This window comes from Dermacentor andersoni, chromosome 9 (genome assembly GCF_023375885.2).
Source record: "Dermacentor andersoni chromosome 9, qqDerAnde1_hic_scaffold, whole genome shotgun sequence".
Taxonomy (NCBI): Eukaryota; Metazoa; Arthropoda; class Arachnida; order Ixodida; family Ixodidae; genus Dermacentor; species Dermacentor andersoni.
Window position 1 is genome coordinate 120,003,479 of NC_092822.1, and position 72,089 is coordinate 120,075,567.

Below are 72,089 nucleotides of genomic sequence, written 5' to 3' on the forward strand. Positions count from 1 at the left end.
CTCGCTTTTGTTACACCCACTCACCTTGCCGTTTTAATCTATCTTGCATGTAATTCTCGGAAACTTCCCGTTCTTTGTGCAAAATTAACTTTTGACGCAGATGTAACGAAAGTCTGCATTAAAAAAGAAAGATTAAAAAGTGCAGCCAACATTTCCTAACCTTATTGCGGCATCATGGTGGCTCATTTAGTGGGGACACCTGTTTCACTTTATTTAGTACGCGTTTTGAATGAAAAGGCTCTATTGTGCGTCCCGCAAACAGCTACACTAGCACGAAAGCAGTGTGGCACTTTCGTATGTTCGCGCCTTAGATCACATGACATTGGGTAATGTCGTCAATACGACGTCACATCTCAAGCACGTGGTATAACGTTAACACGTGGATCTGACAAGTGCCTGCTCTGACTGCGTGACAGTTCGCTCTTGGTTCGCTCGTGCCTCTTAACTAGCCACTGCATCCTAGCTGTGTGACGATGTTTGCGTTTGCGCGGTATAAATTCGATGGCAAGACGGCTGTCGTTAAGCACTGCGCCATAAGTGATTTCAAGCCTAAGAACGTTGCCGATTTTGAGTCGACCAAATCGTACAGCGTTTGCTGGCCTGGAGACGACAACACAGACGGCGATTTCTATGAAGCGCGAATCCTGCATCTCACTGGTAAGTGACACGTCAAGCTCCATTCGTACCCTTTCGTGGTGTTGTCATGGATCGCAGAGCGGGCGTTGTGTATAGGCAGCGGCCGTAGTGACATAACTTAAGTCGGGAAGCAGCTTACCTAGACCTTTTCACACTATGTGTGTTACGCCTCGAAAGTGGCGGTAGGATTACCTGTATGTGCATTCACTTGGAGTCTTTCATTTTCAATATACGCTATCGCATAATGATTGCACCATGAGCATTTCATGTAGGCGTGCTTCAAAACGACTGTAGAGTCTCCAAAAGGCGGCGCCTTTCCTTGGATTGTAACGGCGTTGTCGTGCTTGCAGGAGCATTATGCAAGTAGGCCTTGTAGGCTATTTGTGCCTGCGTGTGTTTGGGTTGCATCCCACATCGTTATATTATCTGCAAAATCGATGGAGGAGATGCACGCCTACATGGAGAAGCGCCCCAGGAAGGTTTTGGTGGATTTGCCAAAAGGGCGAAAAAGGAGCAAAGAAAAGGTAATGCCTTGTTGATAATTGCATTTGCTGCATGCAAGGCAGAAGGCTAGAGCCCTTAATATTATGTGCTGAACTGCCTTACGTCTTGAAAAAGTAATGACAGTGATGTCCTTCCTGCACAGAAGTCAATGTGATTGCATCACACATACTACAGCGAAAAGAATGGTAAAAGAGTTTAGGAAAACCTGCAAGCATTCCGCGTGCTAATTAGTGATAGTGGAATAAGTCAGTAAGTGATGCACCACCCTTCACTTAAACCAAGCACTTTCCACCTTCATAACACTCTGTAGATGTACTGCAAGTCAGTTTCAAAAGCTTCACATCGCCTCTAAGAAAACAGTGTGCTGATAAGGCAAAAGCAGACAGTTGGGCAAGTTTGCATGGTGACAAAAGAAACAGCTAGAAGAGAAAAATGCGATGAAAGCGAGAGGGTGGAGTGCCCACTCTGAACTTATAACTGATTCAAAATCTTGAGACATCTGCGGGAGAAAGAACAGAATGCAAACACAATTTCATTCTTAATAATGTTTTAGTTGCTTTGGCAGCTAAGATTAGAACTTTTTTTATGGAAGGTCACAGTCCAAAGCCTTCACAGAATAATTTTACTATGTAAACTGCAAGCCTTTTTGTAATTGAAGCCTTATATATATAGGATTGTGCATGCATGACATACTCCATATTACCAAATAGTTTTCTAAATAGTAAAAAAGGTTTCATGTTTTAGGCCATGCAAGTTCTCCCACATCAGCTGCTGCATGCACAGGTATATCAAAAGCAAAAGGAGTTATGAAAATAATGATATTTAAGGCGCGCCACATGCATCTTAAAACAGTTGTGGTTGAATCTGTGCTGCAAGTTTCAGTAACATTAAAGTGCTTTAGCTACATGTGTATACATCATCATCATTAACCTACTTTAAGTCCACTGCAGGATGAAGGCCTCTCTCTCCGACCTCTAATTGCCCCTGTGCTGTGCTAATCGATTCCAACTTGTACCTGCGAATTTCTTAATTTCATTACCCCACCTAGTCGTTTGCCGTCCTCGACTGCGTTTCCCTTCTCTTGGCACCCATTCTGTAACCCTAATGGTCCACCGGTTATCTAACCTCTGCATTACATGCCCCACCCAGCTCCATTTTTTTCTCTTAATGTCAATTAAAATATTGGCTCTGCCCGTTTGCTCTCTGATCCACACTGCTGTTTTCCTGTCTCTTAACGCTAGACCAACAATTCTTTGTTCCATCGCTCTTTGTGCGGTCCTTAACTTGTTTTCGAGCTTCTTTGTCAGTATCCAGGTTTCTCCCCCATATGTTAGCACCAGTAGAATGCACTGACTGTACATCTTTCTCTTTAATGATAATGGTAAGCTTCCAGTAAGGATTTGAGTATGTCGGCCGTATACACTCTGACGCAAACTTATTCTTCTGTTAATTTCTTTCTCATGATTGGGGTCCCCTATGAGTCCTAGGTAAACATATTCCTTCGCGGACTCTACAGGCTGACTGGCGATACTGAAATCTTGTTCCCTTGCTAGGCTATTGATGATTATCTTTGTTTTCTGCACATTAATTTTCAACACCACTCTTGCAAACCCTCTGTTAAGGTCCTCAATCATTTGTTGTAACACGTCCCCAGTGTTGCTGAAAAGGACAATGTCATCTGCGAACCGAAGGTTGCCGAGATGTTTGCCGTTGATCCTTACTCCTAAGCCGTCCCAATTTACTAGCTTGAATACTTCTTCCAAGCATGCAATGAATATCATTGGAGAGACTGTGTCGCCTTTTTTGACCCCTTTCTTTATAGGTATCTTCCTACTCTTCTTGTGGAGATTTAGGGTAGCTGTGGAATCTTTGTAGATATTTTCCAAGATATTTCCGTAAGCCTTCTCTAATCCTTGATTAAGTAATGTGTCAAGTGCCTCTTCGTATTCTATGAAAGCCATGTAGAGAGACCGACTGTTCTCTGCAGATTTCTCGATTACCTGATTGATTACATGGATGTGATCAATTGTACAGGATCTCTTCCTGAAGCCAGTCGATTCCCTTGGTTGACTGAAGTCCAATGTTGCCCTTATTCTATTGGAGATTATTTTGGTAAATATTTTATATAATACTGGGAGTAAGCTAATGGGCCCGCAATTTTCCAATTCTTCAACGTCTCCTTTTTGTGGATTAGTAGAATGTTGGCATTCTTCCAGTTCTCTGGGACCCTTGAAGTTGTGAGACATTTCGTATAAAGGGGCACACACTTTTCAAGCATGTCTCCTCCATTTTGATTAAATGAACTGTTATTCCATATTCTAATGCCACTTTTTCCCCGTTTCATGTCTTGAAAGGCCCTTCTAACTTCCTTGCAAGGTGTAGAAGGAGCCTCGTAACCTGTTCATTACTACTTTTGATGGAGATATCCTGGCTGCTCTGGGTATTGTGTAGGGCAGTATAGAATTGTTCCACTGCAGTTACTATATCTTCGATATTGCTGATGATATTACCCTGCTTATCTTTCATTGCATACATCTTGGCTTGTCCTATGCCGAGTTTTCTTCTTACTGATTTCAAGCTGAGTCCATTTATTCCTGCTTCAGCCTTTCTTACGTTATAATTCGAATATGCTTTATTTTCTCCTTGTTGATCAGTCTTGACAATTCCACAAATTCTATCTGATCTCTTGAGTTTAACTGTTTCATTCTTTGTCGTTCTTTTATTAGGTCCTTCATTGCTTGGGAGAGCTTACCTACTGATTGCTTTGGTGCGTTGCCTCCCACTTCAATTGCTGCTTCTGAAGCAAGCCTAGTTACGGTCTCATTCGTTACCAATATGTCATCTACATCTCGCTGTTCTAAGGCTGTGCTGTAAAAATAGGTGTAGCTGGGCTGGCGACGTAATGCGTAGGGCAGATACCCGGTGGACCATCAGAGTTGCAGAATGGGTGCCAAAGGAAGGGAAGCACATTTGAGAACGGCAGAAAGTTACCTGGGGGATGACATGCGGTAAGTTGCAAGTTGAATTTGGAATCGGCTAATGCAAAACTATCACGCTCCGCTCTTAAAAGCGAAGTTTAGGCATCCTCAAAGTTCTTTATTTACACAATACTGCGAACCTTGCTTTTGGTCCTGGCTGAGAGGGATGAAAATATAATCAAAATCAATACAAAGAAAGGCAAACATCATTAGAACAAACATAAAACCAAGTTTGTACAATATATCATATACATTATGTAAAATATATATGAAGTGCCTTTTCGAAGTTATCACCCAATAGCATGCTCGCTCTGTTTATTCCAAATCTCCCGGTAGCTCTCAATGATTGGCAGAAATTATTTCGTGTCGTGCCCATTTTGGCAGTCGTTGCGAGCAATCGGGTTCATGGACTACAACTTTGCTATCTGCCACACACAGTTTAAATAAAATTCTTGTATTGTAATAGAAACACGTGTTGTATGTCAATTGGTTAGTTATTATTGGTGTTATGAGTGTGCCGTTGAAATCCCAAATCGTCATCATAATAATATGAGCACCTTTAACGAGCATGCAGCAGAAATATGGAATGCAAATTCTAGCTTTCTTCTGTTTGTGAGTGTAACAACATCTGCGCCACATCTACAAAAATATCATTTCAGCTTTGTTTTTATTGCTTTTCACATTGGGTTGATTATTGTATATAACTTTCTTTGTGTTTTACTTTTATTCTGCAGTATGTAGGTAAATAAAGTCATGTGCTGCATTACACTTAACTGTTACATTCTGTGCAGAAAGTGGTGTGCGTTCATTTTGCCAGGGAATCTATTGTGCTTTATTGAGCTGCAGGTGGAGCAGTCCCAAAAGAAAGTTAAGGATTCAAGTACGCCAGAGGTCGGAGCTGCAGCTGGCGGACGAAGTCCTGCAGGACGACGAGTTTGACTTCGTCCCGAGGAGTGCTTATGCACCTTTACAGCTGCACCTTACAGCTGTGCAAAATGAGCTGGACAGCTTGCGCGCCCAGTTCACTGAAAATGCTCAAGTAGTCTCCTCGGCGCAGCAGGTTCCTGAGGATCAAGGCAGTGCCTTGCCAAGAGGCACTTGCATATGTGCCGAGGAGCACTACAAGGAGCTGAATGAAGAAGTGCGGCAGCTTCGTGCAAGGAACCTGGAGCTGCAAAAGACACTCTGTTACAAGCTTTTTCAATGTAGTGAGTGTTTTCATTTCTTGAATTTTGGATCATTACTGTACTGTTGGGAAATTCGCACGCCAAGTATGAAGTTGATCCCATAAAAATGTTTAGGGCCCCATGTGACATACAGTGTACACAAATGCAGGATATTTCATATTTCTGGTTTAGTTGAGGCTATTGGTTTATGTCTGTGTTGCCTGGTTCACTTCAGTTATATTTTCCCTGTATTATTGTTTTTCATGCTTTACTGGTTGCAGCTGTCTGGTGGCATATCATCTTGAAGGTCAGTCTGCCATGTGCTCAGGGCCGAGTGTATTACAAAAGGCCTATCGACTAGGCCACTTCACTTGGTAAAGACTGGTGTTGGGTGCGAGTAGAATGGGCAGCTCAGGATGGCAGACATTGCTTAGGAATGAATATTTACGTCTGGAGTTTTGTAGCAGTACATGACATTGCACCAACATTACTGCTTTCAAGACTGGAATATGTTTTAAAGTGGAAAACAATGCATTTTAGGTGGAAATTAGTCATGACAGACTCTGCCATTGGTAGTTTCGCACTCACTTGATTTTTCAATGAAATATTCTTTCCATTGTGACATTCCTGAAAAAAACTTAAAAAAAGGCAAGCTTGAGCAATTTGGAGCACTTTCATTGTGCATAGTGTGACCTGGGGGGAGATATTCTGTAAGTGTCCACCTATTGGACACGTCAATTTTTTGTGCTGCTGAAGTTCTGATAGGCCAGGGGTCGCCTGTCTCCTTCTGATGCATAGCCCAGCCCAGCCAATCAGAACTTCAACAGCAGACAAAACGGACATGTCCGCTAAGTGGACAGAGAATAACCCCCCCCCCCCCCCCTCAGCAGTACCGTCAAACCTCTATGTGGACCTAGTGCTTACTCCTAAGGGTAAGTTGGAACGCAGGAATTGTAATTGATATTCGGGACAGTCCTGCAAATTCTAGAAGTCTTTGTCAACCTAGCATTGTTACTGCCATCTGATCATGCTAATGCAGCAAGAAGCACTGAAGCAATGTTTGGAATTTTGGTTAAGTGGAAACGCGTACGAAATGCTCGAGATCCTTTTGCTATGTGATCAACAAAAGTCGGACAAGAGCTCTTATCCATTCTTGAGGCATCGTCTCCAGCCTGAGACATCTGTTGTTTGAATGCTATTAATCACTAGTGGAAGTTTATGTATGTGGCTTCAATATGCATAGGAACAGAAAAATCATTTTTCTCGGTAACCACTGCTCCAAGTTTGACTAGGTTTACTGCATTTAATAAGAAAGGTTTTTCTAGGGACTGCAGCAAGGGTATTTTTATTAGGCCATCAATTTTTCACATGAATTGTTAAAAATTGCAGAAATTCAGTAAATGAGAATATGAAGCTTACAACTTTGTAACTCGACAACAAAAAAACAATTTCACAATTCTGTAAATTTCACCTTATGACATAAATGGGACAAAGTTGATGTATTACTTGCCTTTAATTTATGGGTTGGACTTTTGCAGAACCCCTGTAAACATTTAACCAATTCATATAGGCTGTAAAATCTTAATAAATTTGTCTGATTTAGACGGCTTTAATGGATGAAGTTGACAGAACTGTGATGTCTGCTTTTGGTGCTGAGTTATGGATTTGTAAAGTTCGTGCTTCTGTTGTTGGAAATATTTGTCACATTATATTTCTAAATCAAAATTTCTTAATCATTAGAATTTAACTCTCTTAAGTGCAGCGAATTTTATTAGAATTGGCCGAGCAGACGTTTCATGAAAACGTATTTGCATTTTGCATTATTTCAATAAAGAACTTGGTGTTGGCCACAAGTTAAGGTTTCTGCTTACGACTTAATCTTTCTGTGAACCTCTCTTGTTTAGAGTGCTAGATAGATGAACAATACAGAGCACAATGGTAAAGCCATATGCCTTCTACAAAGAAGCTAAATGCAGCAAATTTGTGGTATAGCTGTGAAATTTGGTGCATCTGCTATGCACATGTTGCGCCAGCCACGCTCTGTACACAGAAGTCGAGCTTGTTGGCATTTGCAGAGATCATTGCCTTTTCAAGGCTAACTTGTTTCATTGTTTGTTCCTCAAGTGAAAATCTGGATGAAAGGAAAAGTACAAATTGTTTTCTTCAGTTTTCTTGGTGTCTCATGAACTTGGTGTTGGCCACAAGTTCAAGTTTCAGCTTACGACTTAATCTTTCTGTGAACCTCTCTTGTTTAGAGTGCTAGATAGATGAACAATACAGAGCACAATGGTAAAGCCATATGCCTTCTACAAAGAAGCTAAATGCAGCAAATTTGTGGTATAGCTGTGAAATTTGGTGCATCTGCTATGCACATGTTGCGCCAGCCACGCTCTGTACACAGAAGTCGAGCTTGTTGGCATTTGCAGAGATCATTGCCTTTTCAAGGCTAACTTGTTTCATTGTTTGTTCCTCAAGTGAAAATCTGGATGAAAGGAAAAGTACAAATTGTTTTCTTCAGTTTTCTTGGTGTCTCATGAACTAGGTGTTGGCCACAAGTTCAAGTTTCAGCTTACGACTTAATCTTTCTGTGAACCTCTTGTTTAGAGTGCTAGATAGATGAACAATACAGAGCACAATGGTAAAGCCATATGCCTTCTACAAAGAAGCTAAATGCAGCAAATTTGTGGTATAGCTGTGAAATTTGGTGCATCTGCTATGCACATGTTGCGCCAGCCACGCTCTGTACACAGAAGTCGAGCTTGTTGGCATTTGCAGAGATCATTGCCTTTTCAAGGCTAACTTGTTTCATTGTTTGTTCCTCAAGTGAAAATCTGGATGAAAGGAAAAGTACAAATTGTTTTCTTCAGTTTTCTTGGTGTCTCATAAAGGCAATTGCAAGTGGTTGTGAAAATATATCAACTAAAGCTGGTGCCTTTGCAGAGAAAAAGCATGCAGATGAACTGCAATAAATAAGTGCCTCAGTTAAGAATGTACTTTTCACAGCATTGCACTTACACCAAAAAGGCACTGTAGGGGCAAACTTATTTGAATTATGAAGTATTAATATTTTCTGGCCAGAAACTCTACCTCCATAAAACAAACTATGCTAAAAGAAAAAGTGAAATTGTTTTGAGCTTTAATGCTCATTGCTACAAATGCTATAAATGTTTCTGTTACCACCACTTCAGTATAAGAATTTCTAATGTGTTTTGACACTGTTGTGCAAGCACATTTAGTGTTATTAGAGATTATTGCTCTGCAGATAATCTGTTATTTCCTTGACTCATATCAACTCTGCTTAAACAAAGAAACATAAGGGATCAACTGTGCTTCCCAAACGCAAAAGTTGCAGCAGGAGAAATGTTTGTGTTCATTGCTAGCATTGGCGAAACGACAAGCAGGAACAGCTGGCAGCATCTGTTGCTATTTTGTCTTAGTTTTCTACTCCATTCTCTGTTTTTGACTTGTGCTTTCTTGTCAATGGGCTAATTAAACATTATATGTCTTTGTGGGGTACATACTATTTCATGTAGAAGTTATCATTTGTCATTTACTGGTGCCAGTGATGATAAGTTATGACATTCAGGTGCTGGTAAATTGTTGACAGGTCAGATGCGTCCTTCAAAAACCCTTCAGAAAGCAGAGTTGTCTATGCCACATCGTTCGATGTGTCAGTACCTGTCACCCCTTGTACTAATGATGGCTGCATTAGTACAACCTCAGTGCGCTTACTTGAAAAAGAATTAGCCTTTTTAAGTCGGTCACGATAGATGCGATAACTTGACTTTTCATGCTCTGTGATTAGTGATGCTATTATTGTGCATGCTCTGCTGGCCTTGCTGGGACTACGCCATTTCCAATAAAGCTCAGTTGATAGTCCAGCCGTTGTGGTGTGAACCTCTCTTCTTGTCCTTTGTGTTTTGGGACTGTTTTTTTCCTTCAACTAAGATCCAGCTGCATGGTTTAGCTGTACTGTACAAAATATAAATATCAGGAATATATTCCACATAAACAGTAGTGATGAAGCTATGGCTGAAAATGCAACATTCTCTTGTGTGAAAAGAAAACTACAGTGCAGTACATATTCTTTTTACATTTATACCTGTAATGGTGCTAGCTGTTTCTGAAATAAGTTTGGCAGCATATGCCACGTCATGTTACAGCTTAGCACAACAGCAGCACCATTGCCAAACCTGAAGGAAACTGTTGGCAGTGTGAAACACTGATGCACTTGTGCATTGATGTTTTGCATGCTTGATGATGTTTGTAAGATGTGTTTGCTTATTTAAAGCGCAGCAATTTCCCTTTCTATGGACTATTTCACTTTTGCAAGTCAAACAATAATTGATCATGGCGGAAGCATCTAATAATCTTGTAATTAGAAACATCTCTGAGATACACCAAGAAAGAGCTTGAAATTTCCCATATTCAGTGCCTAACTTTCCCAGCTAAGAAAGTGAATATAGTAGAGGTAGCTTAGTGTCAATAGGCAATTAAAAGCCACCAAGAAATTCTGTGATATGTTTAATATCAGGTGAGTAGAGAAACTAAGGAAGATAAGCAACCATCAGCTAAATGGCAGGTGTGTGTAGTCGTTCAATATAAGTGCAGTAATTATGCGAATATTTTTATTCCTCAGAATCTGCAACTGTCCAAAAGGATGCTGCTGCTGCTGTTGCTTCAGAATCGGCGATTCCTCAGAACTACGATGCTGCAGCATCAAATTTTAACAGCTTCGAAGAGTTGGGTAAGGAATATTTATATGTTAAATGATTTGTTTCTACTTGATCTGTCTTCTGGTGTATGTGGCATTGTCAACATATTTGTTAGGGCAAGTTTGACCAACAGTTTGAGCTTGTAGAAGGGAATTGCAAGGTGTTTATCAAGATTTATTGGTGGCTTAGGTTCATACTGGGAAGCAAAGGATAAGGGGTACTAAGATAAATATTCACATTCATTCATTTCTCCTAGAAAGCTGGAATTCAAATTCTTTATGCGTTTTGTAGGTTTTGCACTCACTTAAGTTCACTAGTGCTGAGATATGGGCTTATTGGTATGTCATCATGAAGTTTTCTTGGTGTAGCGCAATTAGTACATGATTGTAGAGGAAGAACAAGACTGACCGTTTGTGGGTTCTTTTCGTTATTTGTGCACTAGTTGCACTACACCAAAAAAGCACTCATTCAACTGCTAGCTTTTTGAAAAAAGGTTCTAAACAGCTTTCATGTACGTTATATGCTTCCAGTAGCATATTCATGTGTATGAGGTGCTAGCGATATTACAATCCATGCTTCCATGAACTGGTATTGTGTTTGGCTTAGCTTTACTATGTTTGCTTATCTAAGCACTGTTACAGAGATGCTTGTGCATAAAGCAGTTGGCATATGGCTCTTGAATTAATAACTCAATTGTTAACCCGTATGAAATAAAGAAGCCACTGCTTGCATGGTTCATGGGAACTAATTTTTTCTGGGATGTAATTGAGATAATTTTCATGTCCTTTGCCTGTATTTTACAGAGCTCTCACACTCAGTAGTGGTAAATCTGCTGCATCCTTCTGTCACAGGTGCTGGCGAGTAGGTGTTTTCACTGCCAGCCTTCTAAAAAAATAAGTAAATAGCACTGGAAGCAGCTGATTTGATAGAGATCATAATGTGACTGAGTCATGCATTCATTCTTCTGAAGATGCAGCCACCACAGCAATCTCTTCACTATTTAAATCTGCTTGAATGAGTGAGACAGTCATTAGAGTATGCATCAAACTTTTGTTGTACATGCAGGCTGTGGAGTGAAAGGAGATGAAAATTTCTGGCACGTTTACAGCCTGGTGGAATTTTTTAAAGCCTTAAAGGAGTATACTCACACAAAAATTTTCTATCCTGTTTTTTCTGGTGCAATAAGTAGCTAATGACCCAGTAATCACGGCACGAAACATCATTCGCTTCAGAGCGCGACAGGCAATTATTTGGAGTCTTGTCTGCAGTGACCAGTCCAATTTTTGGTTTCAGAGAGCTGCAAGATAGGACAAACAAGGAATGTAAAAACAGGTGGTCACGTGATCCCAAAAAACTGTGACGTGCTCGCGGGCATGCGAGATTCGTGATGCTAGTTGGTCTGCTACGCCTGCACACGCTTTGCGATGTGCTCGCCATCATTGTTGTTCTCATTTTCATTGTCCAGCGATGACTATTTCCTGGTTGCGTGAGTCGTCGCCGTATTAGACGTGGTCAACCACTTTTGATTGGCTCCACTACAAAACAGCGACTCGGAAAGTGTGGCTAGCGACAGCTATCATTATGCATACGCACTGCTACAAGAAGTATGAAGCATTCGTCGAGGGCACTTTGGGAATGAAGCATATTCCGGAGCACGAGACAAGACAGGATAAAAGTTGGCACAGCACCAGGCTTGGGAACATAGTCTTGGGAGAAGATCATCGAACAGCTTTGGTTTTGTTTATACGAGGCATGTTCGAAATGAAACGAGCAAATCTGGCTGCTCTTCAGTGGGGTACATTCCAAGCGTCTAGTGGCACGCACAAACTCTGACCACTTCTGCCACTTATCACATAAATGGTATAGAGAACGAGCAAGCCAGGTGAGCTGGCGACCGCTGGCAAACGGCATATAGGCCTAGCTCGCTGACTGTAGGATCAGAGGCCGAGGGCCCTTGCGACCCCTCCGCAGCTTGTAATAAAGCACCTATATTCGTCAACAGAATCAATGCCTGCACATTTATGTCGCTCATAAGTGACAATACTAGTAGTTTTCCCGATGCCATTGGTAGCGATGGGAAAACACGCTGGCCAGGCGAGCCGCTTCACAGAGACGATTGCTGTGAGGGCTGCGCTGACTGCTTGCGAGTCAAAATCACTGCAGTGATTTTCTATATTGCGCATCATTTTATAACATGCACACTTCCAAAGTCACTTTACTGCACGAGTTACTTTGTGTGGGAAAGAAATTTTAGCTGATTTTTGTGCCTTTGTCAGCGGCGACAGATGTCAGTGTCGTGACCAGGGAAAAAAAAGACACTGGGATGTTCTGAGCGGCGAGAAACTTGCTCGCTGGAGCCGTCGCGATGACATCGCAAACTCGTAACGTAGCATTTACTCGGTTGTTTACGATCCTTCCTAGATGTCGATGTCGCGAGGTGCTGCGTTTTGCAATTGGCTGCGCACACATACTGTAAAATTGATTTTAAATATGTTCTGAGCTGTGTTCGCCGTTGATATTTTGCAGACGATGTGTGTGAGCCCACATAAATGAACCTTGAACGTTAACCCGACTTCGAAATTTTGTGTCGGTACTCCTTTAATGTCTGAGGCTGCTTAGGTCACTCAAAATATGTGATAAATTTGTGGTTATTCTGCAGAGTCTGTGCAAACATTGGCGCTATTACCATTGGAAGATATAGGTAAGAAATGGTGTGCTACTGATAATGTTGTGAAGCAAAAACATTGTTCAATTTTATATCTTGTGTAGAACCTAGCTCAGTGCAGAAGATTTAACAGCTTTGTCTTCCTCGTGCGAATAGGAAACACATGTTAGTCATCATCGTCATGATCAGCTTATTCAGGTTGTACACCTGGACCACCTTTCGTACTGGTGCCCAGTTTGCACTTGTCCCACCTCAGCCAAACCCATTTTATGCTTGAATATTTGCGAATATTATTGCTCCAATCCATAGCGCTTGGGATGATAAGAAATGTTTAGGCAGTAACACTGATCTGGACACCCTGCCTCCAAAAGGGAATGGCCAAATTGCGCCATATGTCACCTTAAAAGCACATTTCAATACCAACCATTCTGCGCTTCTGCAAGGCACATTTCTGGAAGTTTCTGTCTTGCCTTGTTGGGGGGCCTCTGTCACAAAAATTGTCTGGTGGTCGTTACCCAGTAGCGTTACCCAGTGCAAGAGCCTGATGGAATATCCATTATGCTACAGGCGCATGCATGTCATTAGAGAATAATTAAATTCGGGGGTTTGACGTGCTGAAACCACTTTCTGTTTATGAGGCACACCATAGTGGAGGAACCCGGAAATTTCGACCACCTGGGGTTCTTTAACGTGCACTTAAATCAAAGTACACGGGTGTTTTCGCATTTTGCCCCCATTGGAATGCGGCCGCCGTGGCCGAGATTCGATCCCGCGGCCTCGTGCTCAGCAGCCAGACACCATAGCCACTGAGCAACGACAGGTCATTAGAGAATAGCAGCCTACCACAATTCCTCACATGTGCAAGCTACTGCTTTAAAATGCTTGACATGCATCGCATCGCATAGCAAGTTTGCTCCGCCATGCAAGCATGCAGCACTTTTCTTGGTCCTTCCCTTGCGGAAGCTGATGCATGCCGTTACATTGCACCACTTTTGTGATTGCCGCAGTTCATCCGCCTTTGAGGTTAGCCTTGGTCATACCGGAATAAGTTGAATGTTTCATCTCCGGTGAAAAAGAAATCAGTTGCCTTGCCATCCTTTGCTGTTGCCACAAACACACCCTATGCAAACATGTTGCACCATTTTCATGGAACCCCAAATGATGCTATGCGGTCCTAAAATTGTTAGGCAAGTTGGTTGATACTTGAAGCCTGCCACGGTGGCATTGTGGCTTTGGTGTTGGGCTGCTAATTCCGAGGTTGTGGGATCAAATCCCAGCGGCGGAGGCTGCATCTTGATGAGGGCAAAAAGCAAAAACACCCATGTACCAAGCATTGGGTGCATGTTGAAGAACCCCAGGTAGCCAAACTGAACCCAGAGTCTCCCACTATGGCGTGCCTCATAATCCGATCGTGGTTTTGGCATGTAAAAACACTACAACCTAATTTTCTTTTATACTTGAGGAAGGTGGCATGGCATTGCATGGCAAATAAAATGCAAAGAACATATGGTGGGGCCGCATGGGCTGCCCACCATATGGCTGCCTGATTTATTGCAGTCTTGCTGGCATGTTCTTTTTCTAGTCTTGTAGAGGCTGTGATAAATTGGTTGTGGGTGGCGCCTACGCTCTCCAGTGTGTTCTTTGTTCTATTTGCTCTACATCAGTGTACCTATATGCTAGATGGCTAGTTACCTAGCTGTGTAATGCTTTGCCTAACATTGATTCCCACAATGTGTGGGATCTGCATAATTGGCTGCCTCAGAGGGCTTTTATAAAGATTAGGACACAAAGGACGGGAAGTTTATGTACTTGAGCAGCATCCTTGGTTTTAATAAAGGCAAGCTTTATTAATTTATTTATCCCTTAGGCCCTGAAGTGATGTGCAATTTTCGTTTCCTTATTTCTTGAATATTGTTTAGCTTCAGTTTGTTCGTTTAATGTTTAATAAAAAATGTACCGTGACAGGGTAAATACTCTGCTGACTGTGACTGTTTCCATTTTCTTACCACCCTTTCTATTACTATAACAGGGTGCTAGTTATTTGTTCTATGCAATATATTATTTAGTCCTAGGAATTCTATTCTACCAATTTCTTTGTTCTTGCTTACACTGTTTGTAATTTGGAAACGTTGGAAACCTCATTTTGTTGTGCAGGCGATCTTCATTGTGAGGAGGTTGTAGATTTTGAGCACGCCACCTCAGAGTTCGTGATAGGCTCCAGAAGAGATGACGGAAAGGTAATCACACCAAATTTATTGGCTGCACATATTGCCTGAATGTTGTCACAAAGTGATAAATTGAGCTGCAGCTTGAATGAGCTGAATTTAGTCTGACAGCTCGCCGGCATGCATTTGAAAGTCCTACCTGTATCTGCCTTTCGGCTCGAGAGTCGTTGGGCAATCTTCAACTACTACACAGCCTGGCTCAGTGGTTGCAAGCCACGCAGTAAACAGTGTGCTGGTCAGCCAGACCAGCACATGCATCAGCAGTTTGCGACCACTAAGTCCAAGTTTTGTAATTTTAAGTTTTTGTGAGATAACTATTAACGAAACTCTATGGAGAAGCCACAATCTACATTTTGTGTGCATAACGGATATTTTGTGCATTCAAGGAAATCTGGCATGACACTGTAGTTATAGAGTTGACAGCTAGCCCTCTGATAAAGCAAAAAGAAATAAAAAAGTGATAGACACCTGTCAGTGCTTCTAATTTGTGAGTGATAATTTCTTTGTGTAATGCAGGTTTATGCAGGCAGTGGCTTCTGGTTGGACCAGAAAGCCTGGGACTGTTCTTTAAGTGCCTCCACGGACTCGATGTTCTGCAGAAGCGCTGCTACCGTGTTGTGGACTGCAGACCAGTTAAAGACGAGGAGTGTCACAGGGACACTTTCGAACAAAGCACGTTCGCTCGGTTACACCGAGGCAAAGCCGCCGCTCACGCCGGAAAAATCTCGTCTCTAAAGGGTATATATCTTTTTCCTGTGGCCTTTAGAAAGTTTACATATTGATGTTGCGCATGTTTTATATTTTTATTATAATGTGGTTTCTTCTACATAAAACTGGCACATCAATTTTGATTAATCGCCTTGTGTTATGTTCTACCATTGAATGATGGAAACAAAAAAAATATTTTAGCTCTGTTATTTGTGCATGTGATGGCAAATTCAGTATTTGTGCAGCAAAAAGAAAGTTGAAGGCTTGTTTATTTGAGTTATTGTTACCATGGTCGTTCAGCCGATAGTATGTACTTGTCTCGCAACTGTTTGCCATACTTTGCTATTACAGTGAAACCTCGTTAAACCGTAGTTGGCCGGAGCTCGGGAAAAGTACTTACTAAGCAGCAGTACTGCTTAACCGAAATAGCATGAGATCGCCCACTTACCTGTCAAAAACTGAACTCTGAGAGAGTGCGATGAAAGGGGGAAAAACAAGCAGTATTTATTCACTTCGCGCAACAAAAGTGTTATTTTTGTTTGATGCCGTGGCGGCCTAGCAGCGACAACAGCGGCCTGTCGTCGGCTCACTCATAATTTGCTTATTTGCGCAAGATGCGTGAATCAGCCAATCGCAGTAGAGAATTCTAATCCGCATCGGGCTTGATCGTGATCAAAAGTGTTCACTGGTGTTACTGAAGCTGCGAGCCAGCTTTTCAGCCAGCCCCCTTTTCTCGCCAAGCACTCACATGACAAACTTCTCATTGACATTGCATGTTCTCCGTGCATGCTGGCGGTAGCGCTGCAAAAGTCGCGGGGCGCGCTTTTCATTGCCGGGTGCTGTTCTCATCGCGGCGATTGCATTCATGAGGCTGGCGTAACGCGCAGCTTCTGTCACTGTCGGGCCTGAATCGTCCGTGCTGTCACTTTCGATGTCGTCCTCGTCACTCTCGCTGATTGACACTTTGGCAACAACAGAGGCAACGATGGCGAAAAGTCGAACCTTGTAGCCGACATCTCCTCGCGGTCGCAGCAGCGCTGCCGAGCAACTTCGCATTCTAAATGCAACACACCGTAGCCAACAGTAGATCCTTGTCGTGTGCCAGCACCGACTTCTTCGTATCACCTTCGATAGCACGAACGATGCCTATTTTTTCTTCTATGCTGAGCACTCGGCGTCTTTTTTATCCGAGCTTCCGTATGACGCGAGTCCTTCTTTGCACGATGCCACAATGCTCTCTAGCGTGGCGCCGAAATGATGTTGATGTGGCTTCACGCGCAAACGCACAGGATGCTTGGAGGCTTTTCTGATTTCTGAGGCGTGTTGTTCTGCCGGGCTGCTCGATGGAGACAACGCACTGGTGTGATTGTGCGATGAAAAGTGGAAACGCTACGTGTTAACCGATATGCACTCAATAAGCTGGTACGGTTTATGCGCATACAAAACATCATTTTCAATGGGCACTGAGTCGGCGGTTTGACTGTATTACTTTTAAAACGAAACTACTGTTTAAGCGGGTACAGTTTAACGAGGTTTTACTGCGCTAGATTTCTGACTACAATATTGCACAAGAACGCAAGCTGCCATCACCGGTGCATTACTGAAGTTAGTGCAGCAACTTGCTGCACTCGGATAGTTAGCCATATCTTTATTTCTTATCACTGTAGGTATAATAAGATGCTCATTATGGTCAGGTCTTAACATTGCTCATGCATTGCAAGTCATATGAAGCAAAACGTGGTACTATCGGCATCGAATAAAACGTGGACAGCGGAGAGCATAACTGAAGCTTTAGTGTGCACCGTCCGGTCATCACCATCGGTAGGCGTGCTCATCCGGTTTGAATATACTACATGATGATGCTCCCCCTTTTAGTTTCTGTTCTGGCTCTCTTTTATTTTAATGTGACAGAAGAAAAATTGAAGAAAACAGAAGCTAAAATATCAAAGTACAGGTGAGTATTATTGCCCAGTGCGGTGAAGCCGTATATGCTATTGGTGTCAAATGAAACGCAGTGGTACAGTTTGCACTGTCGTCATTACTCCGCCATAACCTTTCGCTTTCAAATAAAAGAGAACCAGAACAGAAACTAAAATATTGCAGTATAGAGGGAACATCATTGCGTAAGGTGGTCAAACCGGAAGTATGTGCACGTCAATGGTGTCGACTGCATGGGCGCAGACTTTACCTTCAGTTAGGAACTCCGTTCGCATTTCATTTCATGTCGATAGTATGTAACAGCTTTTATACATGGATGCTTCATAGCTTCATATTAAATATGAAGTAATCAAGCACACCACTGTTACACATGACTGTGCAGACCAATAATAGCGCACTTATTTTTTTTAAGGAAATAATTCATGCGTTCACAAGCAGTAGTGGCTTTCTTTGCAAACTAAATTTGTCTTTGCCTACATACTGTGCTTCAGTGACTCCTGCATGTGCCCATGGAGTAATAAAGAACTGTGCTTAGTTCTGTGTTTTCTTTATGAGGTTAATAGTTTCACTTTCTGTGCAGCGATGCTCGCCATCTACATGGGCGACGTGACAAAGGAGGTGGAGGACAAGCGGATGAAAATGGTCCGCAAACATTTGTCACAAAAGCTTGGTGACGTGCAGCGGCTCTGAATTGTGTGTATCAGCCACGGACATCAAGGTGTTCAATAAATCTATCAGTCGGAGCCTTCTAGTTCCCAGATGTCACATCAGTGCGTACTCTCATGCCATGGAGGAAGAGTAGATTTTAATGAAGAGAAAGAAGGAGAGGTTGGCCTGGAGAGCTTGTCCCTAGCCTGCTACTCTTCCCTGGGGAAAGGGGAAATGGTAAATACGGGCAAGGGTAGGTGGCAGGTGATTGTTATGGTACAATGAGCTGCTATATACACATCCAATATGTGGAGGCGCACTGTAGACACAATACACGCAAGAGTAATCTTGTCCATACAATAAGTTATCATGCAAACCCATTTTGCACTGTCTGCATATCTCGCAGGTTCTAGAGGCGATCGTCTAAACCAGTCTCATATAGACAGTTCAAGAGACTTTATGGCACGTTGGGTACAGTCAAGTCTTCACCACGTGCCCAGAATCTTTTCTTCCTAAAAGGGGCGATAGTCCAAGCCGTCAACACTAGACTTAAGTGTTCTTCGTTCGCCCGCTTAGTGAGGGCACACACAAAGTACTTGAGCTATTGTCTCGGGAGTGTGTCAGACACTACAGTGCTGAACATGAAGGCTGTCATGTGCAATTTTGTTGCCTTTGACCCTCCTGTTGCATGTCACCCAGAAAGAGTATAGAGCACCAACAAGATGACATAGGATGGGACACACTCAAGCACAAGTGTGTGCTACCCATTGTGTCCTTGTTTTGTTCTTGCCCTTTTACTCTTCTGTCTGTGCTGTTTTGTTGCAACTGTTACATCCGTTCTACAAATAAAACTGACTGTGCTAAAGCTGCACCAACCAGAGGGGTGGTCAATGCAAGTGTGGGAAGGTTTTATTCATTTTTATTTATTTATTTATTAATTTATTACCGAAGGATACTGTTGCATCTCTTCTAACTGTTCACAACTGATTGAGATATAGAATCGTCACTTACAGCGCATATATTGACGAGGGACCTTGTCTATGTAGGCGCTGTAAGTGACGGTTCATACCATTGAATACGAACTAGCCCGTACCCAAACCTTGCTGTGATATAGAGGTTCCTAAATAGGAATAAAGTGCCTCGGAAAGGCTGGCTTTTGAGCAAGCAGGTGGCAATTAATGAACCGGCCTGTTAACAAGTTTTTTTTCCAGGCTGCCTGACTATATGTATGTTTTTGTGGTCCCCTCTGTTGTCTGCCACACCTTTGTTAAAGTCGGCTACTGTATGTATAGAACAGCCTCTTTGTTATGTGACAGTGGTTATGCTGTATAGCTTTTGAAATCTAGTCTGGCTTCTGTGTTAGCTGTAAAGTGCATGCCTTTGTTCATTCATCCAGTAATAATATATTCTGGTCAGTTGTTATTTTTTGTTTTCTGCATCCTCAGGCATTCTTGCTATGACAACAAAGTATTTATATAATAATCATAGTGGTAATATATTCGTAGCAAGAGCAGTCCTCCATGCTGTCACCCTGCTGCAGTATGGCATTTTAGCGGAAAATTTCATCAAGCCTGTGCCAAAGAAAGCAGAAGAATGAAAGCTTCATTCCATTCATGCGGTCTTTGGTCAGTACAGGAAGAATCTTTACCAGCAGTTAATGCGGCAGTTTTTCAGGTCACTTTGTTGTTATTGAATGACTGCGACTCATTTATAATAAAGCATTTAGTACAATTTTGTCATTTTAATTATCTCTAATACTGTAAGCCTGTATTCTTGCCCACATACAATATTTTTTTTTTACATTTCTGTAAAAGTACCCTTTCTGTAAAATATGAATGGTGTATATTTTTCATTAGGACAGTATATTCTGCATTTCATGTTTTTTCTCTTCCCATATGCTTCAAAAGGGGAGGCAGCTGTTCCAGAATTTTCTTCAAGACAGTTGGTCTCTTGCACCACTAATTTCGTCAATGTGACAACAAAACCGAAATGCTCATGTCGAGTGCAAATAAAGCTTCAGTTTCCTCAATTTTGTTTATCCTGTTAACAATGTAGTGTGGAATGCGCACATGCCTGCCTACTGACTGGCATACAAGCTGGTTGAGACACACAACAAAAATGGTAGTCCTTCAGCCTGCGTAGCAGCTGTGCCAATACGTCTTAAAATTGATGCACTCATGCATTTCTGCCATTAACCGATAAACTAGAAGTGACCGATAGACTGGTAGAGACCAATAGACTGGTAGACCATCAGACTGGTAGACCATCAGACTGGTAGACCATCATACTGGTAGACCATCAGACTGGTAGACCTTCAAGGTCCAAAATTGCGTATAGCCATCAGACATGTAAGCCAGTAGGTTGATGGAATTTTTGACTGGGGTGTGCTTCTACAGGCATGAACCGGCGGAATCCGACTGTCTAAATAAAAAAGAGCATTGCGTTGGCCGTTCATCACGGTGACGCAACGTGATTTCTGCCCAATGCTCTAAATGTCAACGTGAGGAAATTCAGCAAGGCACGGGTAAGCGGCAGGAGTGACTATGAGTCCCTTGAGGTATGGCTAGAGCAGTGCGACTTTGCACGGTCCGGAGTGCTTCAACTGGCATGGACCAGGGGAATCCGACTCTCCAATTAAAACAAACCATTGTGAGGGCCGTTGACTTTGCTAGAGCAGTGCGGCTTTGCGCTCCCCGGTGTGCTTCTACAGGCATGAACCGGCGGAATCCGACTGTCTAAATAAAAAAAAAGGCATTGCGTTGGCCGTTCATCATGGTGACGCAATGTGATTTCTGCCCAGTGCTCTAAATGTCAACGTGAGGAAAATCAACAAGGTACGGGTAAACGGCAGGAGTGACAATGGCGCCCTTATTATCGCGTCTTGGTACATGCAGCTGGCTTGCCCGGCCTTTACTACACTTATCTTTGTAGAGGCGCCCGGACACCTGCCCGGTTATAGCAGTGTCTTTCCCCTGACCCAGCCCTATCTTTCTAGGCCCACGGCTCCCTGCTGCACTGCCTCCAGGACAGCCCACCCTGCTGCCACCTGGTGGCCCCTGGACGACCCACACCGGCCCTGCTTCCTGGTCCTGCCGCTGCCTGGCGCTGCCTGCTGCCTATCGGAGACTCCTGCCCTGCTCCGCCTGACCACTGCCTGGAACCCGGTGCTGCTACCTGCGGGGTGCCTGTTGGTCCTGCCGTCTTGACTAGCACTGTGCTGGGGCACAACCGGCTCGCCCCCGCCCTCATCCGTCATGGGCCTGGCCTCCTCGGTGCCACTCCTAGTGGCCCCCTAGCCTCCGGACCTGGCCTCCTTTAAGGAGAGCCGCCGGGTCCGGAAGGCAAGGCCATCCAATGGATCCTGGGGGCCACGACCGCATGGCCCATGACCACAACGAGGACGATGGCGACCCCAACACCCCTGGGCGGGAACGCCAGCCGGCACGTGAGGATGGCACCCTCACGGTGTTCTTTCCCGTGCCCCACACGGTCCGGTGCTGCGAGGAGGGCTGCCGAGCTGCGTACGCCGCGGCCAAATGGACAGCGCGGCGGCAGTCCCTCCAGCGGCACCTCGAACTCGAGCACGGTGCCAGAATCCGGCGCACCATCAACGTGTGCAGTATCTGCGGCGAGACACTGGGGCTGAGACCAGCCTCCCACGCCTGCCTGGCTGCAGCCGACTCGACCGCCCCCCTGCTGCCCTGCCACACCAGTGTGGCAGTTGCTCAATGTCCTTCCCCACAAGGAGGGGCTTGAGCAACCACGAACAGTGGCACAGGAGGGAGGCGGCACTAGCAGCCAGGCGTGATCTCGCCGCGGGTGCTGCCTCTGGTGCGTCGGAGCAGGACAATGACGGCACCCCCCCAACAGAGCAGGACAGCACCGAGGGTCCCGCTGAGGACCCTCCAGAAACACCAGCAGTGGCCACCGAGCAGGCCGCCGACCAGGAGCCGTCTCCTGTGGCGCCTCGAGGAAGACCCGGACAAAGCAGCGATGGCGAGATGGCCGAGGCACCCTCTCAGGGGACGCCAACCCAATCAGGGCGGACCGCAGCCTCGGCCACTCCTTCTCCAACACCATCGCTGCTGTCCAACCGAGGCAGCCCGGGAGCACCAGCCTCCGAGGCTCACGAGCCGGCGGCCATGCAGGAGCTCTCCCCAGGCAGGGCAGGGTCGCAGGACCATGACGGAAGCACCCAGGACTTCGTGACCCAGGAAGAACATGCTGGTACCACGAGGCCAGAGGGCAGTGCATGGGGCTTAGAAGACGAGACGGCAGAGCTGCGGGCATTGAGCCGGTTGCCTGAGTCTGCTGGGGAGTGGGCACGGTTTGAAAACATCCTCGACCGTGCCATTGCAGCCGCAACCAAACATCTGCGGCTGCCAGTCGGGGACTCGCGCCAATCACGGAGGCGCGAGGTGAACCCCGACAACCCCCAGCAGATCCAAACACTTTACCGAAGGAACCGGCGCCGGGCAGTGCGGCTAATCACTGAAGGCCCGTCGCAGCTCTGTCCGATCGACCCCCATGCACTACAAGACCACTACTCGAACCTCTGGTAGACAACAACCGTGGATACCAGCATCCTGCGGTCAAGGCTTCCGGCCACCGAAGAACTGGACTTGTGCCCCTTTTTACCGGAAGAAGTCGCAGCCAAGCTCCGTAAATGCGAGAGTACAGCTCCAGGGGAGGACCGCCTCACGTACCACCACTGGAGGCAGGTGGACCCTGGGGGCAGGTTCCTGGCGGCGGTATACAACGTATGCCTCCAATACCGCCGCACACCCCTGAGCTGGAAGTCGACGAGGACAATCCTGATTCACAAGAAGGGCGACCGCGAGGACCCCACAAACTGGCGACCCATTGCCCTTGGTCGCACGATCGCCAAACTCTATGCCGGGTGTCTCACCACCCCGCTGCAGAGGTGGTTGGGCGACCATGCGGTACTGTCTAGGTGTCAGAAGGGCTTCCTGCCGCACGATGGGGTGTTTGAACACAACTTCGTGCTGCAGGGACGCCTGGATGATGCCAGGACAGGAGGTGGGGAGCTGTGCGTGGGGTTCCTCGATTTTGCCAACGCCTTCGGCTCGGTCGCCCATCAGGCCCTCGTCGACGCTGTCCGCGGCGCCGGCGCGGGGGAGGCCTTTGCTACCATCGTTGAAGACCTCTACCGCGCCAACACCACCTGCTTTGTGGCAGCAGCTGGCATTACGGAGCCAATCACCATCGGAGCCGGGCTGAGACAGGGCTGTCCTCTGAGCAGCCTGCTTTTCAACCTGGTGGTGGACCCGGTCATCCGTGCAGTACAGGGAGGCGATAGGCAGCACAACATCCTTGCCTACGCCGATGATCTGACGCTGCTGGCCGCGGATCCCACCACCCTGCAGAGCCGCTTGGACCGTGTGACTGCCCTGTCGGCCCGGCTTGGGCTGCGACTGAACGCCGCCAAGTGCCGATCTCTACACCTGTCTGGTCGCCACCCCGTGGGTACACGGCCCACCTCCTTCACCGTGGGTGGCGACCCGATTCCGGCGCTTGGCGACTTCGAGGGGCACAAGTTCCTGGGCCGTCCAGTGGGGTTCAGGGTGCTGCCGGACGAGACGACGGTCGACGAGGCCATCCACCTAGGCAGAAAGCTACTCTCCTCCATGCTCGCCCCATGGCAAAGGCTGGATGCCATAAAAACCTTTTTGTATCCAGCCTTGAACTTTGCCATGCGGGTGGGCCTTGCCAGCAAAGGAGAGTGGCAACGCTTAGACGAGGAGCTCCGCCCGCTCATCAAGAAGACCCTGTACGTGCCAGCCAGAGCTTCCAATGAATACTTGTACGGAAGCTCTCAGGCTGGCAGTGCAGGGACCCCACTTGCGGCGGAGCTCAGCGACATCTGCCGGGTGGATGGGGCCTTCAAGCTACTGACGTCGACCGACGTGGAAGTCCGGGAGCGTGCCGCAGGGGACCTAGAGGGCGTCGTGTCAAGGCGGCTCAGACGACCCACGAACACCGAGGACATGGAGGCCTACCTCTCAGGCGAGACGGAGGGCGACTTCCGACAAACGTCCACACAGGTCCAGTCTGTGTGGACGGAGGCCCGGAAAGCCTCCCGTCGCCTCTCCGTCGCCTGGGAGCTCTTGGAGCATGGGGCCCGCATCAACTGCGGAGAGGCCTCTGTGTCAGCGAGGAACCGCCACAAGCTGGTCAAGACCATCCGGGCGCTCCTCTCCACCGAAAGGGACAGAGCTCTGCATGACAAACCGAACCAAGGCAAGGCGATGGTGTGTGTGGCGGCCGACCCGGCAAATTCCCACTTCATGAGGTCCGGCCGCTACACCCGCTTCACCGACTGGCGTTTCGTGCATCGAGCCCGGTTAAACCTCCTCCCCCTCAATGCCACAAGACTCTGGGCACCCGCAGCCGACAAAAGATGCAGGCGCTGCGGGTATGGGGAGGAGACACTGCCGCATGTACTATGCCATTGCATGCAGCAGAGCCGGGCCATGACGGAGCGCCATAACACCATCGTCGCCAGAATAAAAAAGGCTGCCTTGGGGAGGTTTACAGTCATCGCAGAGAACCAGGTCGTGGGCACCACATCACTCAAGCCCGACCTGGTACTGGCCCGTGGAGAGGAGGCACTGATCCTGGACGTCTGCTGCCCTTTCGAGAACAGGCTGCAGGCGTTCCAGGACGCCCGGAAGGCTAAGGAGGAGAAGTACGCCCCTGTACAGCGTCATCTCCTCCGGCGGTTCCAACGCGTGACGGTGGACGCGGTCGTCGTCGGCTGCCTTGGCACCTGGGATCAGGGGAATGATCGTGTGATGCGCAGGCTGTGCAGTAGGCAATACCTACGGACACTCAAACGCCTGTGCATCAGCGACACGATCAGCGCCTCTACAAAGATTTTTAGAGCCCACATAGGCACCTTTTAAACGATCTTACTGTTTTTAGAGAAGCGCTTTTCGCCATTTTTATACACCTTTACAGTTTTAGCCTTTTATTACTAACACCACTAACTAACCGTTTTTAGTCATTTGTTTGCGTTTTTAGATTATACACGTTTTATCCGTTTCTTCCTTGGTTTTGTGACACATATTTTTGATGTACTGTAACTAGCATAATAAAAAAGTCTGTTCTTATCAGCTTAATATCTGATACGGGTTCTATATGGACCCACGATATTAAACCTATTTTTAGAAGTGTCAGAATGCTCAGGCATCTGCTTTCTATGGCTCGTGGCAGCTTTAATTTTACAGGATTCAGAATCCAAGTCCAGTTGCGCTAAGCGCATAAAAGGCATGCAACTGCTTTAAGTAAACACAGCAGTGGCGGCTCGGTGGCGGGCAATCATGCGTTCATCGGTTCTTGAACGTTTTCTGCCGAGTCGCCATGTTGCTGTGTAACAATTCTTCTCCTGCTTCACGCTTCCTCGTAATTTGCAATTTGACTGTTAGTGTGTAGAGGGCGCTACCTGGTGTCTGAAGGACGCCAAAGCCACACCAGAAGGTGTCGTAGTGCTCGCTTAAGGCGAGACGTGGCGCTGCTTTCTCACTTTATTGGTCCGGATTCCAGCCATGCCGTAGTGTTTGCTGCAAAGTATGGCTTGCGACCCCTCGCGCCTTCTGTTTTTCTTTTTTTGTTTGTTTATTTTTTTCTCCCTTAAGGCGCTGAACACTTGGTTTAAATGCTCCTCCTGCCACTGCTATTAGAGCAAAAAAAAAAAAAGCCATAGGGGGGATAATAAGAATTAAACAGTCATGCACTGTTGCCTCTTACGCGTAGCCTAAACTTATTTCTTTTCTTTCATGTCATTTATCGTTCATTTTTGGCTACGTTTAAACAGGCCCGCTTCGCTCAAACCGCCACGCAATGGCTACATTGCATAAAATAATTGCAGCTTAATCTTGCCCTTATCTGTTTTTTTTTAAGATATCAGGGCATAGATTTTTGCGTCCACTCACGCGTCGTGGGGCGGAGCTAGGGGGTATACACAGGCCAGGCATTTGCGGTGGCAGCCTCAGTCTACTGTGTTTTGCCACACGCCGGAGTCGTCTGGACCGATGTGCGGCTGAAGCCTGCTGGTCATGCCCTGGGCCTGGTATCCGCTCCCGATGTCGTGAGAGGCAGCATTTCTTTCTTTCTTTTTTTTCGTATTAAAGTTATGGGTTAAATAAGTTTAAATAATTCCTTTAGACCGGCTATTTTTTTTTCCAGCCGTGTCGTTTGTTCAAGGTTTTCAAACAGTTTAAACAAATAATTTTAATTCAGGGCAACACACATCCCGTCAGAATGCTCAGGCATCTGCTTTCTATGGCTCGTGGCAGCTTTAATTTTACAGGATTCAGGATCCAAGTCCAGTTGCGCTAAGCGCATAAAAGGCATGCAACTGCTTTAAGTAAACACAGCACTGGCGGCTCGGTGGCGGGCATTCATGCGTTCATCGGTTCTTGAACGTTTTCTGCCGAGTCGCCATGTTGCTGTGTAACAATTCTTCTCCTGCTTCACGCTTTCTCGTAATTTGCAATTTGACTGTTAATGTGTAGAGAGCGCTACCTGGTGTCTGAAGGACGCCAAAGCCACACCAGAAGGTGCCGTAGTGCACGCTTAAGGCGAGACGTGGCGCTGGCGACGCTTTCTCACTTTGATGGTCCGGATTCCGGCACTGCTATACTATTTACAGTCCTTTCCTGCAAAGTATGGCTTGCGACCCCTCGCGCCTTCTGTTTTTTGTTTGTTTAAGTCGACATTCCGTCGACATTCCGGACAACCTGACGTTCGCAGTTTCGTTTAAGACGTCCCCAGATAAAAGAAAAAACAATTTGAAGGTGCTGCCGACGTATTGCTTTAACTAACTAGGCTACCATATCCCCATTACACCTTGAGTTTACAGGTTCGACCCCCACATACAAAAAAAAAAAAAACCCTTTTTTTTGAATATTTCTTCTCCGCCTCTACGTTTAACTTATAACCCACTAATCGGGGGCGGATATGGAGCGCTGGGCTTACCTTGTTTTCACTTTCCTACTTTAACAGTAAAAATGGCCTCTAACGTCCACATACTAATATACCCCCTCTCTCATTTGGACTGCCACCTATGCAACTTTAACGAGCGCAGAATGGCACCACTGGAGATTGATGGATATCGTTTCTTGGCGCAAGGGCCAGAAATGGCCAAAGAGCGCCATGACATTTGGTGATGAATAGCAATGAGTATCGATGAATATGGCGGTAGTGGCTGTATATTGGCCTAAAATATTCGCTTTAAATGGTGTAAAATATGGATCTATTAAAATAATGTCAATGAAAAGTGAGTCCTATGGTTGTAAAAGAACGTTGAGAACAATAAGATACTAAAACATGTTAATTTATGGCAGCACCAGTGCCTCTGCAGAGCCCTTCAGTGCAAGGGCTGCGAGGCATGTGCTCTGTAAGTGATTTCATTGCAGCTACAGCCTCTAAGCAGAGGCTGTGCTACAAATAGCCTGGCCAAATGATTTCTATAGTATTAGTTTCTTCTAAGAACTTGAGCACTGATTTAAAATTAAATAGAGGGTCATTGCCTAAAAAGAAGACTGGGTGCAGAGGTATATTATGACTGTACAAGGAAGGGAAGAACTTTTTTCTCTCCATTTTTAATAATGGGCACTGAATGAGAACGTGAAGGACTGTAAGTCTACTTCCACACCTAGTGCATGTCGGAGGGTTAGTTCCAGTTAGAATATACGAGTGAGTGCTATAGGTGTGTCCAATTCTTAACCTACAGAGCAGTACTTCCTGTTGTCTCGTTGTTTTCTCAGAGATCCAGTTTCCTATTTTCGGTTTGATTAGGTGCAGTTTGTTGGATACCTGAGTGTCCCATTGCCGTTGCCAATATTTCCGTAGTTTATGCTGTAAAAATGGCTTAAGGTCTGTGTAGGGTACAGGTATATTAATGTTTGCATCACAAAAAGGTACGGATGTAGCCCTTTCGTCAGCAGCTACGTTGCCCTCTAGGCCTCTATGGCCAGGCACCCAACAAAGAACAATCATTTGGTTAGACATGTATGCTGAACATAGAAGGTTATACAGTTCATTAAGGATGGGGTTTTTGTGTTTTCGTAGACTTGATATGCAACTAACAACGCTTAATGAGTCTGTGAATATGACAGCCTTTATTATGCCTGTTTGTTTTATATGTTTCACAGCAGAGAGGATCGCGTATGCCTCCGCTGTGAAAATGCTGGTGTGTGAATTTAATGCACCGGACGTTGAAAATGAAGGTCCGAGCGCTGCATAAGCTACACCATGAGTAGACTTTGAAGCGTCTGTATAAAACTCTGCGCAGGAGTACTTCGCCTGGAGTTCGAGGAAGTGTGAATGTATATGCACCTCAGGCGCATGTTTTGTTATTGCGACGAAAGACATATCACATTGGATAGACTGCCATTCCCAAGGTGGTGCAAGGTTAGTGGGAGTCATTAGGACTGTTTCTCGATGTTTAATACCAGTTTCGTGAGCCAGTTGTTCTAAGCGCACAGACAGAGGAGCTCGAACAGATGGGCGGTTGTGGTGAAGTCTTGCAGAAGACAAGTCAAGTACGGTTGAGTAACACGGATGTTCGTTATTCGATTTACATTTTAAAAAGTAGGAGAAGCTTAAATACGTTCTGCGCAGATGTAACGACCATTCGTTCGCCTCCACATACAGACTTTCCACAGGACTTGTCCTAAATGCGCCTGTTGCCAGCCGTATGCCTAGATTGTGGACTGGGTCGAGGATTCTGAGAGCACTATCCGATGCGGATTGGTACACCACGGCTCCATAGTCGAGGCGTGATCGTACAAGGCTCCTATATAGGCTAAGCAAACACCTCCTGTCACTGCCCCAGTTTGTTCGAGAAAGTAGCTTCAGCAGGTTCATTGTCTTCAGGCACTTCGCTTTGAGATATTTCAAATGTGGGATGAAATTAAGTTTTGTGTCCAAGATAATACCTAAAAATTTGTGTTCAAGGCTGACCGACAGTCGTTCTCCATTAAGGTCAATAGTCGGTCCTGGTGATATGCCTCTCTTGTTTGAGAAGAGAACGCATGTGCTTTTTTGAGGATTAAATTTAAAACCATTTTCTTCTGACCACTTTGAGAGTTTGTTTAGGCCGAGCTGTAGCTGTCTCTCGCAGATGCTAAGACTGCACGATCTAAAAGCTATCTGCACATCGTCCACATAAACCGAGTAAAAGAGTGTGCGAGGTATGATGGTATGTAAGGAATTCATTTTCACAATAAAGAGTGTACAGCTCAGCACTCCACCCTGCGGTACACCTGTCTCCTGTATGAATGATCGTGACTGTACATTGCCAACTCTAACACGAAACGTTCTGTCAGACAGGTAGCTTTCAATAATGGTCAGCAGGTTGCCACGTATACCCATTCCAGAAAGATCCCGAAGGATCCCAAAACGCCACGTAGTGTCATACGCCTTTTCCATATCAAGGAATACAGATACGACAAGCTGTTTGTGGATAAAGGCTTCACGGATGTACATTTCCATGCGGACAAGCTGGTCTGTCGTCGACCTACCTTCCCTGAAACCGCATTGGTATGGGTCTAATATTTTGTTGGTTTCAAGATAGTGGAGCAAGCGTTTATTCACCATCTTTTCAAAGAGTTTGCATAGGCAGCTTGTCAACGCTATCGGTCTATAACTATTTGCCAAAGAAGGGTCCTTACCATGTTTCAAAATGGGAATTATAATGGCCTCTTTCCAAACAGAGGGAATCTGGCCGGAAGACCATATACCATTGTAAAGAAAAAGAAGGGTTTTTTGTGTTTCAGATGGCAAGTGCTTTAACATTTCATATATTATGCGGTCAGAGCCTGGGGCAGATTTGTTGCAGCCATTTAGTGCTGCTTGAAGCTCTGCTATGCCAAATGGTCTATTATATACCTCACATTTTGCAGGTTTTCGTACTAATGGCTGCCGTTCTATTCGTGCTTTATGTCTTTGAAATGTATCCGAATACTGCGACGAACTGGATATGCGTTCAAAGTGTGCGCCTAGAAAGTTCGCCTGGTCTTCCATACTATCTCCCTGTGTATTTACTAAGGGTAGCGAGTAAGGTTGTCGACCTTTTATTCTGTGCACTCTATTCCAGACCTTCGTCACATCCGTGTAAGAGTTAATTCCTGATATATATTTTTGCCAGCTCTCTCTTCTAGCTTGTCGGCGCGTTCTCCTTCCCTGTGATTTGACATGCTTGAAATTAACAAGGTTTTCTGCAGTCGGAGAATCGCGGAGCAGCCCCCATGCTTTGTTCTGCTTTTTACGCGCGTTACGACATTCCTCGTTCCACCATGGAACACGGCGCTTGTTAGGTGACCCCTTTGTTTCTGGGATACATTTGGTCGCGGCATCAATCAGAAAAAAGGTGAAGTATTCAACCGCAGCTTCCAGGCTTAGAGCAGAAACGTCAGCCCACGATATGAGTGTAATTTTTCGGAACTGTTCCCAGTCGGCTGAATCAGTTTTCCACCGAGGAAACTGTGGGGGACATTCATTCGTCTTCGGTGTAGACAGAACTATCGGGAAATGGTCGCTCCCGTATGGATTTCTAATAACGTTCCATTTAAGATCAGGTAAAAGGGTGGGAGATGCAATACTGAGGTCTATAGAGGAATAGGTCTTATGTGCAGTATTATAATATGTAGGTGCCTTACTATTCAAAAGGCATGCACCAGATGAAAAGAGAAACTGTTCAATCAGTCGACCTCGCACATCGCAATGAGAGTCACCCCATAGGTTGCTGTGTGCATTAAAATCTCCTAGAACCAAATAGGGTTGGGGTAATTGATCTATTAATGCATGGAATTCATGTTTATGGAGATGATAGTGCGGGGGTATATACAGAGAGCAGATGGTAATAAGTTTGTTTAGAAGTATGGCTCGAACGGCCACTGCCTCTAGGGGCGTTTGTAGTTGTAGATGTTGACACGCTATACTTTTATCGAGTATGATGGCTACGCCGCCAGATGATGCGATGGCATCATCACGATCTTTACGAAAAATAACATAATGACGAAGAAAGTTAGTGTGTTTAGATTTAAGATGTACACATTTAAGATGTTTAGATTTAAGATTCCTGTACACACAGCACTTTTGGGGTGAGTTCGTAAAGAAGTTCTTGAACATCATCAAGGTTTCTGAGGAGACCTCTGACGTTCCACTGCATAATTAGCGTGTCCATAACGAAGTTAATTTGGTGCTGTGTGTACGGAAATAGAAGTTATGCCTTAGATTACAGAGCTCTTTCGAGGCCCTGTAATCGGAGTTTTGCCCTTTTTGAAGCGTTCGAGGGAGCCCCGCCGCTCCTTAGGCGTTTGGTGCGCCTTCAGGACAGGTGTAGTGTCCATTGCCTCTAGCGAGGCGCCGGACACGTGCTCTTGAGAGCGAGAAGATTTCCGAGTGAGTCCTGCCTCGGAAGGCAAGACCCTTGCGCCCACCAGCCCGGAGGTCGATGGGGCTCCCTGAGGGATTTGGCTGCGCCGGCTGTTGCCAGCGCTGGAAGGGGCCGGGGATGTTGGGGCAGCCTCGGCTGCGCCCACCTTCGGGCTCGATGGTCCCTTCTGCTGGGTTGACAGAGCAGCGCTAGCTGCAACCGTCGCGGGGGCAGATGGCGTAACTGCCGACTCACTGCTTGTGGGTCGAACAGCCGCCGGAGGCCGTTGTGACGCTGCCCCCTGACGCGCCACTTCGGCAAAGGTGGTCTTAGGAAGGTATGCAACCCGCCTACGTGCCTCTTTGTATGATATGTTTTCCTTTACTTTGATTGCGACTATTTCTTTTTCTTTCTTCCAAGACGGGCATGACCGCGAGTATGCGGCATGCTCGCCATCACAGTTCACGCAGTGTGGAGCGTTTTCGCATGTTTCAGAGGCATGGTCACGGGAACTACATTTTGCACATGTCGGCCGGCCTCGGCAGTTCTGGGAACTGTGGCCGAAACGCTGGCATTTGAAGCATCGGTGGGGATTCGGAACATACGGCCTGACTCGTAGCTTTACATAGCCGGCCTCGAGTGTCTCAGGCAGAATGCTTGAAGAGAAAGTCAGTACAAGATGTTTGGTTTTGATTTCCTTCCCGTCACGCCTTAGCATGATTCTTTTGACATTGATCACGCTTTGCTCACTCCAGCCTTCAAGCAGTTCTACTTCTGTTAACTCCATCAAATCGTCGTCAGAAACAACACCGCGACTGGTGTTCATAGTTCGGTGTGGCGTTATAGTTACTGGGATTTCCCCAAATGACTGAACTTTAGGAAGGTTTTCAAGCTGTTTTGGATCGCGGAGTTCCAGAAGGAGATCACCGCTAGCCATTTTCGTTGCTTTATAGCCTGCACCAAGAGTTTCAGTGAGGTTCTTAGAGACTAGGAAAGGAGAAATCATTCTCATGGTCTTTTCAGGTTTGTTTGAATGAACTATATGGAATCTGGGGAAGTTTGGCAGTTTGTTTCCAAGAAATTGGAAAATATCTTCGGTGCGCCCTCGTTTCTGAGGGCGATCAGGTAGTCGGGGAAAAGAAGTGGCCATTAGTAGAATGGTGTTTTCGGCAGGGATGGCCGCCACCCACCATGGAGCCCAACCCGGGGACGACACAGGACGGAAAATATTCAGTTCTGCGCACGCCAGCGGTACAACCCCGCTATAACCGAATACATATACCCAAGACTGGATATAATGCACAAGGTTAACCCTTGCTGCCTACGAAGCCGGAAGTAACACGAAAATAAAGAGAGGACAGGAAAGATAGAAAGTGAGAGAAAGACGAAGATTGGAGGGAGAAAGAGACAGGAAAAGGCAACTACCGATTTCCCCCGGGTGGGTCAGTCCGGGGGTGCCGTCTATGTGAAGCCGAGGCCGAAGAGGTGTGTTGCCTCCGCCGGGGGGCCTTAAAGGTCCAAACACCCGGCATCGGCTCAACCCCCAGGATCCCCTTTTCCCCAGACACGGCTAAGCCGCGCACGGCTACACGCGGGAGGGTCCAACCCTCGTGTGCTCGGGTACGTGGTGTCGCAACACACCAAACGCCTGCTGACGCAGACGCCCCTGCGGGGGGCACCACTGGAGAGGCACTATACAGGTAATCATGGATTAATCATTAAATGGCAATGCAGCCTATGTGCTTTCCAGGGTTCATCACGTTCAGTTGCTGCTCATTATAGTTATTGCTCTCAGAATAAAGAATCTTCCCTAACCGATACAAGTTCAAGTGCGGAAAGTATGGTAAGCCAGTGCAAATCGCAAGTCGATTCGGCAGAGATGAAGGATGTTTCTTCACAGGCTAAAACCCAAAATAAGGAACTTACACTTAGTTATCCACCTTCCCGCAATGTTTGTCCTAAGTGCTCTGCACAATTTTCCTCAAGAATTAAAGTTGAGCAGCATGTCTTCATCAAGCACGGGCTATCTATAATTTGGCAATGCAGCAGTTGCAATACATCCAGCTACAAAACCTCACAGTCGGCATCCGCCCACTTTACCAATGTCGCAAAAAATTCTTCTTCGTAGCCCTCGTCTGGGGGAAACCACAGCGTCAGTAGATTATCTCAGAATAAAGACACTTCGTCAAACTCCGGGCACATGGCTTCAGGAAGCTCGAGAGACAGGGGTAGCGGGGCTCAAAAAGTCGGTCGCCAAAATAAACCTAGGGATAATTTGGGGAGAGGGACTCCGGTAGGGGGAGATCAGTCGGCCTGGACTGAGCGGGAGATGCGTGTTGTCGTCGCCTCTAGGGCACAGATGGGTTCGCTTGCCAGCGGACGTGGCATGCGTGACTCGGTCGACTGAATTTTTGCAATTCGAATCCAGCATTCCAGAATCAGACAGACTTAAAATCCCTTTGCGTAGCGAACTGAGGAGGCGGGGCTGGAATCTATCGGTGGGAGCAAATGCACATAAGAAGTCAGACATCCCTGTGGACTTGTCCATTTCACTATCCTCTACCTCTAGTGGGGACATGTCGTCGCCTGCCCATGGGCCAAGTGGAGACAATGTCCCACAACCATTGCCCCCTGCCGGCGATGCCGGTGTGCCCCCAGGGTGCGCAGACAATGAAGAGGCTCGCGACCTAGAGTTCGCTGGAGCGGCCCAGGGGGTTCTGGCAGAGTATTCCTCCGAAATACCGCAAAGCCATGAAGACGACGAACGGGCGTGCCAGCTAGCCGGGGACAGCGCTGCTGGGTATCTCTCGCCCACTCTGGCCGGAGGGGGGCTCGATGAGCACCCGGCTCAGCTGAGTATGCCCGCTCCCCACCCTTTGACCTCATTAGCCGGCCGAAACGATGGTCTTAGGAATGGGGCACTGTGTAAGGAGAGGGATAGAGACGACACCTCATTCCAAGAACATGGCCTTGGGCCAGTATCTGCTTCTAGCCCTAACGACGGGCTCTCCTCCCAGGATGGATGTGGCCCTGCGTCACCGGCTCCAACTACCTCTAAAGCAAGTAATCCTTCTAGTTTGCATAGTGATAACTCATCTCATAACTTAAATCTAATTCAGTCGCCCGGGTCAGTTGCAGGTACGCCTTTGAATCCGGACTCGGACGGGCAGGGTAGGGCAAGGTCGGCAGCGGTACCGGCTGCAAGCTCCTATTGCAGGTGGACGACACCGCAGGTCCTTATTCTGGCCAGGGCCGAGCTGTCCCTTTCCCCCGGTGGGAAATATGTAAATCAACAGTTAGCTGCGATCTATCTATATAGATCCCTGGACGCAATTAAGGGTCTCCGGAAGAGCAACCGCTATCGAGAGATTCTGGCCAGAGAGATTGAGCTGTGCCAGAATCACGAGGACAATGAGCCTAGCCCCTTGCCCCTCGAGGAGAACCATGATGATGAAATGCCCCCCACGGTAGACTCATTGAATGTAGAGGACGTCACTCAGATCCTGTTAGACTATAACATTAATTTTCCAGGATTGGCAGAAAACATATGTAACACTCCCATAACAATGCCGGATCTAGCCATTATTTATAATCATTTTGGAATAAAACCACGCAAATCGAAGCAGGCGAAGCACGCCAAAATCCGCTTGACTCGACATAAAAACGAAAAGGCTAGATATTTCAAACGGCGACAGTATAAAGAGCATCAGCGCTTATACAGCCTTGGAGCGAAAGTTCTTTTAGAGGAATTATTATGTCAGCAGGGGGAGTTGGGGGTAATTGAACTGAGTGACGTCCTCAACGTCTTTGACGACATCCTGGGAACAGAGTCTATTCCTGTAGATAAAGTTGGTATAGCAGAGCATTCCTTGCCTCATGAGGCCAACCTCTTTTCAGAGGACGAAATCCAGACAGTACTTAAGAACATGGCCGCAGGCACGGCACCAGGACCGGATGGCCTAACCGTCCGGGAAATGAAAAAAATTCCGAACGCCATTTGGACAATCATTTTTAATAATTTTCTGTGCTTCCGACGTCTGCCGGATGATTTCCGTCTATCACGAACAATTTTCATTCCTAAAACTTGTGATGCAGCCTCTGCGGCTGAGCTTCGTCCGATAACCATTTCTTCGGTAATTGTTCGGACCTTCTCCAGACTGATTCTCTTAAGATTGCAGGATTCTTACAACTTCAATAAACTGCAAAGTGGTTTTTTTACCAGACAGGGCTGCACAATCTAATCTTCTTGTCTTACAGGGCGTGATGAAGCATGCGAAGAAATTTCACAGGCCTCTCTTTGCTGCTTCTCTCGATCTTCGAAAGGCATTCGATTATATCAGTCACCACGCACTCTTTGCGGCTCTGGAAGAAGGCGGCTGCCATACTGCATACTTGGACAGTATCAGGGACATGTATACCTCGCAGGCTACCACATTCGCCTACAGAGGAACAAGCGACAATATTAGGGTGTACGTCCAAAGGGGAATTAAACAGGGGGACCCTTTGTCTCCATTTCTTTTTAATTTAACACTGGACCCTCTATTAAACCAGCTAAACTCCTCGGCTTTTGGCTATTCCATCAACGGTCAGACGATCGCTGCGATGGCCTATGCGGATGACTTACTATTTGTAGCCTCATCATACGAAGAACTGAAGAGAAACCTGGAGGTTGCAGACAGTCACTTCAAAAAAATCGGATTGGCCTTAAACCCACTAAAAACCCAATATTTTGGTTGGCGGTTCGACTCCCACAGACTAAAATGGTTCGACTATGGCATTCCTGACCTAACAGTTGGGGATGACTGATCGTCCCAAAGGTTCGCAACGAACCCATTCGATACCTGGGAGTCGACCTTTTCGTAAACAAACACCCGACGGCTTCAATTGACACTATTCGGCGTGATCTTAATCTGAATAATTCGGCCCAGTTGAAGCCATTTGAAAAACATAACTGTATCTCGACCTTATTGGTTCCGAAATTGATGTACGCAGCCTCCAGCTCTCTCACAGTTCTACCGTTAACCAGAAGATTAGACGCGACATACGCCTGGAGACTAAAAGCATCCTACATCTCCAGGCATCCTTTCCAGACATTATCATTCATACTCCTCATCGAGCAGGAGGCCTTGGCATGCTGGAGCTTTCGCGAGTGGCGGCTGAATGCCAGGTAAAAGCATTCGCTCGGCTCCAAAGTCTAGGGTCTCCAATCGTGGATGCGGTGTTAGAAGGATCGCTACGTGGAGACCGGGAGGCAATCGAGGAGAAGATGGGCGTTGCAACCGGCCTCGTAGAGCCTAAATCTCTACAAAAAGCTCTACAGCAGGCACGTAAAACACACTTGGAGGACTGGAAGAAAAATTATACACACAAAAGCCTATTTGCTTTTGAGAGGGATCCAGTTGGGAATGGGTGGCTTCGGCCAGACACCAGGTACATGGGAGATGGTGATCGCATCCGCTCCCTGCGCCTGCGTAGTAACCTATTTCCAACAAGGACGCTCTCCAATCGGCACTCAACTAATGATTCGGCCAAGCTTTGTAGAAGGTGCCATCAGGCACAGGAAGCAACATACCACATCCTCCAGGTGTGTCGATCCGTCCACGAGCCGCGTTTGCTCACGGCATAACTTCATTTCTCAAGCCATAATTACTAAACTGCGGGAAAAGCACAAGGATGCTGAGATTTCGAGCGAGCGCCTCCTGGTGACCGAGGACAACATAAGGCTTAGGCCCGACATTGTCCTCGAGCTCAAGGAAAAAGCATTCATTTTGGATGTGGCGATCGCTTGGGATGCCAGAACGGAAACATTGGAAGGCATGTGTGCTGCTAAGCGCCAAAAGTACCAGGCCTTGGTGCCGGTACTTCAGGCCAAGTGCCCTGGAAAGGAGGTGAAGGTCTTAGGGCTGGCGTTTGGCGCACGCGGTCTCCTTTGTCCCAGCACCAAGAGAGCTGCCAAAGAAATTGGCTTAAAAAAGTGGGAACTAGCCTGGCTTGCGGCACGTACACTGGTTGGCAGCCTTATCTGCCTCTACCGTCTTTCTAAAAAAGTGATCGCTTGATCCGGGGAAACAGCAGCCCTCTTGATGCCATCCTTGTAGCTCAGCCCGCATATCACATTTTTTTTATTATTAATTATTTTTTATATACTTTTTTCCTCTTTTCTTTTTTTATTCTTTTATTTATTTATTGTTTTTTTTTTTGTAATCTCCTAGTACTTAACTTTTTTATTTTTCCTTTTTTTTCTTTTCTTTTTTTTCCGCATTCCTCCAGTAACTCACTAAAATCAATTGCACTCCTGTACGTAAACGTAATGATAAATATAAGTTAAAAGCATAAGGTAATAGGTGTCACACATTTGTTTGGGTAATGTAATAGGTTAAATATGCATCCGCAATTAATAAGCTTAGAGGGTACCTATAATACATCCCTTCGGGTCGTATATCCTCGACTTAGGAATATCGAGGCTTCATAGCAAGGGTTCTTAATACCCTCAACTTCGGCAGAGAGAAACTTTTACCTTTTTCTTTTTTTTAGAGCCTCGTTCTCGGTGTGTTTAGGGGTACTTAATAAACATGTACACTTCATGTCACTTTTTACATTCCCACTTTTTTCCCACTGCTGCATTGTTTTCATGGTTAAATACCATAAATATTTTTCTGGCCACTCAGCTGGTCCCATCGGGAAACGACCGTACACAATTGCCTCTCCGGTGCTCTGCTAACTGTGCGAGAGCATCGCCCCGATGCATAGTCTCTTCGGCATGTCCCTTAACCCTTTTTTTAGCATGCTTTACTTTTTGTGTGTTTTGTCTTTACTACTATCTTTTTTATATATAGTAATCCGAGGAAGACTTTTTTTGAAGCCTGTTGGAGCCAACAGCGGACCAAACGCAACAACCAATCCCGACCACAAAGGCGGAACCCCACGAAGCCTTCAAACACCGACCAACTTCGGACGTCCTTCGGTTCCCGGCTCCAGCACGGCTACCCCTGCCCACCAAAGGGGAAGGAAATAAAGAGCTTATGGCTAGAGCAGTGCGGCTTTGCACGGTCCGGTGTGCTTCAACTTGCATGGACTGGTGGAATCCGACTCTCCAATTAAAAGAAAGCATTGTGAGGGCCGTTGACTTTGCCAGAGCAGTGCGGCTTTGCCCTATCCGGTGTGTTTCGACAGGCATGAACCGGGGGAATCCGACTGTCTAAATAAAACAAGAGCATTGCGTTGGCCAATGATCATGCTGATGCAATGTGATTTCTGCCCAGTGCTCTAAATGTCAACGGCAGGAAATTCAACAAGGTACGGGTAAACGGCAGGACCGGCGGCCGAGTTCAGTACAGCACGCCTGTTGCCAGCGGCGTTACGGTCCTGGCCCTTCATGTTTCACGAGTTGCTAAGCTGCGGTCTGCGTCCCCGTGCCGTGCGTGCTCGCATTGTATGCTTCTACACGAGCTGCACGCTACTTAAGGGGGCGTTGGCCGGCGGCTGAGGTCAGTACAGCACCCCTGTTGCCAGCGGCGTGATGGTCCTGGCCCTTCAGGCTTCACGAGTTGCTGAGCTGCGGTCTGCGTCCCCGTGCCGTGCGTGCTCGCATTGTATGCTTCTACACGAGCTGCACGCTACTTAAGGGGGCGTTGGCCGGCGGCCGAGTTCAGTACAGTACGCCTGTTGCTACCGGCGTGACGGTCCTGGCCCTTCAGGCTTCATTAGTTGCTGAGCTGCGGTCTGCGTCCCCGTGCCGTGTGTGCTCGCAGTGTATGGTGAGAGCGGCGGCCAAGTCCAACATCTTTTTTTTTCTAATTATAAATAGTAGTGTTTGTCTTTTTTTAATTATGAGTTGTAAGAGAGTGTGATGGCCCTCAGGACGCGTAATGCGGTTACGTGCCGTGTTAGGGTACAGTAGTGTTTAAGGAATAGTTAGCTATAATAACAGGTTTATAATAAATTACGATAAGGTCCTTGTTCAGCACCGTGGCTGTTTACATTTTTGAATGGTCTTCGCTTTGTAACAACGCTAATTTACATTATCTATCTTTGTCACAGATACATCCTTGTTAAAGTGTAAAGCCCGCCGTGGCTTAAAAGCGATCTGAGCGCGCGCAGTTCATGACTGCGCGCCCAGAGGTTCTAGCTATGCAGGTATGCGTAAGCGGCCAGCGGCGCGAACAATCCCATTCTCTTAGTAACCGTCCGAACACAGTCGTCCTACGTATTGCGATCAGCAAAAATCTCTTATCGCAGACATTCCTAGCTTGTTTCCCATACAGTAAACTTCACTGGATGCAAGTTACACGCTCGCAAAGTACCTACGGACGTGTGCGTTTAGCCGTCTGCGCTATCGTCAACCCGCAGGGCAAGATTGCAAATCCTGCTGCTCGGAAATTTTTTTCTTCTTTTTTTTATGGACTGGGCATTGCGGCTGGGTATTGATGGATGGCACGGGGGCGCTATTTGTTTGGAAGCCTCTATTTAGTAACAGATCTCCAATTTCTTTGTTATGGCCAGCAACGTTCACGTTCTTGTTTACCCCTTGGCAAATATAAAATGCCACTTATGTTTGTATTCAGATCGTCGGCTGGCATCTCTGGAGCGCCACTATGACCAGAAGTACGGACTTATCATTAACTGGAAATGTTCGGTATGTGGATGTGCTTTTCAGGGCTCTCGAAGCGTTGCGGCCCATCACTGGCATTGTGCTAGTAAATAGAGTTCCTCAGCCGAGACCTTGAGTCAAGTTGATAGTGTTAACGATGTCTCTGTGGACACAACGGGAGCGCACCTATCTAACTCGAGACTACAACCTGATCCTAGCTCTAATGCGGGTACCTGCGATACGGACATTATTCTAGCATATCCGCCAGTCAGGAACGAGTGCAGTAGGTGTCTTACGTTGGTGTCCTCCAGAGTGGCCCTAGAGGTACACTACAAAAAGAAGCATGGCGTAGTGGTTTATTGGAAGTGCTCATCTTGCTCTCACGCCACTTTTACAACTTCCTACTCAGCCTCCGCGCATTTCTCTAAATGTCGGAAAAAGACTCTTCCCACTACAGAGGATGAAAGGGGCGCATTGACCAATAAAAGCGCCACCGGTCGTACTAGCGCCATCAGGACTACGAATATCCCACCTGTACGCTCTGGGGCTACCAGGGTAGCTACAAGTGGTAGCACTCTCCTGGCTAATGCCTCTCCTCGACACTGGAGCCCCTCGGAGTTACGCAAGGTAGCTTCTGTCAGGCTTAAGCTGGGCGCAGGTGCTACTAGTTATGCGATTAGTTTTTGGATCGCTGGGAGAACTGCCGCGGAGATTGACGCCCTTCTTTCCTCGGCCCAGTACGGAGAAGTCGAAAAACAATTGAGATCAGAGCATTCAGCGGGCTATTCTAAAGGAACGCCGAAAGAGAAATCCGACCCCCCTCGACCTTCAGAAAGTAAAGCTGGCATACCTTCTCGCGGCAGGCAATCTTGAGAGTTTAAAACTCCTCTACCTGCTCGTATGCCGCAGTTTTTCTTCTCTTCATCGTCCTCCTCCTCTTTGGGCAGGGTAGAGCCGCCAACCACCCCTGAGCAGTCACCCAGTAACCACTGTGGAGCTAAGAGCCCGAATGACTCCCCTGCGAGCGATGCTGGGGTGCCATCAGGGGGTGAAACTAAAGAGGTGGACATAGCTGACTGCCACGGGGTTCCCCAGCTACCACCCGCTGGGATGAACGGTGGGTCTGGCCGTACGTCACCGGGGTACAGTGCTACTACGGCGCACTCGCCGCCCTCTGCCGGGAGGGATGCGCTCGGGTGCAGTAGACTTAGGCCCCGGCCAACGTCGCCCGCCTCACCAGACCCCCAAACCGGCTTTATGTGGGGAGGTTGTTTTTGTGTCACCTGAGGGGGAGGCTCGCTTCTACGAAGATCAAGAATCCGAAGAACAGGAAGGCGGAGAGTGACCAGTTGAGAGCCAGCCGTATTGCTACGATACTGTTTGCACGCCACAGCTTACTGTGGGGGATCGGGAGGATCCGGATGCGCTGCCATAAGATGTCCGCATCAGTAATGGCACTGGAGATTTCTCCGATGGGTTAGAGGTTTCAGTTGGCGCCTCTCCCGAGAGTGCCTCTCCCAGTCATCGGGTGGAACAGATAAGAAAGTTGAGGTCCTGTGCAGTTCCTACTGCAAGCTTCTACCAGCCCTGGACGGAGCAGCAAATTCGTATTCTGGCCCAGGCCGAGGCTAGGTTGCCGCCCGGCGAGCGCCTTGTTAACGCGGCTTTGGCCGCAAACTATACCAGTCGTTCGCTTGATGCCACAAAGTGCCTGCGGAAGCAAACAAGGTATTGGGAGATCCTGTCCGAGGAGTCAGCACGGGCTGTCACTCCAGCCTCGTTGGGGTCTCCTGTGCACGATGTCGGACAGAACGACACTAGCTCTGATAGTGGGGTCTCTGACGGCCAGAATCTCTCGACCGATGAGGTCCATGGCTTACTCTTGTCCTGTGGTGTCGATTACCGAGGCTTGGCCGTGAATCTGGTCAATTCGCCCTCTCACGATGACTGATCTACGCTCAATCTATGAGTATTTTGGAGTAAAAATTCGACGCGGTCGGAGGCGGGGTGGGAGGCTAGATGATTTAAACGCTAGCGTACTGAGGCACCCTGACGAGAGCGCACGTTCATTTAAACGGCGACTGTACGCCGAACATCAGCGCCTCTATGCCCTGGGTCCAAAGGTGCTAATGGAAGAGTTAATCTCTGGCGCTAGCACTTTGCAACCTGTATCTCTCGAGGATATTCACGATACATTTGATGACATCTTCTCTTGTGAGTCTCGTGTCGTTAAGGAAGTCGGAGTAAAGGGCGGATTACCCCGGAACTGTCCTAGAATCTCGGCGGAGGAGGTGATTCTAGCCCTTAAAGGGATGGCTGCTTCGTCGGCCCCTCGTCCCGACGGAATTACGGTGCGCGAACTACGAAAGATCCCTTCGGAGGTCTTGGCTCGAATAATCTCCAAGTGGCTTACTCACCATAATATTCCCGATGAGCTCCGAATCTCACGCACGGTTTTTATACCGAAACCACCCGATGTGTCCTTCGCGTCAGAACTTAGGCCGATTACAATTTCATGCACCTTATTACGTTTGTATTCCCGTTTGTTTCTGGTCAGACTGCAAGAATCTTACAAATTTCACCCGCTACAGAGTGGCTTCTCCAGCGATCGGTCGGCACAGTCGAAGCTGCTACTATTACAAGGACTCACGAAGCATGCTAAACGCTTCAACCGCCATTTTTATGCTGCCTCACTTGACCTTCGTAAGGCTTTCGACTCCGTCAGTCATCGTGCGCTTCTCTCTTTCTTGCAGGAGGGAGGGGATGCCCGATGACTACATGTTGTCGATAGCTGACCAATATTACGGTCAATCGACTACCTTCTCTTATCGAGGCAGGTCCGGTAGGGCTAGAGTGTTCGTGCAGAGGGCGACCAACGGAGAGATCTCCTGTCTCCATTTTTGTTTAACTTGGCCCTTGATCCCCTTCTGCACGACTTCAACTCGGCCGGATACGGGTATAAAGTGGAAGGCGCGACTGTGTCGGCCCTTGCGTACGCCGACGACCTAATTTTAACCGCTTCTAGTTATGAAGAACTGGTGAGAAACCTGTACGTGGCTCAACAACATTTCAACAAGATCGGATTGCCCCTAAACCCTAAGAAAACAGTATTTTGGGTGGAGGTACGAGGCCCATCGGCTCAAGCGGTTTGACTACGACATTCCCCAGCTTCGGCTGGGGGATGCCGTGGTCAGCCCCAAGAGTCGAAACGAACCTATCAAGTATCTGGGTCTCAACCTCTCTTTAATACACCCCCGAATGCTTCAATTACACTAATAGAAAAAGAATTGGCATTTATCAATTCGGCCAAATTGAAGCCTTTTCAGAAGCTACATTGCATTTCGACCTTATTGGTCCCGAAATTGTTATATGCCACGTCCCGCTCCCTCTCAGTTCTGCCTATCTCTGCAAATATTGATAGGTCAGTCCGGCAGGCTATTAAGCGAATTTTGCACCTGCGGGCATGATTTCCTGATTTCACGGTTCATGCCCCGCATCGAGCAGGTGGCCTGGGCGTCTTGGAGCTCTCTCGCGTATCGGCCGAATCACAAGTTAAGTCGCTCACGAGGCTCTTGCGTGTAGGCTCTCCGATCGTGGATGCCGTTCCGGATGGCGCACTTGACGGCTTCCGGCGGCAGCTAGAGGAGAAGATGGGCGTGCCGTCAGGCATCGTTGAGCCTCCGTCTCTGGATAGGGCGCTACGTACAGCCTGAAAATCACACTTGGAGGGGGTCAAGAAAAAATATACGAACAAAAGCCTTTTTGCGTTTGAGAGTGATCCAATTGGGAATAGGTGGCTCAGTCCGAATACCAAGTTTATGAGTGACGGGGACCGCATTAAGGCCCTTCGACTGCGGTCTAACCGCAGTCGAAGGGCCTTCCCTACGCGGACACTCTATTCCCTACGCGGACGCTCTCTAATCGGCATAGTAGTGATGATTCGGCAAAACTATGCAGACGATGCCATAAGGCTCAAGAAACCACCTATCATATCCTCCAGGTGTGTGAGGCCGTCCACGAGCCGCGTTGCTCAGGGCATAGCTTCATTGCAAAAGCCATAGCTAACAAACTTCAGGCACGTCACCCAGATGCTGACGTCTCAAGTGAACGCCTCCTTGTGGCCGATGACGGTGTCAGGCTTGGCCCGAAATCGTGGTTGATCTCAAGGATAAAACATTCTTATTGGATGTGGCGGTTGCTTGCGGCGCCAGGACTGACACCCTTGAGGCCATGTGCACCCACAAGAGGCGCAAGTATTTGCCCCTTGTGTCACGTTTTCGAGAGCGTCAGCCTCAGAAGAAGGTGAAGGTCCTGGGCCTGGAGTTCGGTTCACGTGGTCTAATATGTCCAAGCACCAAACGGGCTGCCAAGGAAATTGGACTTCGGGAAGGGGAACTGGCGTGGTTAGCGGCGAGAACACTGGTGGGCAGTTTAATCTGCCTTAACCGGTTTTCAAAACAAGTCATCGCTTGATGACCAGGGAACTGGCAGGTCGTTTACGTGCTTGCATCTGATCGTCTATAATCGCACATCTCCATTCCATGTTTTTCATGTCATTCCATTTTCACGCCATAATTTTATGTGTTTTATCTCTACACATGTACTCTATACTCTTCTTAACGTTTTTATGTTTCTTCTTTTATCGCTTTTTATCTTTACCATCCTCGTTTTTTTAACGCTTTTATCTTTATTATTTTAGCAGTACGATGCTGGATATATTTTCTGGCCATTTTTTGTGGCCCTACCTGGGGAAATATCTTGTATAGCTACATGTTTACAGAGGCTTCCAGCAAATATAGCGTGGAAGTCGACCCCAGCCCCTAAGCCGCTTGAGCATTGTCTAATTAGTTCTATTTGCATGATTTTCTTTTTTTGGTGCCGTCTGTCTCTTCGCTTTAACTTTTCTTTTTTCTAGAGAATGTCCTGCTATAGTGGCTGCTTGTGCCATCCGTCTGGTATACTGGCCGCCCTCACCACGTCCTCAAAAAACAAGGAAAACATGGAGGCTTCAGGATTTCTGTAGCCCCAACGGCGCTGGCCTCCTGCCACGTATTTGCCTACCGGCGGACGGATGCTACCCCTTCACCACCTTAAAGGTGAAAATGAATAAATGAGTAACTATGGCTAGAGCAGTGTGGCTTTGCACGGTTCGGTGTGCTTCAACTGGCATGGACCGGGGGAGTCCGACTCTCCAATTAAAACAAGACATTGCGAGGGCTGTTGACCATGGCTAGAGCAGTGCGGCTTTGCGCTCTCCGGTTTGCTTCTACAGGCATGAACCGAGGGAAACCGGCTGTCTAGATAACAAAAGAGCATTGCGTTGGACGTTGATCATGCTGACGCAATGTGATTTGTGCCCAGTGCTCTAAATGTCAAAGTGAGGAAATTCAACAAGGTACGGGTAAGCGGCAGGAGTGACTATGACTCCTTTGAGGTATGGCTAGAGCAGTGCGGCTTTGCACAGTCCGGTGTGCTTCTACAGGCATGAACCGGGGGAATCCGACTGTCTAAATAAAAGAAGAGCATTGCGTTGGCCATTGATCGTGCTGACGCAATGTGATTTCTGCCCATTGCTCTAAATGTCAACGTGAGGAAATTCAACAAGGTACTGCTAAACGGCAGTAGTGACTATGACTCCTTTGAGGTATGGCTAGAGCAGTGCAGCTTTGCACGGTTCGGTGTCCTTCAACTGGCATGGACCGGGGGAATCCGACTCTCCATTCAAAACAAAGCATTGCGAGGGGCGTTGACCATGGCTAGAGCAGTGCGGCTTTGAGCTCTCCGGTCCCGATAAAAAAAAAAATCTGTCAGGGTTATCTTGATGGACTTGTAGAATTCTTGAAGATCCGTCAGGAATTTCTACAGGCACTCTCCCAGTACCAATAGGATTCTTAATGGTCAGGCAGGAATTCCTACAGGCACTCTCCCAATACAAATAGGATTCTTAAAGGTCAGTCAGGCATTCCTACAAGCACTCTCCCAATACAAATAGGATTCTTAAAGGTCAGTCAGGCATTCCTACAGGCACTCTCCCAATACAAACAGGATTCTTGAAGGTCAGTCAGGGATTCCTACAGGCACTCTCCCAATACCAATAGGATTCTTAAAGTTGCGTCAGGAATTCTTACAGGCACACTCCCAATACCAATAAGATTCTTAATGGCCAGTCAAGAGTGTCTATATGCACTCTCCCAATAAAAACAAGGCTCTTAAAGGTCATGTAAAAACTCTTACAGGCAACCTTGCAATGCCAATAAGAGTCTTGTCATTTATTGGAGATACCTTACATGTAGCTTTTGTAGACCAATAGGGCGCCTAAAGGTTAGATAGATTTCTACGGGCATCATGGCCGTCCGCAACGAAAGCGCCCGCACAGCCGATTAACTGAGTTGAACGTGTAATACCTCGTGAAAAAGCTGCAGTAATCAAAAGCGATCAGTCTTTGTTTGGTGCTCTTACTTTTATTTACTCTTTGTGTTGCCGAGATCGGCAGATGCGTGAGGCAACTCTCAACCGAGTGGCTTTCCGCAGTACACTAGGCGAAGGGTTTCTTCTCCTCATGTTAATTACAGTTACAATAGCATGAGTTGCGCTACCTTAAGAGTGTCGAGGACAGCGGAGACTAATTGCCACTATTATTAGCACAGTTACCGCATGAGTATATTATGTATATATAGTATATATAAGCGACATTACAAACTTGGGCCAGTCAGAAGCAGAATGAAGGCTGCGCTACAAACTGAATTTTTTCGGTGACTTGTCATCAACTCATAAGCTCAGCGGGTGATTAAGATCTCGTACTCTATTTTCGTGGCTGCCGAGCAATACACCATGCATCTATGCGTTGTCACTTCGCTTCTCGCTTAATTGTTTTCTCCGTGTGCGCGTCTTTCCGAACCGTCCGCTCTGACAACGTCAATGCGCAATATACACACTGCAATAAGGCCGCGGCGGCGCGTGCCTAGCTTTGGCAGCTAAACAAACATGTTTTCAGTAAAAGACCAAAACATTCCCGTGACGGCGAGGAACGGTATATCGGCAAGGCATCATTTAGTGAAGAAACTGTCCAGAACTGGCGTAAACGGCTGTCGACGTCTTACAGCGAATCGAGTGTATGAACGCACCATCTGAATGCAGCGCTGCGACAGCTGCGGCGCGCAGTTCACAAGCAGAATTGTGGTCGAAACGCGACCTCCCTAAGCGCGAGCGATTGTGCAGTTTTGTGATGCATGCCTCATGCACCAAACATACGTCCGCTAGGAAAACGAAGAGCATTCCCAATCTATACGCACTGCCGTATGTTGCGTACGGCCCAATTCGTTTACAAACGGGAAATCATATGTCTGCATGTACCTAACTGGGCTATATATGCTATCGCCGATCATTACTATAGCGTATGCGATAGCTCTGCATGCATGCGCGTTAAATGCTGCATGAACAGAATTCCATTACACGCCTTTCATTCTGAAGCGAGTTAACAAAATTTTTATCAGCACAGCAATTAATTTAACAGCTAACACATTTTCATTGGGATATACAGCAATGGCATACGGTTCTCATATCGTTGCTGTGGGTGCACCAAACTATCTTCAGGCAGAAGGCTCAATGTTCCTGCAGACATTGTGTGTTTAGGTCTAGTTTGAGTCAGTGCCTCAATTGATTATTGGTCGACATGGAGCACACCCATGCAATGCAACTGTCACAAAATGTGTAAACTGCAAGGTTAACATATAACACACAGCCAACCGGTGAAAATATGCTCTATAGCCCCCAAGATGCATCTGTGAGCCTGAAGAATATGCCATATGCCACATACACTGGCAAATGCTGTAACAGCTAGCCGACTTACTTTTTCCATGATAAAGGCTGTTATCTATGCATGCAGCCCACAATTATATCTTCTGGTAAATTTTAGCAACCTGTACAGGCTGCTTCATTACTATCAAGTGACAATTAATAATGAAGCAGCCTGGTGACCATGTCAATGCCACCAAAAATATGCACCAAAACAATTAATGCATAATGTTAAATTGTGTTCAGTATTTAAGCAAAGGCTGTGACAAACTCTTTTTGCTGGTAGTTGTAGCAGTGTTGTATATCAGAAATTTTATATATAGATCACCAGTAAGGTGAAAAAGACTTCAGCATTTTAGTATTGTGTAATAAAACTGGTTGAAGTCAGTGCTCGCTTGCATCTACATTTACCCTGTGTACTCATCAATTTCATGCTGCCTGATACCACGGCACTTTACTATCATGCCAGCAGAATTTCAGCAATTGATGCTTCTTAAATAAATTTGACATAGATGTTGCAAGTGCTGCTTCAATGTCAATCAGTGCTTAATGTAGCAACAGCTTTGCCCCACAGTACTTTAGGAAGGTGATAAATGCATGAAAAACAAGTTTCATGTTTGAATTCAGCAGCAGATATAAACAAGATTGCTATTAGGCAGGCATGCCTCAAACACGAGATGGCTTCAGCTCCGTCGCTGCAGCATGTGCAATATATTGTACGAGCTTTCCCTTTGGCTTCATGCTTTTCATTTTAACTAATAGTGTACAAAGAGCAATATTTATCATTGTATTGGATACAAATATTCAAGAAAAACCACCTTGAAGTATCAAACAGGCCCAATGTGTAAACAAAACTTAAAAGTTTCGTGGTGTCTGTGCGGAAATAAATGGCTTGTTCACATTATTTTATAGATGTAGTGCCATTAGAGTCAAGAAAAAAGGAACAGCACATGCCAGATGCATGTATAGATATTAGTGTGTAGTTCTCGTTGAGAGCTAAGTGCAATATAAAGCAGCATTCATCATTTTGAAGGAATCCAAATGTAGCAAGATTTCCCAAATAATAAATTGGTGTCTAGATCGAGACAGTGAAATTATAGGCAGCCTAAAGCAAGACATGCTCACTCAAGGGCTGTTAACTATTACGCATAAGTGACCCCCTCCATGAGTTTATCCAGAAACTCGTGTCTCTATACAACTGTGGTTCTGCTAAATTAGAATCATACCTTTGCACACCTCATTTGCATCAAGCCTCAGTTTGCATCAGTCTTTCCCATTGTTAACTGCAAGAAGTATTGTTGTACCTGATAGTCTTTGAACAAAAATATTTCACAAACACTTGCTAGTGGCAGCTTATTCAACTGCCCTCTTTTTTGTTTATATTCAGCTTTCATTTCTGTGATCACTTCAAGTTGCTTTTGTTTCTTCAAGGAAAATATAATTTTTCTTTTTTTTTCATCTCCCATCACACGTTTGATGAAGGATGCTTCACCAACTGTCATACCGATTCTTTTAGACTACTTGCTGGAAGTTTAGCACATTTATCCTTACATCCCCGTTCAACCCTGTTCTGCCAGCATAGTCTGTTGTCGTTCGTGCTGAACCAGCTCATAAAACATATGGTCTCACTTGAAAATCTGTTGATCTTACATGAAGCTTAACCCAATAGACCACTAATTCACAATGGTCTACAACAAATATCGCGTAACTGTACAGATTGTTAAACATTTTACGTGAAATATCTTACAGGAAGTACAGTGCACTCATAGTGAATTCTTTGCATATATGTTCATTCTCGTCATCATCAGCCTATTTTGGTGTCCACTGCAGGAAGAAGGCCTCTCCCAGCTATATCCAAATACCCGTCTTGGGCTAGCGAATTCTAACTTGCACCTGCAAGTTAGAGTCAGCTCAAATCAAATATTCAATCTATATTGGGTGGCATCCCCGAAAAGGTTACAAGGCGTGGAAGGTGCGTGGTGCCACCCAAGAAACTGAACTTATAAATCCGATCACGGAAAGTAAGATCTAGTGCGTCGTCGCATTTAATGCACGGGGTGCCACGAACACCACTGACAACACTAATGCGGCTTACCCATCTAATAGAGGACACCACCATAGTGGTTCCGGGCATTTGTGTATATATTGTGTCAATAAACAGTACCAGGCACTTACTTTGTTGCCCGTCCAGCCGAAGGTGATACCGTTCCTCTCGTCTCGACAGGTCTACAACTATCCTACAGACTTGCAGAGAGCTAAAAGAAAATATCAAGGGTCGACTTGGGCATGTTGGTAGTACATGTTCAAAATAAAAACACCACAAGAGACAGAAAGACACAGCACTGTGTTTGCCTTTCCTCATTTGTCCGTGTCTCGCACGCTTCATTTTAAAAAAGACAATATGTTCAGAAAATTTCACTTTTTATTGGTGAATAAAAATTATCCACAGATGTACATCAACAAAGCATGGGCTAAACAATTGCCATGAGGTGACAAGATTCATTGACAAAACAGTTGCTCAAAGGTGACAAAGCAATTTTCTTAAAAACGTCTCAAAAATGAGCAACATAGCCTATTTAAAATCCACATCAGTCAGACCAAGCACTATGCAAACAAACACCGCAGATAATAGAACATGTAAGCTAGCACTCAGTGGTAGTGTCATAAATGGGCATGCAAGAGTACTTGCAAGGGTACCCCCCCCCCCCCGCCTATGTAATACCCTCTCCTGGAGGGCCTTTAGTGGCAACGCGAATAAATAAACTTGCATAACTGTGCGACATTATCATAACTGTGCGACCCAACAGTTAAGCCTACAAAAAATGCACCAATGTATAGGTAAGTGTCACTTAGCCTTTGTCAGATAATGTGCATGTAGTGATATCATTGGTAAATTTTCTCACCGTGCTTGTCCCTAAGTAAGCACTTTTTTACATCAATATCACAAGTATCACTCATGGTTCTCAAGTGCCTGTGCCTATAACTATGAATGCCTCAATATACAAAAGTTGCTGTTAAGCATGTTGAGGGGCATTCATCTTATTAGGCACTTCACGAAAGCAAATAAACGCACAAGGTTGGGTTTGGATCGCAGCGGTGCGCCAATCGGCTACAGCTCTACTGAGGAAGGAGAATGCCACATGCAGATTTGCACATCAATAGAACACATTAGCACGTTCAGCCTAAGCAGCAGAGTTTACCAACCATTCTCACAAACTATTCGTGCCATGGCTGGTGAATTCAATGAACAGTTGCACCTGACTGCTACCTCTCCCCAACCACCTTCACGAAATGGCGACTTCAGGCAACTGAGCCAACCATGCAAGCACAAGCACAGCCACTTAGAGCGAGCGTGACGGCAGCCACTCTGTACCAGCCGACTTCCCAGAGCTCCACGGCCTCCTGGAGTTCTGCATCACCTAACGAGCTCTCTGGTTTAGCCAGCCGGACAGCCATTTCACTAACAATGTGACTGACTTACTGCTGCATTACCACGATGCATTACGGGAGCTTTCAGAGGGCCAAATTGTGGAACTGTGAATGGCACCTACTGTGCCAAACCTCTGTAAGGGCCTGCCGCACAGCGTAATCGGCTACTACACTTCGTCTGGATGAAGTTGAGAGTATGACGGAAGCCCGTCTGGTCGGGATGAAGCATACTTAAAAGGAAGAGGTCTGGACACCGACCAAAAATGGTTTAAAAGAGTTATTTACGTTTCGGCTCCCCCACGGGAGCCTTGTTCACAATGAAAGAAGCGCTTTTTTTTTTTTTTTTTCATTGTGAACAAGGCTCCCGTGGGGGAGCCGAAACGTAAATAACTCTTTTAAACCATTTTTGGTCGGTGTCCAGACCTCTTCCTTTTAAGTACACTTCGTCTGCCTCCCAGCACGCTGTCATGGCCACTTTCACCCCATGACCAGTGGCCTCATTGCACATTTTCACAATGCTTACCCATGTTCACCCATGCTGGTTGTTATCACATGCCAGTCCAGACCTTCAAGCCCTCTTCATCCCATGAGTTGTCACACCAGCACACAGAAGTCCGCACACCTGCTGTTCCCACAAAAGGAAACCGAGCCAACCACAAATCCTGTCCGTTTCTTTACAACTCCCACCACTTCTTCCTTACACACTGCCACGGGCTCTCATCCCAACCTGTCGTATCTGGTGACCTCTCACAACCATATCCGAGGCTTTACCACTCGCTCTACCAGGCACACTTTCTCTACATGACAGTGCAAGGACCACTTCGAGCAACCACCACCACCGCCCCAACTTTGTTGTCAAAGGAATTCTCCTAGCAAGCAGTAGCAAGTAGACCGTCTTCTGAAGAGCAGTGCTCTTGATCCCCACAGATGCCTGAACTGCAAATGTTTCACAGATGTAGCCTCGTCATGTATTCATTCAGCTTGAGTGTCAATTCTACCTCAGCATGAGTAAGGCACCACGCCACCATGCTGCAGCTGCAAGCCCTACACAACTGCCGCCTTTTCTGGTATCACTGCTGCCGCCGAATTCATGTACTCTATATTCATGTCCCCAGCAGCAAGTAAACCTGTTCTTAATAAATTAAGCAATGACAGCTATCAGAATCCCTCAAGAGACATTGATACTGCAGATACACCGAGATTACCACACCATGAAACCACTCCCGACGGCTTCTCGCACCAGCCACCTCCACCTGTCCTTCGCATTGTGCCTGCACCCAAGCTTGTGAAATAGCATGAATCAGCTGCGACTGATCGTGCAGACACCAGCTTTTGCTATACTATGCCAGTGCCACCAGAGCACCAATGGATGACACGGTCCTCAACATCAGCCCTTGCTGGACCCTTGCCCTCAGCATACGCCTGCCTGGTGCACCTCGGCCACGATTCCAAGATCCCTCACACTGGAAAAACAGATGTATATTCAACATAACACTGTCAGTGGGCAAGACTGCACGTTTCATGTATGGCCACAGGCTTGGTCTTCCCATGGTTATGTCCTGATGCAGGCCCGCAGCTGACAACTTTCAGATAGGCAACTACCACCGGCATGTACGTACTTCTTGAATCTATGCAACACACTGCCCATCCCCAGCACCACTCGCAACCTTGACATCTAAAGAACCGTATGTACCATTCACCCCAACATGAACTCGACCAGGACAGCCCAATCGGCCCTATGAACTGCCACCATGTGTACGCACTCTCTTATTCGAGCGTTTCTTCCGTATATATTATTCAATCGCACTGCATGCTAGGGAAAGTACCTTAGGATAAATGCGCCAATCAGCTACATTATTGCCAAGGACGAAGAAAGCTGTATGCAAGTTTATACATGTATAAAATGGTAGCACAACTGGCCTGTGCAGCTGTACTTGCGAAATTCTCTCAGCTTCAAGGCTGGTTGGCTTCGACGAACCGTGACCGTGGCAACTCCCTCTGCTCAAATGCCTCCACATGCTTTTCAACTCTGTCTTGATTAGCAGCCTATGGCATTATTCTACCTGTCGTAAGATGAGGCAATGGCTGCACTCTTTGCATGCATCATAAGTGATCCATAATTCCATGCAACCAGTAATGGCCTTCATGGCATTCCCACAACCAGTTTTCTCATCTGCCATGGTCCCATTTGTTACATGTGGTGGCATAAAAGCCGGCTCTGCTTACTATTCTAGACAGTTCACAATGAAAGGCATGGCACACTTGATGAAATTGCTACCGAGCAGCCATTAGTGAACCTTATGGAGATGCATGCGCTCGCCCGCCTTACCACAAATTGGCATAGTAATAGAGGCACACAGCTCCTACACCTTAGTACATCTACGTCAAGAGTGCTGGTACATGAGCTGCTATATTTGCCACCCCGATTAGGTCCTCTTGTTGAAATGCTTACTCCAAGTTTCTTTTATCCGACCATTCCAAGTTCCAAGGTGATTTCAGTAACGGGCACTGACGAGGACACAGACAAGAAGCAACAAAACCTTGATGAGGTCTGCACACCCTATTACATGGCAAGCATGATGTATGGTGCTCACAGATTGAAACGCAACACTGCAAGAGGGTGGCCGCCGGTATATGCAATGTCGCGTGGGAGCAAGGTGGTGCAGTGTGGTATACTGCGAAGGTGAGAGCGTTTTGTGCATAGGCTTATTGCTTCCAGCTGCCAATGAATGAGACTGCGGTTCCCCGCAGCGCCCCACTGATGCTGCATGCCTGGCGCGCTAGAGTGTGCCGCCAATTTCGTCACACTGTCTGCTCGCATGCTCTTGTTACACATGCCCTTCCAATATGGCAGATATTCTGTGCACGTAAGGCGCATTTACGTTCATCTTAATAAAATGAATGTCTGCATGAAGGAATAGCAAATGTTATTCTTTCGTTTTTTTTCTAGAAGGTTACATTCTGCAATAAAGTTTGCTATTCCTTCGTGCAGACGTTCGTTCTATTCGGATGAACGTAAATGTGCCTTACGTGGACAACACATGTGCCGCATAGGAACGGCACGTATAAAAAGAGTGCGTGAGCAAATAATGTCGTGAAACCATCGGCACGCAAGCACGCTCCAGCGCACCAGGTTTGCAGCGCCTCTCCGGCGCTACAGAGAACCGCAGTCTCATTAATAGGCAGCCAGAAGCAGTAAGCATACGCTCAAAAGAAACTCTCTCGCAAAGTACCACAATGCAACACCCTGTTTCCACGAGCAGTGCTGCATGTACTGGCGGCCACGCTCTCACAGTGTCGTGTTTCAATCCGTGAGCACTGTACATATCTAGGTAATGCAATGCATGAAAAGAGCCTGTCTTTATACAGGTGTAAAATAAAGAAAGACAACTTGTGGAATATCGGTTAATAAATTAGATGAAGAATTACATATTGATCGATTCTCGTTTTTTAAAAGGACCACTAGAACTAAAGGATACAATACACAAGAAACAGCAATAAAAAACTAGCTATTCTGCAAAAGCTCCGGACACACCATGCAATGCCGCATAGAAACGAAATAGCAATACAGCAGTGCAAGGCACTGACAAAAAAATAGCATTACAACAGTTTGTACAAAGCATACCATGATAGACACACTTCACCAAGAACAGCTTTCACATGTCATTACTCGCACACAATAACGGTGAAAAATACATAATAAAATAAACAGTCCAATGGTATGCGCAAAGTGTTATACTATAGACACTTTGCAAACAATGTCAGCAGACATGACTATTGATCAATTTTTAAACATGTTGTTGACCACATGCAAAATACAAATAAATAAAAATGCCACATCAGTGATTGAGAAAGGGGAAAAAATTAATTATACTCTCACATTACTTCAGCTTGCGGCCAGACCAACAAGCCCCAATTCAAAGCTATCAATAAGGTAGAAAAACTCAATTTTATGACCAGAGCACATGCACGTAACGAAGCAGCTCCCTTCTCAGCAGCAGTCTACAATACTTGGCACAGAACCATTGCAGTTAGATTCCTACAAGAACATGGATGTGCAGATGCCAAAAGGAGGACATGCCTGCCTCTAGAGTCACCAACATCAATAGTATACTGGGCATAGTTTTCAAGCAATCCATGGCTGTATGGTGAAATAGAAAAAATTCCTGAGAACTAGAAAGGGCGGCTAAACTTTGGCCGTGCTAAAGAACAATTGGAACAATTGAGCACTGCACATAGCGCAAGCCAATAGCCATGACAGCCTGCCTGCTTGCCACTGCCAGGCAAAATAAACAAACTGTATTTCGCCCACAATGACAGAAAACAGAACCCCTGACAAATAAGTGGCCAACATGCATGCAGCATCAGCAGAGAACATTCCTAACAAAAGCTGAAAACACTTTCGCAGCTTTTATTCTGTGGTGCTCTCCCGATTCTTGTTATATGGGGAAAAATAAAGGCAATTTTCAATTTTCAGATGTCGCGATGTTAATCTTGGCAACATGTCCAAATGAAATATAGGCTTCGATTATATCACTCAGCAATAAAAGCTCAGAGTAGAGCAGACACCTAATAGTTTGCATTTTTTTGCGCAGCTTCACTTCACTGAATCTACGTGCCTGTAATCCCCAATGGCAAAAACAAAGAGATTGCCACAAATAAAAATTGAATCTGCTGAAAAAAATATGTGTGCAGGAACAAATGTAAGAGGTTGTCCTCATTTATCATAAGATGGTTCCTTGTGCTTTAGCTTCACATGGAAACAATATTACAAGCTAGCCTAGCAAAAAGTCAATATGAACTGCGACACAAACAAAGGTATTGCTATCATTTGCATCTACAGCTTCTAGACCACTGATGACAGGAGCTTCTGTGCAAACATTCTGGCAATGTTGTTCTTGTCTACGACCTCCAGGGCAAAGTTAGTTAGCATAGGGGGTAAAAACTTAGTCACAGTTGTCTTGAACAACTTCTCGTGATCACTGGGGCCTGAATACTTAAGACTTAATGCTGTCGCAGCACTTCAGCACCATTTTTGCCAGTATCACACACCATTGCTTATTGTGCCGCATTGATCAAATTGCATTGATCACAAAATGGCATCCATCAGCAAGAATAATTAGAAATCTAAGCTTTCAAACCCGGTACACAGTCGACGACGACTGCATTACACGTTGAAATGCAAGCGCATTAACCTTGCGACTTGTTGACAATGTGCAAAACAAGAACACTAACCGACAGATATTTTTTTTTTGCATGTGGCACACGACTGGGGCTCTCGGCCAATGCAGCTAGTTCATTGTATAAAAGGAAGCCACTGAAATTCTACAGCGAAGTAAGGGGCTCTTGAATGCAAAACAACAAATTTGCTATGACAGGCTAATGTGTACTTTTACTGTGAGGGATATGCCTGTGCTTTACTTCACAGACAGCAGTCACTGCTCCATTACTATATCCTTAATCCCAAGCCACAGTTTTAGTAAGGCAAACAGGTTTTGTCACATTTTAAGACTTCCAGAAGTGCATACACTGCCATTGCGACTTTTCCGCATAGGTGCTTCGACAGAGAGAGCGCTGCAAGCCTGGATTGAAATGCGAGGCGGCACAGACACTATACAAGACATTATGGTGTAAATTATGCAGAATGAAGTCCCCACTGCTCTCTCCGTTCAAACATTGCTAGTGTTGATGCACATCAAGAAAATTCATACGATTAACTACTGCAGGCAAGAATACTTTCAGCTCGCTGTACACATTTCGTAAACTCGCCACTTCACCACAAAGGATTCCTTTAGAAGATCAGTAGTCAGTCCCTGTAGGCCTTGTACATCTACAGGTGGAATCAAAACTTCTCTACAGAGTTCCCAACATCACAGTGCCTGCAAGTCATCACAGTGCCAATACACACTGTGCCTGCAAGTCATCACTGCTGTACAGGCAGTGATTTTCTGAGGGCGGTGGGTGTTGGCAGTGCATAATGTGAGGTACATCAAAAGCACAAGCACTAATGAGCATGTACTGACAATGAAAATATATGGAGCTTGTGTTCGCATAAATTCCCAAGACATACACGTACTTGCCATCCTTCATGCTGACATAATATGAAGAGGTATTTCGCGGAACTAAATAGTCTGCAGCATGTACGACTACTGTGCCAACCTGTGCTCGGAAGTACCTTGAAACTTCAGGCACTCTTTCAAATTTAGAAATAAACAATTCCTGCAGAGTTTCTGACATCCCTGAAAATGGCTGGGGCACACCAAGAACACATGTCTGAAAGCATGCCTTGAACTGAATTTCCATCTTCGCTTTCGCAGATGCTATGCGAGCAGACATAGTCACTGTTCTTACCAAGTTACGATACATCTCTCGCATAATGCACCTCTCGGCTACCTGCATTGGCACAAACTTCGCCGCAGAAATAAGACGGAATACAAAGCCATTCCCATCTTCAAAGGGAAATGTCGATGTTGCCCAAAGTGGACCAAACATGCGCGTTGACTTCGGCAAGTGTAGCAGTTGCCAGCCCTTAGGATATGCCCTTAATACCAGCGACTGTAGTTCTCTGGTGTACAGCTTGAAGCATCGCCTTGAAAACACCTTCATGCGTCCTTTCTGGGGCTGGCTCTGCATGGCACAAGTACTTCAGTGTTCCTGCAAATATAAGCGCACAAATGCAAAGGTCATCTCCTGAATGCATCAGAATAAGCTATGAATTACATCATATGGCAGTATCAGCATTCAGCTTTAGTAAGTCTTCACTCACATGCAGTAAGTATTCCTGCAAAATAAGTGACTCAGCAATCGGCCTTTGTCCATATAGCCTAACAAAACCAGATGAAATATGGTGATTGCAGCTATTAAAATTGGTAAAGCATGCAGAGCATGCCACCTACGCAGATAATGTGATGTGGTACCACTACTACTGGTGGCAGCACAGAGCATTCCAGCAATGGTGCTTTTGGCAGTACAGTGGGAAAATGATCAGCGATGTTAATAAGAGGGTTAAATGAATTCTTGATGGACTCTGCAGTTAATGCACCACTGTTTAAACCACAATGATTTTTATGTTTCTATAAGTGGTTTAGCACACTAGCTCCAAAATCCAAACATTCAGCATAAATTTATGTGCGCTTTTTAGGCAGATAGCTACCATGCCCAAGTAATGAACACTTATTTTTCATCTACATTTGAATCATTTAAAACATTACCTTTCAGTGCATTCCCACTTTATTCGCATACATGTGGCAGCTAAACCTGCAGTAAACAACTGTCAAAGGAAAGAACAGAGATAGACTCCAATTCAATGGTGCAAGCCAATGTAGTGCCTTTAGGGATGAGAATATCTTCAGATGTCATGTTTGTTGCGTAGAGAAGTGCAGAGCCATGAAAAAACCAAACCAGCCCTGATGCAAAGGCTATCCCTCTTGCGAGACCGCTTGCAGATGGTAATACGAGCACGTCGCCGCAGTCAATGACATCAGACGTGATAGTAACAATGCTTTGATGGCGAGGAGGTAGCGCAGTATCTTCTGCAGCAAGCAAGTGAAGTGGAGCATCATCTGCATGAAGTGAATAGGTCGTGTCGGTCATGTTGAGAACGCGTTGCCCGCAGCAGATGGAGGCGGAGGCCATAGAAAGAAAATCCCATCCAATATGAGCTGCTGGACCCACGAACTTAGCACTGCAAATTATACGTAATGCAGAAGTCCATCGATGGATATACGAGCAATGCACATGGCGGTAGGTCGAATGGCGGCCCCTTGAGCAGCGAGTAGCGTAGGTCCATCATAGGGGGTCGTAACTTTCCGAAGTCGTGAACACAATTCACGGTGGATAACTCAAACACTAGCACCAGCGTCTATCAAAGCTTCTACTTGTACACCTTCTACTACAACCAATATCATGTTGCACGGACGCGATGGAGGAATTTCTGTCCTGTCGTTCGATGCAGCTTTTCCTCCAAAAGCCGGACGACGCTCTGCGAATTGAGAAGCAGGTCCAAGTGGGGACGTAGAGTGGCAAAGGGGTGATGGCGAGCAGCGTCTTGCAGGACGGTACGTCGGAGCCGTCTTGGATGCTACAGTAGGCGATGGTGAGCGGCCGCGTGATGGAGCATAAGGATGGCATTGGTCATGAAGGCTCCCTAGACAATGGAAAGTAGCTTTCGGCTAAAAGTCATCCCGTTCGTATACGTCATATCCGCGACGCTCGTCTTGCTGGCGATTGCGGCAAAAATGTGCTATGTGGCCACGACAGCCGCAGTAGTAGCACATGGGACGAGGAGGATGCCACTGCGGATATCTGGTTTGGCTAGGTGCGCTGGTAGTCATGGAAGCCACGTGGGCCGGCGTTGGTTTTGAAGGCATCGGTGGAACGATAATTGGAGTAACTGCGGCAACTTGTGCATACGTTGGCCCGGTCCAGACATTTCAGTAACTCAACTTGTTTCTAAACATATGCTTTGATATCATACCTATAATTGTACCCATGAATTTTGCACAGTACCATGTTTTTTTAAATTTTTTTATATTCAATTTCGTTCCCGGTCATCACAGGAGGTGACCGGAAGTGCTGCGCAAGAAACTAGAGTGTCACTCGGTGCTCGTGCTACTAAAACGTATCACTTTTTTTCAGCAATTTCTGCTTGATTTATTTTGACATTGCATAGCAATGGAAGCAATGGAAACAAGTATCAAGCACCAGCATATAAAGTAAGATATAAACATAAAGTAATAAAGCAAAAGAACCAATGTTCTGCTGAGACTCAAACCTGGGTCTTTTTTAGTGGGAAGCAACTATTCAACCCAACAACATAACTTATCGCAGCACAACTACTGTCATTACCATCTTTTGGCTTATTTTTTGGAAGTTTCTTCTGGATCACTCCAGCATGGCACGTTGAAAAGAAAAAGTGCAATGCATGAAGAAAGAAAGAAAGAAATTCACCGACGATCAGGATACTCCCTAATGCAGAATTGGAATTGCAATTTCGCAATATATTGGCTGGCAGAGACAATCAGTCTTGTGGAGCCCACTGCAAACGGAGTGAAGTATGGCGCGACTGCCTTGCTAATTTAGAGATTGCGGGAGCCAGCGTGTGTGTGACGCGTGCTTGCGATTCACAGCAGCAGCCGCCGGCAGACCTCCTAGACGACGCGCACAACTCTGGCACCGACTCGTAGCCATCACCGCTACACTACACTTTTCTTCTCATGCGTTCGCCATGCCCTCCTCCACAGCCTTCCTCCTCGCATCTCGTCCCCTGCTGCAGTCCGTATTCACTTTCATCCTACACTGCGGTCATTTGCTCAGTTACGCCAACGCCGATACTCACCGCAGAACAAGCGCCTAAGAGCTGTACTCTGCAATGTAGAGGAGCCCTTCCTGAACAGAAAGCATCTGCAACTTGTAGGGCAGTAGCTCCTCTATGCATGCCCTCTGTGATCTCCGAGCTAAGCATGCCTACTGCACGCTTTGCACCACGCCAACCAAAGCCACATCGGAGAGCAACCATTCCGATTTGCTCCATTAACAAGGGCACCAAGACCTAAAATTACATGCGAGTTTCGCCACAGTTTTTGCAATGCATCTAGAATTGTCGGCTTGCCAAGACCATTGAGCTTGTGAATGCAGCAGCATAGGTGCTCAGATGCATCAATATTGCAAGTGGCACTGCTTAAACTCCCGTTCCATGCACAGGCAAAAGCACTTAACTTTTCTGCTGACCTACACACTAGTCCTAAAAAGGGCGTTCAAGTACCTTCTGAAAAAAGTACTTTGAAAAAAATACAAACGGCAATTGGCTCAGGAATACTAATGTTCCTGTGGCTTGATAGCATGCTGTCATATTGCCATCACTGACAGGTTCAGCTGAATTGTATATTCTGCAAGTAATAAACTTCTATATCGTCTGGCTGAAGCCACAAATTAATCCATGGGGATCATAGCGCTATAGGACGCGGAGAAGACGCAGGCAATACCATGAGCGCTTGTCCTGTTGTCTTACTCTAGTCTGTGTCCTATAGCGCTATGATCCCCATTGATGTATCTAAGCAACCAGCCCAAAGAACCATACTTCTAAGCCACAAATAATTAATTAATTATGGGATTTTACGTGCCAAAACCACTTTCTGATTATGAGGCACGCCGTAGTGGAGGACTCCGGAAATTTCGACCACCTGGGGTTCTTTAACGTGCACCTAAATCTAAATACACGGGTGTTGTCGCATTTCGCCTCCATCGAAATGCGGCCGCCGTGGCCGGGATTCGATCCCGCGACTTCGTGCTCAGCAGCCCAACACAATAGCCACTGAGCAACCGCGGCGGGTTAAGCCACAAATAACTTGCTCATACAGAGATAAATTATGTTAAATTCCACTACCAGTTCTCTAAAGAAATGTTCTATAGAAAATGTCCTGTAAAAAACAATATATTCACTGCTTTGAGAAAAACTAGTAAAAAATTGCCCAATGTGGCACAAAAACATCGCAACTATACAGACCATTTAGTAGATGGGAACATATGCAACAAAACTTCACCCACCCAGCTTTTCCATCTATCAAGATAGATCTCCAGCTCTAGCCTCAGTGCTGGACAAATAAATGCACTTTCTAGGATAAATGTGTAAACTTAAGCTTGCACTCAATTTGCCCTCCACTTGCTGGTTCATAGTACTCACTCAATATTTTTGCTTCTGTTGCCAATAAGAGTTTGACAACAGCAATTCAAAGTGCTTTGTAGCTATGGGCACTAAGTACCATGCATGCATTCACCTTCTATAGCTGCAGCCAAAGTAGCCGTTGAATTGCTTCATGTTCAGAACTGCAGCTCTAGCTGGCGAATCAACACAACAAGAAACTGCATGGACCGCTGATTTAATTCGTCTTCCACCCTGGGACCATGTAAGAGTTCCAATATTGGCAAGCTCTTCAACAAATTTGCCAATGAAAAGATGCATTGGAGGGTGAACTTTTGAAAACCACAGAGCGCCAATTGCTATATTTTGCCACCGGACTTGAGCAGGAAGCTCGTTCAAAAGTATTTGAATTGGCCAAATTTGCTCGATTCGAAAACTGGTGCACCATCTGTGTGAAGCACAGTGTCAAATCTGACCAACTCATATTAAACTGTTTCCTTATGCTTCTATACAAATCACCGTCAGTGATGTCACTGTATGTTCCTGGTATATGGCGTCGCGACGCCAGCAACAAAAAGTTTTGAAGCAGTGCACCACCAACATTCTTCAATATATCCAGCATCCGCTACCTCATATCAAACATCAAGAAGCAACTCCCAGAATGCTTCAGGCTCTGAAGCGTCTTCTCTGTGCCACATGACTGACAAGTCACTGACACATTTTCTTCAGATTTTGATAACTTTCCCAAATATTCATGACAAGGGTGACAAAAAAAATGTAGCTTTATCAGTTCTTTTTGTCTTTCCAGAGCTTTCGGAAGAAATATGTGCTTCCAGGCACTACATTGCTTCCTAAAAGGGCATTTATCAAAATTAGCAGACCTCTAATTTGAGCCCACGTCAGTCCAGCACTGACAACATAAGCTAAGATGAGCAAGTGCCTCTGGCTTTGTCGTCGACTGCGAAGGGAGCGTTTCCTTTGAGAGTTTCAAGAAGTACTGCTCAGGGGCATCATCCAAACCGAACTGTTCCGTGTCACAACCTTCTTCGGCTGCACTGTCACCTTCGCTGTCATGTTGCACCTGTCTATGGTCGGCCTCTTCTTCTGTTTCAGAGCTGACATCCTGCATGGCAACACTGGGGGCAGGAACAGAGCATTCAATTTTGTCTCTCTCGTCTCTTTAACATGTGTTGCTGGCATAAGGCAATGGCGGTTCATCATCAAGGCAACTAGCAGCCATGTCTGGTAACATGCTTAGGTTGCCATCTCGAGATGCATATTCAGAAACACTGGCTGCCCGATGATCTGGAGAGTCCTTTGCACACACAATGTCGCTGCCTGCTTGTTTGGTGCAATAACCTGGAAAAAAAGGCCTTCCAGTTTTAATTAAGTGGTAATTACTTTTACTGCATACTGGGCAGATAAATTACAGTGGAAGTGACATGTAATAAACGGAAGTATCACAGCTAATAATAAACAACACAAAGAATAAGCAGTAGAACTGATATCCAAAACATTAAAAAGGGTCACACAATGGAAGGCTCGTTCCGGGCTGAGGCTTCCCTTGTTCAACCATTATTAATAATTGATATTACAATATGTGTATATTACAACATGCCTGCCATATAATCAGTTGCAAAATACTCAATTCAGGTGGTTCGTAAGGCATCTTAGAAGCAGAATATTCTAAGTGCACTGTACACAGAATCGTATGAGAACATGACACTTAAAATAACCTGGATTAATTTTAATTGCTGCGCTCAAGTTCATAGCGACATGAGCAAAGGATTAAATTATGAGAAAATAGAGAAAACATACGGCCATTGGAAGCAGCAGAGTGATGCTATTTTGTTGCATCATGTGCATTAGTTTAAAATACAACTAATCTTGTTTTCCAATAATACAAATGGCTGCTGACAAATCTCAATGCCAAGGATACAGAAAGCTCCCCTAAGTTATCAAGCTAATATAATACAATTTATTATATTCTGTCACAATTGTGTGCTTATTTATTTGTTAAATCAAGGAGTGCACAAGTACTTAGAAATGCAAGGATCTGACGGCAAGGGAAATAATCCAGCGAGTTGGCACAATCCTGCAAAAAGGAATTGATACACTGGCCTCTTGGGTCGATGTGGTAGTAGCATGTGAAGGAAATTTATTTATTTATTTTCAATACTGCCAGTCCCATCAGGGACCATAGCAGGTGGGCATACAGAAATGAAAGACATGGTAATAAACGTGCACATACAAATTGCGTGTCAATAAGCCAAACAAGGAAAGTAAAGGAACAAGGTAAGAATACATAAAAAAGCAAAACAAATGTAGTTATCACATTTCTAGGAGACATGCGCAGCAATACAGAGAATACGTCATGAAAAGAACAGAAAACGGAACAAAAATAACAGTAAACACCTTCACGATAATCAGCATGGCTTACAAGAATTGCAAAGCATATTATGTGGATAAGACTGCGTTACTGATTACTAGATGTGGATTCTAACCGTGATGTGAACTGAGATAATGAGTCTGCAGAAATGACTGACGGATCGAGGCGATTCCATTCCCTTATCACGAGGGGGAAATAAGAGTACATGAATGTGTCATTATGGCATGAATATTCTGTTAAAGCGTGTGCATGTTTATGTCTCGATGATCGTGAATGCGAAAAACGCATGTATTTTGTTGGGTCAATGTTATAATAGTTGTGAATAAAGTTAAATAAAAATTTGAGCCGTGCTTGCTTCGCCCTTGATGAGAGCGTCGCTAAATCCGATATAGCCCCAAGATTAGTGGGTGAATCTGTGCGCTTATACTTGTTGTGAATAAACCGCAGCGCTTTTCGGTGTACTTTTTCCAGTTTCGTTGTTAGTTACTGAGTGGGGAAGCCAAACTGTGTTAGCGTACTCCAAAACCGGTCTAACGAAAGTGGTATACGCGAGAAGCTTGTCGACGTCGGTGCAAGGCGGAGACATCTTCGGAGATAAAATAGCTTGCGTGATCCCGTACAAAAAAATTATTGAGAAGACATAGAATTATTATTGGTCAATGTTGAGTTTCCCATTGAGGAATTGTGGAAATTTTGTTGGAGAATTGTTGGGCTGACTGTTGAGTGGTTTTGAATATTGGCCACTAAAATTTAATTGAAACACCATTGGGTGTCTCAATGTTGAATAATTCTTAAGGTACCATTGAAATTCCATTGCGCTTAAACGGCTCGTTGTGTTCATTTTGTTGAATGGCTGTTGGGTTACCATTGATGCTGCATTAAATTGACGTTGTGGTAGTTCTGTTCACCTGTTGTTGATGCATTGTTGTCACAGCACTGAAAAGTACTTTGTGGCCCAGTTGAGATGGCATTGAGATTTCAGAAGTCTCCATTGAAATATGATTGACATTTTGTTGGGCTAGGGGATTTTTATTCATGTTGTTACGTGTGGAAAGACACAGACGAGAGATGCTATTTACACGCTATTTACACTGGAGCCAGGCAGCCAGGCTGACACTCGCTCGTGCCGAGGGCACAGACCAACTTCGTCGTCGTTCTCGCGGCTGCTCGTCTCTCGCGGAATCATATCGTAATATTACCCCCCGGCGGCAGAAGCACCGTCACGGTGCTGTTAAATATCCAAGGGGCATGGAGAGTTGTAGGGCTTGAGTCGGGCAACGTGGACAATGTCACTGGTTGTCACAGCGGAGAACGTCGTGGGCGTGGCTAGAACGATTTCATAGGTGACATCGGTCACTTTGCGTATCACGCGATATGGGCCTGTGTAACAGAAAAGCAGTTTTCCACAAAGGCCGACTTTACGCGATGGTGACCAAAGCAACACGAGGGCTCCGGGCACAAGATGGACATCACGGTGACGGAGGTCGTAGCGTTGTTTCTGCTTGTCCTGAGACACTTGTAGACGAGCGCGCGCAAGTTGGCGAGCATGGTCAGCATGGGCGATTGCATCACGGGCATAATCGCTAGTTGAAGCTGTGGTGGACGGAAGCACAGTGTCCAGTGGTAGCGTCGGTTCGCGGCCATACAAGAGGTAAAACGGGGAAAAGCCAGCAGTTTCGAGACGGGAAGAGTTATATGCAAAGGTAATGTAAGGTAGAGCCAGGTCCCAGTCACGGTGGTCGTCTGAAACGTATTTGGATAGCATGTCTGTAAGGGTGCGGTTCAAACGCTCAGTGAGGCCGTTCGTTTGGGGGTGGTAGGAGGTGGTAAATTTATGCTGTATTGAGCAGGCACGCATGATGTCGTCAATGACTTTGGCCAAAAAGGTGCGGCCGCGGTCTGTAAGCAATTGACGCGGAGCACCATGCGTCAAGATAATATCATGTAGTAGGAAGTCCGCAACATCAGTTGCACAACTGGTCGGAAGAGCACAGGTTACGGCGTAGCGGGTCCCGTAGTCCACCGCGACTGCAACCCACTTGTTTCCTGATGCAGATTCCGGAAATGGGCCTAGAAGGTCCAAGCCGACACGATGGAAGGGCTCGGCAGGGATGTCGAGCGGCTGCAGGTAACCAGCGTGGAGCTGGGAAGGCTTCTTGCGTCGTTGGCAAAGTTCACAAGCGGCGACGTAACGTCGTACGGAATGGGCAAGGCCCGTCCAGAAAAAAACGGCGACGTACACGGTCATAGGTTCGAGATACGCCGAGGTGTCCTGCCGTTGGTGCGTCGTGAAGCTCTTCTAGAACGGTGGAGCGGAGGTGTTTAGTTACTACAAGCAGGAACTCAGAGCCGTCTGGATGAAGGTTACGACGGTACAGAGTACCGTCGCGGAGGACGAAGAGGCGTAGAGTAGCATCGGCCGGAGAGTGTTCAAAACGGTCGATGAGTGCTCTGATGTAGGCGTCACGGCGTTGCTCATCGGCGAAATGAAGCAGCTGGGATACCGAGAATACGCAAGAAGCACTGGCAATATTAGAGGAATCAGAGTCGTCAACAGGGTAACGCGACAAGCTGTCAGCGTCTTGTTGCTGGCGGCCAGACTTGTACACCACGGAAAATGAAAATTCTTGTAGCCTCAAAGCCCATCGACCAAGCCGGCCTGTAGGATCTTTAGAGAAGAGAGCCAGCAGAGAGCATGATGGTCAGTGACTACGGAAAAAGGGCGACCGTAAAGGCAAGGACGGAACTTTGCAACCGCCCAGACAACAGCAAGGCATTCGCGTTCCGTAATGGAATAGTTGCGCTCCGATGGTGCTAGGAGGCGGCTCGCATAAGCAATAACGCGATCCTTGCCACGCTGACGCTGGGCTAAGACGGCACCTACGCCATGACCACTGGCATCTGTACGTAATTCTGTAGGGGCATCAGGGTCGAAGTGGGCGAGAATGGGTGGTGAGGTTAGAAGAGTGACGAGACGAGAGAAGGCGGTGGCTTCTGCAGTACCCCACGAGAATTGTACGCCTTTCTTCAAAAGATTACTTAGGGGCCTAGCAATTGTCGCAAAATCTGGAACAAAACGACGAAAGTACGAGCACAGCCCTACAAAACTTCGAACGTCTGCGGCTGTCTTCGGAACCGGAAACTCTCGGACAGCGCGAGTTTTGTCGGGGTCAGGCTGTACTCCGGAAGCGTCAACTAGATGGCCCAGAAGAGTAATTTGTCGGTGGCCAAAACGACATTTCGATGAGGTAAGTTGCAGCTTCGCCTTTCGAAATACATCAAGTATAGTTGTGAGACGCTCAAGGTGAGTGTCGAACGTTGGCGAGAAGACGATGACGTCGTCGAGGTAGCAGAGGCATGTGGACCATTTGGAACCTTGGAGCAAGGAGTCTATCATACGCTCAAAGGTGGCAGGGGCGTTGCATAATCCAAACGGCATTACTTTAAATTGGTATAGGCCATCAGGTGTGATGAACGCGGTTTTTTCTTTGTCCATATCGTCATCAGCAATCTGCCAATATCCCGAACGAAGATTAATAGACGAGAAATATCTGGAACCGTGCAGGCAATCAAGGGCGTCGTCTATACGTGGGAGCGGGTAGACGTCCTTTTTTGTAATGCTGTTCAGGTGACGGTAATCAACACAGAAGCGCCACGTGCCGTCCTTCTTAACCAACACCACAGGTGACGCCCAGGGACTCGATGAAGGCTCAATGATGTTTTTATCGAGCATTTTGTTCACTTCATCTTGAATTACTCGGCGTTCCGACACAGAAACTCAATACGGTCGTCGGTGAATAGGCACAGCATCGCCAGTAAGAATGCGATGCTTGACCGCGAGCGTCTGGCCTAAAGGGCGATCGTCAAAGTCGAAAATATCGCTGTAGGACGATAATACTTCGCAAAGGTCTTCAGCCTGCGTAGAGGACAGGTTCGTCGCAACCATTTACTTTATGTTGGGATCGACGCCCGAGGCTGGCGCGATGGGCATGCTAAGGTCGCGAGAACCATCGGTCGATAACGCTGCCACGTATTGGTCGCCGATACAATCAATGGTGGCAAGGCAAATACCTTGCGGTAGAATTTGCTTTGCCAATCCAAAGTTACTGACAGGCATGCTAGTGTGGTTCGCAGTAATAGTAACTATACATGAGGCACGGTGACGTCATACTGTATTGGGATGTCGGGCAGAGGAGTGACGAGGTACTCGCCGTCAGGAACTGGTGGGAAAGACAACAGTTCAATGTAGGCTATGGACTTTGGCGGCAGGCGAATAAAGCCGGTGGAGCGTAAGCTGCAGTGGGGTGCGTCAGAAGGTTCTGCGAGCATCGGCAACTCGAGGCGAAGGGTACCGGAAGAGCAGTCAATTAGGGCAGAATGGGCGGAGAGAAAATCGAGGCCGAGAATAAGGTCGTGGGGGCAATGAGCAGTTACAGTGAAGAGTACAGGAGTGTGGCGGCCGGCGATGCTGACACGTGCCGTACACATGCCGATGATAGGCACAGTACCGCCATCCGCAACGCGGACGACGCGTGCCGACGCTGGGGTGAGGAGTTTGTTCAGTCGTCGTCGCAAGGCAGCACTCATAATAGAGAGATGTGCTCCTGTATCGATGAGTGCCGTGACAGGATAGCCGTCAACGTCAACGTCAAGAAGGTTTCGGTTAGTAGGTAACGTGAGCAGAGGATTTGAGGGCAGGGTCGACAACTCAGCTTCACCTCCAGAAGCTGCAGTGCCTACTTTTCCGGCTGGGTGCGGGAGGCGATAGGCGGCGAAGAAAAGCGGCGGGGTTGGGGCGAACGAGACTGGTGGCGTCGAGGTGAGGGCGAGCGGCTGTAGCGAAGGTTCGGAGCAGGGACATCAGCAGTAGTACGTTCATGGCGGGTGGCATAGGGTACAGAAGGTCCAAAGGTGCGGGAATAAGTGGGGGCGTAAGTCCGAGGAGGTGGTGGCCATCGGTTGCGGCAGTGACGGGCGACGTGGCCGATGCGACAGCAGTGGAAGCAGATCGGCCTGTCATCAGGTGTACGCCATTCGGACGGGTTGCGGCGAGATGTGGCAGAAAAGGACTGCCGGGGACGAGGAGGGCCGCTAGATAACTGGGGAACGCTGGGTCGAGACGTGGAACACACGGTGTTCAGACCCATGTTTTCAAATTCCTGTCTGACGACAGCCTGAATCATCGCAATGGTGGTTGCTGGCGGATCGGGATGCGGCGTGGAGAAGGCTGGCAAAGAGGCGGCCTCGAGTTCGCGGCGAACAATGCGGGTGACATCGTCACAGGTGGTGGTCTGACGTGGTCGACCCTCACATGTCGACGTAGCAGCAGTGTTGGGTAGGCGCGCAATGTGGTTTGAGATACGGCGGCTCTTAGCCTGTTCAAGGCGACGGCATTCTTTTATAATGGCATCGATAGTCGACACGTTGCCGAAAACAAGCAAATTGAAAGCGTCGTCGGCGATGCCTTTTAGCACATGTGCCACTTTATCTCCTTCGGACATATGATCGTCAGCTTTACAGCATAGAGCCAAGACGTCGAGGATGTAGGAAACGTATGGCTCTGTAGGTGACTGAACACGTGATGCAAGAGCCTTTCTCGCGGCAGCCTTGTGCGCAATGGGGTCGCCGAATAGTTCCCGCAGTTTTTCTTTGAAACTGTCCAACTGGTTATTTCGTCATCATGTGTTTGGTGCCACACGCGTGGGGTGCCGCCGAGATAAAAGATGACATTGGCGAGCATAATCGTTGGGTCCCACCTGTTATTAGCGCTGGCATGTTCATAGAGCTTGATCCAGTCGTCGACATCCTGTCCCTCCAGGCCAGAGAACACACCTGGGTCACGATGTGGAGCAACCGTGACGACTGGAGCAGTCGGACAAGCCGAAGCCGTTGCGTAGGCGGGTTCGTCACCGGGAGGCATGGTGACAAGCTCGGTGTGCCGACCACTTCGGAGTTCCGTGGTGAGGACGGGGATCGCTGACCTCCACCAGAAATGTTACGTGTGGAAAGACACAGACGAGAGATGCTATTTACACGCTATTTACACTGGAGCCAGGCAGCCAGGCTGACACTTGCTCGTGCCGAGGGCACAGACCAACTTCGTCGTCGTTCTCGCGGCTGCTCGTCTCTCGCGGAATCATATCGTAATAATATATTGAAATCGCTCTGCTATTCACACTTGCATGCCCTGGTGCCTGCTCATAACTTTCACAAACACAAACAGAAGGAAAGGAGAGACTGATCAATTTGAAGTACCTTTATTTACACTAAAGATGCGTGCCCATGAAACATTATTACAGTACATAAGGCACCACTACCACGAACCTGGAGACACAGGCTAGCACCTACAGCACTCTTAACAGTGTGAAAGAACCTGAAAGAACCTATGCATATGAAGTCTGAAAGAACCTATGCATATGAATTAAATCAGAACGATCATTGTGGTCTTCACTTGCGACTTACGTTTTTGACTAGAAGGCAAAGCGACTCAAAAGGCAGGGCTTAAGCATACCCGTTTAACAACCAACTTTGAACCCACGAACACTTAAAGCTGTTTGCGTATGAATACACACAAGACATCTGAATACGTTACATTAAAATGTTTCGCACACTAATCCATCACAGGAACAGTTACGGCTGACTGTGAGAAGGCAAAATAACAGACTTGAAACAAGTGACTTCACGTAAATATATACAAGCTTTAGCACAAGTCTTTCACCGCGATTAAAATTTAATCAAGTACCAAAGTAGACTTGTCTGAGCTTTTTATCTTTGAGATGCATATATTTTCAGGTTGCCCAATTATTTTATAAAATATCATCACTCAACTTAGCTATTAATTGCTGAGACATCATTTAGAAAGTTGTCGGGCATGGTGAACACCTGAATCATGTTTCTGACGAGCCAGGTTTGCAAGAACAGTACACCATTTGATATGTTAAATTGAGGTACAGAAGAGTTTCTTGGTGGCATTTCCTCAATTTAGTGAGCTCATTTTCAGATAATTTTTCTGGACTTGCACAAAGCTAATTAGAGCACTTTTTGGGCCCTTTTTCACTATACAGAGCAACTAAGTGGTACCTCAGTCAATAAAGAGATAAGGCAAGGCTAAAACCTTGAACAATAAGAGATAAATAATTATTTAGCCCGGAAAATTGGTAGTAACACACGGCTAACACAATTCCAAAGTGCCAAATAGATGGTCACCTGCACTTGCAGTATCAAATACCCGAGAAATAGTCATAAAGGATTGGAAAAGGTTTCAATGACTGCACAGCCAGATTGGTGAGACAGTGAAAAACGCAAATGCGTATACGAAAAACCAATGACCTCATTTGCGCAGGTAAAGTGTTAATAAAATGCGACCAGAATTTTATTCCATAAAATACATGAAAGTTGCATAAAAATTGAGACAAAGCAGTAACAAAGACGAAGGGAGATACAGCACCCGTGTTTAAAAAAAATTACAAGTGATATACATGCATGTTTAAGCTCAAGACAATTTTTTCTTCAATATATACAAAAAGAACACGTGCACTGACTGCATAAAAGAGGGTTCCCGAGCCTGGAGAATGCAGCACAGTACAAAGCAGCGTCATGAGAACCGAAAACTAGAGCTTAGTATGTTTAAAAAGTACGAATACTTGCATACCTACAGGCA

At 46.4% G+C, this 72,089-nt stretch overlaps 1 protein-coding gene and 1 pseudogene across 1 annotated transcript; both read left to right on the top strand.

Annotated features, from left to right (window-relative positions):
- The first annotated feature begins 23,769 nt into the window (after positions 1-23,769).
- LOC126529580 (uncharacterized) lies at positions 23,770-25,307 on the top strand. Its single transcript, XM_050177103.2, has one exon. The coding sequence runs from the start codon at positions 23,832-23,834 to the stop codon at positions 25,107-25,109; it is 1,278 nt and encodes a 425-aa protein (XP_050033060.2). The 5' UTR covers positions 23,770-23,831; the 3' UTR covers positions 25,110-25,307.
- Positions 25,270-25,424, top strand: LOC126529810 (U2 spliceosomal RNA; annotated as a pseudogene).
- Positions 25,425-72,089: the final 46,665 nt, after the last annotated feature.

What these genes read in the sequence shown, in the direction of transcription:
- LOC126529580 (XM_050177103.2), top strand. Translation starts at nt 23,832, where the DNA reads ATGCTCGCCCCATGGCAAAGGCTGGATGCCATAAAAACCTTTTTGTAT.